At 45.3% G+C, this 70935-nt stretch overlaps 10 protein-coding genes across 10 annotated transcripts; 7 read left to right on the top strand and 3 right to left on the bottom strand.

The window, feature by feature from the left end:
- Positions 1-4150: 4150 nt before the first annotated feature.
- PtA15_2A762 (uncharacterized protein) lies at positions 4151-4993 on the bottom strand (the record flags this gene model as incomplete). The annotated part of the gene is made up of 5 exons (XM_053166816.1): positions 4151-4222; positions 4322-4397; positions 4485-4516; positions 4605-4692; positions 4803-4993. The coding sequence occupies 5 exons, from the start codon at positions 4991-4993 to the stop codon at positions 4151-4153; spliced, it is 459 nt and encodes a 152-aa protein (XP_053018000.1).
- A 1285-nt stretch (positions 4994-6278) lies between these two features.
- Positions 6279-7031, top strand: PtA15_2A761 (uncharacterized protein; the record flags this gene model as incomplete). The annotated part of the gene is made up of 5 exons (XM_053166815.1): positions 6279-6433; positions 6520-6604; positions 6690-6721; positions 6806-6878; positions 6966-7031. The coding sequence occupies 5 exons, from the start codon at positions 6279-6281 to the stop codon at positions 7029-7031; spliced, it is 411 nt and encodes a 136-aa protein (XP_053017999.1).
- A 17476-nt stretch (positions 7032-24507) lies between these two features.
- On the bottom strand, positions 24508-25177 carry PtA15_2A760 (uncharacterized protein; the record flags this gene model as incomplete). Its single annotated transcript, XM_053166814.1, has 2 exons — positions 24508-24746; positions 25009-25177. 2 exons carry the CDS (start codon positions 25175-25177, stop codon positions 24508-24510), a joined length of 408 nt encoding a protein of 135 aa, XP_053017998.1.
- A 9053-nt stretch (positions 25178-34230) lies between these two features.
- On the bottom strand, positions 34231-35255 carry PtA15_2A759 (uncharacterized protein; the record flags this gene model as incomplete). Its single annotated transcript, XM_053166812.1, has 6 exons — positions 34231-34333; positions 34403-34464; positions 34536-34581; positions 34734-34918; positions 34985-35072; positions 35164-35255. The coding sequence occupies 6 exons, from the start codon at positions 35253-35255 to the stop codon at positions 34231-34233; spliced, it is 576 nt and encodes a 191-aa protein (XP_053017997.1).
- Positions 35256-46089: 10834 nt separating this feature from the next.
- Positions 46090-48029, top strand: PtA15_2A758 (uncharacterized protein; the record flags this gene model as incomplete). The annotated part of the gene is made up of 8 exons (XM_053166811.1): positions 46090-46282; positions 46378-46387; positions 46456-46677; positions 46760-46779; positions 46875-47285; positions 47345-47408; positions 47498-47787; positions 47887-48029. The coding sequence occupies 8 exons, from the start codon at positions 46090-46092 to the stop codon at positions 48027-48029; spliced, it is 1353 nt and encodes a 450-aa protein (XP_053017996.1).
- Positions 48030-49771: 1742 nt separating this feature from the next.
- Positions 49772-50502, top strand: PtA15_2A757 (uncharacterized protein; the record flags this gene model as incomplete). The annotated part of the gene is made up of 4 exons (XM_053166810.1): positions 49772-49850; positions 49996-50176; positions 50253-50350; positions 50432-50502. The coding sequence occupies 4 exons, from the start codon at positions 49772-49774 to the stop codon at positions 50500-50502; spliced, it is 429 nt and encodes a 142-aa protein (XP_053017995.1).
- An 895-nt stretch (positions 50503-51397) lies between these two features.
- Positions 51398-53010, top strand: PtA15_2A756 (uncharacterized protein; the record flags this gene model as incomplete). Its single annotated transcript, XM_053166809.1, has 8 exons — positions 51398-51528; positions 51604-51644; positions 51728-51752; positions 51826-51941; positions 52056-52335; positions 52424-52546; positions 52659-52793; positions 52887-53010. 8 exons carry the CDS (start codon positions 51398-51400, stop codon positions 53008-53010), a joined length of 975 nt encoding a protein of 324 aa, XP_053017994.1.
- Positions 53011-62126: 9116 nt separating this feature from the next.
- PtA15_2A755 (uncharacterized protein) lies at positions 62127-63244 on the top strand (the record flags this gene model as incomplete). Its single annotated transcript, XM_053166808.1, has 4 exons — positions 62127-62235; positions 62331-62537; positions 62669-62973; positions 63047-63244. 4 exons carry the CDS (start codon positions 62127-62129, stop codon positions 63242-63244), a joined length of 819 nt encoding a protein of 272 aa, XP_053017993.1.
- A 1467-nt stretch (positions 63245-64711) lies between these two features.
- On the top strand, positions 64712-65849 carry PtA15_2A754 (uncharacterized protein; the record flags this gene model as incomplete). The annotated part of the gene is made up of 8 exons (XM_053166807.1): positions 64712-64861; positions 64939-64995; positions 65081-65107; positions 65176-65282; positions 65375-65404; positions 65469-65586; positions 65661-65725; positions 65825-65849. The coding sequence occupies 8 exons, from the start codon at positions 64712-64714 to the stop codon at positions 65847-65849; spliced, it is 579 nt and encodes a 192-aa protein (XP_053017992.1).
- A 1396-nt stretch (positions 65850-67245) lies between these two features.
- On the top strand, positions 67246-70136 carry PtA15_2A753 (uncharacterized protein; the record flags this gene model as incomplete). The annotated part of the gene is made up of 9 exons (XM_053166806.1): positions 67246-67263; positions 67362-67393; positions 67502-67955; positions 68031-68345; positions 68755-68898; positions 69283-69407; positions 69473-69740; positions 69818-70017; positions 70112-70136. 9 exons carry the CDS (start codon positions 67246-67248, stop codon positions 70134-70136), a joined length of 1581 nt encoding a protein of 526 aa, XP_053017991.1.
- Between the last annotated feature and the right edge of the window lie 799 nt (positions 70137-70935).

Here is a 70935-nt window from a genome sequence, read left to right as displayed (position 1 = left end):
GATCTCGAACCCGAAGTCACAGTAGTTTCTAACACGCAAAACGATCCAAATCATCCAGTGGTGTATGTTCAGGAGAAGTCACGACTTGCATTCAAAGACGAACTGCCTCCTCAACACCTTTATTTCTTTGTCGAAGTGACTCCGATCACCAATACTATTGAGCAGCAAGAATACATGCGATCTTTGAACTGGCCGTACCAACTGAAGATTGCGGGTGAAACATACACCCTATTCTCTCGCAGATTTTGGAACGGGTACCACTACTGGTGCAAAGTGGTCCGGAGCGGCCGTGGCAGCACCACTGGTGTATGGCTGCATGACGATCAACAAAATGAAGGTATCGCCAGACTGGTGAATACTGATGCCTCATCCATTGGAGGATGTCATCTGTTCACCAGCTGGATCTTTTACTCCCGTCGCTGGACCGCTGCCGAGGAGAAATATGTACAGGAATCAATTGCGAAGATAAGCAATGACCACCCAAACGCCAAAGGCAATACTCCGTTTGTGCACTTGGGCAAGTTGATCAACCCTCAAGTTGAATCCGTCCCGGTTATCAAATCTTCGGAGCCTCTAGATGGTGGCGAGTATGTGGACAACTATGAGGATTTGGAAGCAAGCAACCTAGATTACAACTCGGACAACTCTAGCGAGGCCAATTCTGAGTCCAATGATGAAGACGCTTCCGAAAATGTGGTCTCACATCCAACAAAACCCCTTGCCAATAAATCTATCAAGTTGAAGCTAAAGCTCAACCCCTCTTTGCATCCGGTGCAAGAAACATCCCAGAAAGTGGACACCAACCCAGCCGGAAAGCCAAAATCACTTGACGCAAACGCTGCCCCTGTGGATGAAGCCGATCAACCACAGTCAACCCAAAGAAGCAAGAGGACTTTCAGTTCAAGACAGTAGTTCTTTTTCCCTATATTTCTTAGTAATCCTTAGTCTTTTCCGTACTTTGTAAATTCCATCAACCAGCTTGTAAATTTGCTTTTACAAAGTCTGGAATGAAATTTTGCCACATCTTTTTTACGCTGTGCTGTTAATTTACAGCTGGGAGATCAATACTTGAGATTTGCATGGAGTTCTGTTTACAAAGTGCCACCCTGAAAAAGGATGCCTTGTAAAATTGTACATAGGTAATTACATTCTTACTTTTACAGGGCTCTTTTCACATGGCCTCCCTTTGCAAGGTGACAAATCAGGCAGCCGCAGCGTAAAACTACACATAGCCCCCTCAAATGTACACTTTTACAGGGTCCTCACTTTACAGGGCCTTGTACCCTGTAAAAAGGACTTTGTAAAAATCATCTGCCCCTTATAGAAGAGTGTTAAGGAGAAATGGAACACAGAAAAAGTTATCAAGAGGAATAAAAAAAAAGAAAAAAGGTTGATCAATATAAGACATCACAAATTCATCCATCTTGGTAGTGCAAGGGAGGCCGATGGCCATGGAGAACAAAGGGTGGGAAAGGATGTGGTGATGGGTGTGAAAAGAGGTGTTTGCGTGTGGGAGCGGGCAAATGTGTGGGAAGATCCTGGGGGCAGGACTTCAAAACTGGGGCAGATGTGGTGATTTATATGGGCATGCGTGGTAGAATGTCCACTTGGAGATAGCGGCGGTGGGAATGCACAGAGCGCATCCCGGTGACATACTAAGAAAGCTTACGGAAAGTTGTGCGTGGATGGAATGCACGGATTGCAGATTTTGGATTGGGTATTTGGACCGGAGCGGAAAGACAGGGCTGGACTGCGGCAGACTACACACGTGGACTGGTAGTACCGGCGTGTCAGCTGAAGCGGGTGGAACTGGGGCGGAGGTGGTGGCAAGAGACTGACTGGCAGGGGCTAGACAGAGGACAGTGGGAGGTCAAGCGTCGGAGAGGAGCGGAGTCTGGGACAATGACGTGCGGAAAGCGGGGGGAGCTGAGGGACTAGTGCGGGAAAGTGTCAGATCTGCGGAATAGGGTGGGAATGGTGATGCGCATGGAGGGAAGGATGGGAGTGGAGGCTCATGGTTTCTCTTCTCTTTCTTCTTGGATCTTACTTATCCTATCATCTTGCGGATTAATGATTATTGTACTTACACTTATGGACGTACTAGAGTATTAGGAGAGTTTTAAGTGACCTTATCTTTACTTACAAGATTAATTGCAGATTCTATGCTTGCAGAGTGCGGAGCTTTATTCACTTGCGGATTATTACACTATAGATTAGGCTCAGAGAGGAGCGCTGAAGGCTAGCAGATAGTAGCAGTGCGGGGCCAAGACACCAATAATCACACAGACTGGACATATATATTCTTGAGGAGGGTGGTTAGTGGACATTTCTACCAACCAACCAGCTTTTATTCTCACAGCGTACAACAACTACAACCACACGTCAATAGGAGTGTCCCCATTCAAGGCAAAAGTGGGAGGTCAACGGCATACTGGACAGCCAGCGAGGAGGGCGGATGACTCAATACCTTGTCAGCTGGCGCGGATTTGGACCGGCGGAGAATTCGTGGGAACCAGAGGCAAACCTGAAGAACAGTGGAGACCTATTGGCGGAGTTCAACTCAAAATTTCCGGAGGCAGCGGCCAGGCATCGGAGGACACAGAGAAGAAAGTGAGAGGGCAAGCTTTTTCCCACTGTGTCTTTTAATGCTGCCCAGGGACAGAATGCAGAGCCAAAAGAGGAGTATTTTTTCATTAATCATCCAGAAAAGGGGGCGGCTTGGGCATTAAGGGGGGATAATGTTATGAGCCGTAGTGCAGGCTCTGCAGCACAGACTCACATGTACATAGACTACACGTACATGTCACGGACCATACTCAAGGTTCAAGAGGCTGGAGATCCAAGCCTCTTCCTCATCCTGCAATCTACTATCTTGGATCCAGAACCCCCAGAACTCCAGACTCCAGACTCTATGTTCCTCTCCATAGAACAGACCATAACACCTTGGGTTTATATTTCATTGGATGAGATCAACCCATTTTAAATTGGTTGAGTGCATCCCATTTAAACTGGGATGACTTCATCCCAGCCAAATATGCTGGTAGTGTGGATTACTAATAAGGATGTCTGAATTATAAATTATATAAAGGATGGGCAAAAGCGGGGATCCCTGAGGAAGACAGTTCAAGTTAAAGGAAGGTGAAAAGTAGTTGCCCATCCACAGCAAATTAGTGCAGCCTGAAAGAAGTGAAAATAAAATGGCTGCCAGGTACAATGGAATATTTATGTCAATGAGAGGATCCAGAACTGCCAGAACCCCAGATCCCAGACCTCATCTTTCTCTCCACAGACCTGACCATATTATCCAACCTGTTGGAGCTAGAAATCTAGGCATCAACTGTTCCACATGCCCTGTGAGACTATTCAGTGAAGGCCCCTATCCAGGAGCCTTAAATTCTACCCCTGAAGCTTGTACCTGCAGGAGTAGGAGTTACTTCCCCCAGAAACTTAACAAAAGCACAGTTTTCCCCCCACATCACATGATGCAATAGTATATGCAGCAGAATTTCTGAAATACATTTAAACTCTCAAAGATGTGACCCCCTCCCCTCCCCCTGGGCCCCAGCCACAGTATGCTATGAGCTGTAGCAGGGATTTTACAATTTACATAGCCTCTCACATACATGTTAGAGTCTGCACAATCAAAGTTTTAGATTCTGGAAAGCCAGAAAGCTTCCTTGTCCTGCAATCTACCAACTTAGGATTCAGAAACCCAGAACCCCCAGTCCCAAATTCCTGTCTTTCTCTGCACAGATCAGAACATAACATGGGACAATCAAAGTTTGGGTTGATCCCAAATTATGGAGATGCTGAGCAGAAATTTCCTCTACCCCAATATGAGCAATCATTCAGATTTTATGAGCATAATTTCAGCAGTATTCAAAACATTATTACAATTGGGTTCAATTGACTAGAATTGGATTTTTCTTTCCCAAGATCTCACTCAATTAAGTATGCATATTTTGAAAAGCATCTTATTTCACAGAGGAAATTCTCACTGATAAAGTTTTATTGTAATCATGATGATAATGATGATAATAGCCAGGAATGACAGGAATCACAAAGGTGTCATCAGAAGGGAAGGAATGAATAGTGACAATTGTCAATTTGTAACCAGATGTAATATATACAAGTTTTTGAAAAACATTTCTCAAACATTGTTATTTGATGAGGTTGTTCTAACCACACAAGCCCCTTCAATATTAATTTGCCCAGTCAATCCCTATGCAAAAACACGTGAGAAAAGGAACGGGAGTAAGTTATAAACTTTTTATCAAACTCCTTGGGTTCTTATATATAAGAAAATAAAATAAAATCTTACCTTGCTGGAGCAAACCTCTTGTATTTTAAGGAATCCGCCACCTTGATTATTGTTTGTCAGCATGCGTCCTGCAGAGCTATTTCAAGATGATCCCAAAATGACAAAAATATATGAGTTTTGATTCAGGAAACCCCTTGGTTGATCCTCACTGAAAAACACTTACGCTTGGGCTGCCGAAGGGCATTGCAGAAGTACCTAAGTATTTAACCGGTTGTACAAAGACTTCAGTGCTTCCAATCCATGTTTTTTTCCTCGGATGATGGAAAAAATAATGTATACATACTCGGCATGTCCCAAAAACAGAAGTCAGCCAACTTTTGTCACTCCGCACGACTTTGTTATCGCCTTGGAACCCTAGGTTGTAAAAGGCGCTGCAATTATGTTGGTCAGGCAGAGCCCTCCCCAGATGTCAACATTGAACAAGCTGTACGTATTATATGCTGAACACAAGTAGCCCGAATTAGGTGACCAGATAGCTAACACGTTACAATCATGGGCTGTCACGTCAGGGTTGCCTACGACTTTCGGATCGCAATAAGGTGTTGTGTCCGCATCCGTCGGGTCACGTCGCTCCAAGGCAACAGTGGCCACTTGCGTTGCGGAGCTAAGTAAGAAAAAATATAATACAGTTGCCCCCAAAGTGGTACCCCTGCGCAACTTGAAGACTACCATGTTGGTCTTGTGTGTAAGGCGGTTTAATCTGGGATTGACTTGGAGAAATATTTGTATCAAAATTGGTAAAGAAATGAAGGACAGGCTGAAGAAGCTGTATCTGGTTAAGCGAGCAATTTGATGTGCAAAGTAGAGAATTGGAAGGCAAGTGAATATTGGGTTGTCGTTCCATTGCTCCAGCTCCATTTATAAACGGAGCAAGCATAGCAAAAGCTCAGACAGCTTTGGGCATTTGCGGCCTCGCTCACACGCCCCCTACGAGCGCATGTTGGCCTTGGAGTTTTTTTAAAAAAAAGTTTTGTCAGACTCGCTTCGATCAAATCCTCTTCCCAACTATCGATGTCAACCTGGTTTCCGGCGCGAATAACCCCACCCTTCCTAAGATAAAGTTTCATAGAAGCATGTTTCCTGCTTCATCGAGGACGAAGAGGCTTTATACTTTGTCGGTCACCATGACTGAACCGCGTCGCCCATCTCACCGGCGCCTAAAAGCAAACTTGATCGATTATCTCTTTGACGACGAGAAACCGCTTCAAAACAGGTGGTAACAAGTCGTCCAGAGATGTTACCCCGAATCGACTCCAGGTTGTCTTCGGTATTGTCTCTGGTCCAACAAAACCCTCTGCAGTCAGCGTGAAGTCAAGCAGCACACCGGGTGATAATTGCCGGTGCCTATTACCATGTGTGTTCTGTTATTTACAACTGGGCTATCCTCACAGTCAAAAATTGATCTCAGAAAGGCCAGATAGTCATTACGGCATAATAGAGTGACCTACCAAGGAATAATCCGACCCAAAATAATGTTGTGGCTTGTGACCGACGAATTTTGCATCTACATCTTCGATGAAGCGATATACGTACTTGCTGCAACTCAGCCTCGAGCCCCAATCATTCGAGAACACCATCAGCAGTGGTTACCAAAGAAAACGATTAGTTGCCAAGCATCCGAAGTCGGGATTCCGTGTCAAGGCCACTTATCTCACCGAATCGAATAATGTGTTGCTTGAATTCTGGCCGTCCAGCGGGCGGAGAAGTGTTTGGAGTGAAAATAAACAGAGCAATTCGAACTTGCCTGCGCTCACTTTGTCTATAAAAAGGAGCGTTCAACTGGCTAGGTTGATAGACAGGACAACACAGCATCTGCTTTTCTTCCATTCTTTGATATACACACAACTTTTTATTGACTTGGCCACACAGTCGTTCTAGCCTACCCTTCTTTTGCTATCAGTAGCTATAATCTTCATATTTCTCATCGCCGGATCAGTCAAGTTATTCCAAGCTCAATATGTCATTCTTCAACCTGCGTACTAGTGCCTTGGTGGCTACTGTGTTAATGATCTTACTCAGCTCCCCCAGTCAAGTGGCGAGCGCTGCCCTTGAACGAAGAGATGACCGGTGCAATCCCCAAAATCAATATCTGGTGCCTCATGATTGTGCCCTGTAAGTCTTTTGACCACCTAGGCATGTGTACCATTGATGTCCGTATTGACGTTTGGCGAAAATTTTTGATGACTCGGTCATTGTAGCGCATTCCTAAACCTCAATTTCCAAGGCGACAGCCAGATGGTCCGAGGCCCAAGCGCCGTTAATGCCGCTTCTGGAACGTGCCGAGTATGAATAACATTTTTTACACCAGAGGAAGAAAGCCATTTTTTGATATGTCCAATTCAATTTTTTTATCAATATGTTTACGTAGGTTATCGTTGACTGTCCTGGTGGAACCAAAGTGTAAGTGATTCTCACGATAATTTAATCAAGAATTGTTTCTAAACATTAATTCACGATGATACCTTTGGAATAATCACAAAACAGATCTGCCGGGCGGCTTCTGGACAGGAATGGACCCAATGGATTTGATGCGCTCCAGCAGATCTGCACCAAATATGTCAGTCTCCTCCATGCGGCTAGTCTGGGCCCTTGTGAAACCATCAAAATTTTATCTGACATTTCTCATTTCATGATTTCTCAACAGGGACAAGCCGGGCAAATGTTTGTCAATGGGGGCTGCCAAATCAGAACCGAATTATCCACATCATGAATCTTTGAAGAAACTTTATAGACACTACTTAAATCACAGACACTACATATCACTGTACCACCTTCATTCTTGGCCAATCATTTTTTTGAAATTGATCTATTTTGAATTCATCTTCATCCATATCAACCTCCATAAGATTTTTCTTTGTGTCATGAAGCACATATTGACACAGATCTTGATACATTGTTTCAATGAAATAAAATTGTGCAAGTAAAATAGTAAAGTTGGACCACCAGTTCACTTTCTATGATTGGTGTTGGTTTGTCCAATAAATCCTTTATTGGAGAGTGTTGGGGAAAACAATTTACCTTGCCTTGGACATTTCTCCAATGTTTAGTGTCTGATTTTGTCAACCCTGGAGGATTGGGCAACACTTCAAGGTAATCTAGAGTCTATGGGGGCCCTCCCAAGTATATTTGTGATGGAAAAAGGTGAAAGTTGACTTGATGGTTCCTATGGGGATTGAACACAGGTCCTTGAAAGGGTGATATATAAAGCTGGGAAGAGTGCCTAGGCTGAGAAGGGTATATGTCTCAGTCAGGAGTTGAACCAGGAACCAGGTAACTTGTGACAGGCACGTGATATGTCAACCAAGAGATACAAGAGTATGAGAATATGAGAGTGAGCTCACTGTTTGGCAGTGTCATATTATGCAGTGTAATAATAGGAAACATGCTACATTACATATGGTAAAACATGTCTTTTTAGGATAATCTTTTGCAAGTAAACCCTCATAAGGCTTGGAAGTTTACCTCCAAAAGATCAGGCGGAAAAGTAGTGTCTTACACAATGTAGGGGGACATGGCAAGATTATGTATTGTGTAATAATCACACTGCCAAACAGGGCCTAAATAACTGGGGAGTACTGAGCTGAGGGAAAAACAACTGGGGGGGAGAGAGCTCCTTATATAGACAAATGTGAGGGATTTTATTTATAAGGGGGACCCGGAATGCAGGACATGTAATCTGTTACATGGGCCACTCTGACAGCTTGTCTACACTTTACATAAACATTACATCATCAGCTGCACTCATTACATTGTGCTATGCACATGTCATGCATTGTTATGCAGTATTATGCACACTTGATGCAGGTGCATGCAGGTGCATGCAGACTAATGTAATAGAGGCTGCAGTCTGACAGTTGATAGATGACATCACACAGGATCATGCAGGTGTCAAGCTAGCAAAAAAAACCCATGCAGCTTGCAGATGACATCATGGCAGGATGACAGGATGTGACCATGACATCATTTGACAGGCCAGGCCAGCTACAACATCTCACCTCCTATTTCTCACTAGCTACATTCCCTCATATGACATCATCACCTCATGTGACCTGTCAATCACCAGCCAAAATACCTCATTGTAACCTTCAGGGCAGCTAAAACCCCTCATTTTCTTGTTCCCCTGGAGCTAAAATGTCTCACTCTTTTCTATTTAAGGAGGCTCTCCTCCCCCCAGTTGTAATTTCTCTCAGCAAACTACTTGTACTCAGCTTACCCCATAACAGTACAATACTTGCTCACTCTACAGTATTAGCCCCACTCTATATTGTGGTTTTACACCCTTACATACAAATTATAACCTCATTACAAACCTTTCACATCAGCTACATCACCATAACCCTTAAGCTACCTGCTCAAAGTAGGCTATCTTTTGATACACCTCCACTATCACTACATTAAACCTTCCAATCTAAGACTGGGTGGCTTGTTTTAGTTTCTAGTGACCCAGGAAAGGCAGAGGTTCCCTCTTATATCCTTTTCCACGCTCAGCAAAAGGTTCTCAGGAACACTTTTGAGCTTTACACCGCTATTCCTGCGCTAAAGCTTTCATTCCACTGATTATACCAGTCTGAATACCACACCAGGATAACTCATGGATTTCAGATCACAGGAAGGGCGGATTGCTAGCTGTAACAGATCAGAGGGCAATGTGGTGCTCCATTGGCGTAACAATGCCAAAAGCACATTGCAGAGGTATTGGGACAGCATAGATACAGCTATCATTCATTATAAGAGGAGGAAGTTAAATATAATACAAGCAGAGTATGTGTATATGGAAGCGATGGAGTTGTTACAGACGGATGGATGATGGATGGTGCTATCACGGATGGAACAGCAGACTAGGATTATGTAGGATGGATGGCGTGATCAGGGATAGAATAGATGACCATGACTAGGTAGGATGGCAAGGAGGTGGAGGGATTTTATCAATAGAAGAGGTGGAAGGTATTGGGAGCACATGTCTCAACCAGGAATGGAAGGGAAGATGGTGTGGTGTATCAATAGAAGAGGTGGAAGGTATTGGTAGCACATGTCTCAACCAGGAATGGAAGGGAGGACGGTGTGGTGTGTCAAGTAAGGCAGTGTTATAAGGGTATATTATCTTTATAAGGGTGGTATATTACTTTATAAGGGTCTAGGATTCAGTATGATGTAATATGGATGGAAGTATTAATTAGGTGAGGAGGAAGAAGGAAGGAAGGAGCAAATTGGGAGGAGAGGCTTTGACCCCAATATTCTGGATGGAAGAAGGCAACAGCTGGACATGCAGGCATATGGTAGGTTAGGGAAGGTTGTTTGGGTCACCTAGCAACACATGATATCATGCAGTGCAGCATATGCAGGCAGATAAGGTGTTCAAGGAGTTTTCCTGCAGAATCAATTACATCATTTTTTGGCAGGCAGTGCAAAATATGCATATATTGCTGTGCAACTGATATCCCCTCCTGCAGAATCCATTACCTCATGGTTTGGCAGGCAGTGCAACACATGCATATCTTGCTGTGCAACTGATATCCCCAGCAGAAAATAGCCCTCACAAGGAGTTCCCCTGGAGATAAATTCCCTCACCCTTCAATATATAAGGAGGCCTCTTTCCCCCCCTCATCAGATATTTTTCACCATCAGCCTACAGAGGTTTGGTCACAGTGGTTAGTTTAGTGGTAGTGGTATTGGTAGTGTCAGCTGGCTACTATGTCAGAGCCACCGTGACATAATATCACAGAAAAATAATAAAAATTGTTACATATGTTAGAGACATTATTATGGTGTTGCAAGCCCGTCTGGGCACTCACCAAAGTTTGGCCGAAAAAAGGCCAAGCGCGCGTGGCCAATGCTAAAGCCCGCTTGGCCAATCCTCAATCCCACCTGGCACACTCCCAACCCCCGCTTGGCATATCGCAAAGTGGGCGGGGTTCGGCACAAAGCCCCGCTGGGCCGATTTCAAGCAAGGGTGCCACGCACGCCAAACGGAGTGCCGGCCATCAAGGAGAGAAGTTTCCCTTCTCGATGGTTGGTCTACAAACCGGTCATCAAGAAGGGAAGACTCCCTTCTTGATGATCAATACAAGTATCACCCACTGCGAAGGGAGTCTTTCCTCCCCAATGACCAGCCTACAGACCAACCATCAAGAAGGCAAAGCTCCCTTGTTGATGTCCAATGTGCGATGTTGAGAAGGGAGAACGTTTCCCCTCCTCGAGGGCACGTTGTCCTTTCCTGTTGAGGCAGAGACGAGGGCTGGCGTCTCATGACCGGCATGTTGCCATTGGCCCAGAGCTTGATCTCGGCCAAGTGGGACTTGGCTGTGTGCCAAGCTCTGCCCCCGCGCAAGCTGCCCAATCAAGCCCGCTGGGCACATATTCAACCTCCGGAGGCACTTAGCCAAGCGGGAGTTGGGTATGTGCCCAGACGCGCTTGCAAGACCATACTAATCTCCTACATATGTAACACTATAAAAAAAAAGTATAAATATTGCCTATGAAAGAGACATTATTATGTACTCTTACATATGTAAATTGTAGAATATTACTTCAGATTCCTAATCTACGCCTAAAATAAACTAGGGTACCCCACTGCAACGTACCCTAAACTCTTACTCCTTCCCTGTGTAAATTACACATGAAAAATGTACCCAGTTACCACGGATAAGGTAGCACTTATGCTTATATGCTCATGTACATATGCTTGTAAGCGCCACAGACACCCAAAAAGGCCTTAATCACGCCATACTATGAAGATATGACACCTTCTGAGTCCCATGAGCACCTAGAATGTTCCATTACATATGTAATGATGTAATAAGACATTCTTGACGCACAAAGATAAGAAGTACCAACCAATTGGTACATGTTATGTCATTATGTAGACCAAAGCAGAACAATTGGCCACACGTGACAGCCTACATTTCCCAAACAGTAATTACCATTATGTAACCTGTAAATTAGTCTGAAACAATTACCATGTGTTTCAGACTAATTATGATACAGGAGAATCATAAGTGGCCCAATCTAGAAGATAGGACACACGTAACAGCCCCTACTAGTTAGAAGTGTTTTAAACTAGTCCTGCTACGGCCAAATATTACTTTAGCCGCCATTTGCACGCCCCAAAAAGGAATAGTCCTTCTGTAGCGTTGCCAAATTGGTCTAGAATCACGCCCACAAGTTGGCCAACCACCAAATAGAGCCAGAATTACGCCCACAAGTTGGCCAACAGCCATATGGCTCCCTGAGCGCCCCCAGAGGGCTTTCATCTAAGTTTATTAAAACCACAGATTCACCAAAAAAAAATTCAAGGGTTTCCCCTATACCCAAGCAATCACAAAAAACAAAAAAAGAAACAAGCTAAACCAACAAATAAACATAAAATACCACTTATAATAGACTAATATACAAGAGAAGCAATAGATTTAACGAACTCCCAGCCTGTGACATGCCACAGGTGAAAAGAGACCGGTGTTAACCCGCTCAGCCTGGCGCAAGTGCGTGGGGCAAAAGTCGGGGCTGGAAACCCTTCAGCCAATTGCAAGTGCAATTGGGGAGGGGGAGGATCACCACCAGTGCTCTGCAAATGCAGGAGCAGGGTGGATCACCTGGGGCATAAACCTCGGTGCAGGAGAAGCCCCCTTTTATATTCAAGCAGTCTGATTTCAGTGACTACGCCACTGTGAGCGTTGCAAGGTGATGGTTGCAATGATACATACAGCAATTCCAAACTCGAGCTTGCTTGTATCCATAGCCACTGTCACTACTCCTGAAGCCTACCAACCCAAGCCACGGCAATGCACTAGTCAAGGAGCCAATGACGGCCGGGAAGGTGCAGCTGACCAAACTGTTTCTCTTCTGACTTCAAGTTCCAGGAACTCGGCATGCTGATCACCTCATCTACAGTCGGGCCAACAAAGTGCTTACGGATACCAGCCCGACCGGCCCCAGAGATTTTATTCGGGCTGGAATATGTTCACCAGCTGGCCGAGAGGTCTTCCTCTTGGTGGGCTGGTATACACACACCAGCTCGCCGAGAGGGCTTCCTCTCGGCGGGCTGGAATACATACACCAACTCGCCGAGAGGGCTTCCTCTCGGCGGGCTGGAATAAGATCACCGGCTCGCCGAGAGGGCTTCCTCTCGGCGGGCTGGTATACACACACCAGCTCGCCGAGAGGGCTTCCTCTCGGCGGGCTGGAATAAGTTCACCGGCTCGCCGAGAGGGCTTCCTCTCGGCGGGCTGGTATACATACACCAACTCGCCGAGAGGGCTTCCTCTCGGCGGGCTGGAATAAGTTCACTGGCTCGCCGAAAGGGCTTCCCCTCGGCGGGCTGGTATGCATACACCAGCTCGCCAAGAGGGCTTCTTCTCGGCAGGCTGGAATAAGTTCACCCGCTTGCCGAGAGGGCTTCCTTTCGGCGGGCTGGAATACATAAACTAGCTCGCCGAGAGGGCTTCCTCTCTGCTGGCCGCAATACGTTCACCAGCTCGCCGAGAGGGCTTCCTCTTGGCGAGCTGGAATAAGTTCACGGCTTGCCAAGAGGGCTTCCTCTCGGCGGGCTGGTATACACCAGCTTGCCGACAGGGCTTCCTCTCGGCGGGCTGGTATACGCTCACCAGCTCGCCGAGAGGAAGCCCTCTTGGCGGGCTGGGATACATTCACCAGCTCGCCGAGAGGGCTTCCTCTCGGCGGGCTGGAATAAGTTTACCACCTCGCCAAGAGGGCTTCCCCTCGGCGGGCTGGTATACATATATCAGCTCGCTAGAGCCTACTTGGCAGCAAAAAATATCCGCACCCGCGGGTATTTGCCGCAGGTACCCGGGTACCTGCTTTCTGCCACCTCAAGAGGTGCGGGTGCGGGTGCGGGTGTTGAGAATCCCGGGTTTTCATGGAGAGGTACCCGCACCTGTGGCGGGTACCCGGGTACCAAGTGACATCTTTAGTGTGGGGGTATTTCCGAGCCTTTATAATCTCAGCATTAAAGCATCTTTGTCATCTTTTGGTGAATCTTGAGGATTCAAAATGGACAATATGCCTTCAAGGATGATGTTGCGTGGTTTTACTGAGTGGGAGATTCTGGAGTGTTCCCAGATAAACAAAAAAGGAGATTACAAGGTATGTGTATATGGAACTGAGCAGCAATTTCTCTGTTCCTTTTTCATTTTTGTTGGCCCAGGTGCACGTAGTGTGATGGGTCTAAGAGCCTCTAGAATGTGCTTTAACACAGCCAGCTGTACCAGGTGTTCTTTATGTGCTCTGTTTGCGTAGCGTTAGCAAAAATCCCACAGAATTTCACTCAAGCCACTATGAGTAAGCAGGATTCCAGTGTCCACTACACTGGACCACATCTGCGCTCCAGTTAGCTGAGCTGGCCCACTACAAAAAGTGCATGTTAAACTCATTATCATCTTACCCTTGCTGGCCACTCTCAATGTTTATGGTCAGAATCTGAAGTACAACAAGATGGCCCCATTTCAAACTGAATTGGATGCCACTGCCACACATGAGTATTGCAAACTTGGAAGGATAAATTATTAGGAATAGGATTTGTGGGTGAAAATTGAATAGGTTGAACCCCCAAAAGTGCAGCGGCGAAGCCGCCTTGGACTCTAGTGACTATTTAAAAGACCCTCTGTGCGCTCCAAAGACCCTCCCTCACGCTTTTACATACCTACTTGAATTTACCCGCTTACAACACGTGCTCAATAGCCTGTTTCTAGCCTGGTAAGTCCCTTAGTAGTTGTTTTTAGCCTCATTTTGTCGCCAGAAACTGCCCAGTCTCCACCCAGCCTTCAGAATCAACCTCTTCAAGCGCTTTCAACTTCCCAGTTTCTACCCTGAAGAACCTCAAGACTTTAAGGGCTTTTTACTAGTAAGTTCAAAACCCTTTCTCTTGAGATTCTCCGCCATTCCTTGCTGGGATTTAAACCACACCTGTTTACAGGCCCCAGTGTTTGCTTTTGAGGGATTAAACACCCCTGATTTTATCTGGCCACTCTTTATTTAATTCTATTAAATTTATTAATATAATTACGCCCCTTTTTCATATATTTTACACCATAATTACCAATATATCCATTGGAATTATCCCTTATACTTTTGTCTTAGAGTTTTATACTCTTTCATCTTATTCTTGCACCACGTGTAGCTAGAAGGGTTTGTCCTTGGCATCACGTAGGCTGACAGATAGTGTCAAGTTTGAGTCAGTAGTAGTAGTAGGAGTCAGGAGCTCTAGTAGTAATTAAAGTGCCTTATAAAGAGAGTGTTAAGGAATATATTACTACCATCTTCATCAACAACAATTATAACAATCAGTAGTAGTAGTAGAAGTAGTAGTAGTAGTAGTAGTAGTAGTAGTAGTAATAGTAGTAGTAGTAGTAGTAGTAGTAGTAGTAGTAGTAGTAGTAGTAGTAGTAGTAGTATTAGTAGTAGCAACCAGGAGCTCTAGTATTGATTAAAGTGCCTTATCAAGACATTTTTTAAGGAAGAGATCATTACCAAACTTCTCATCAACAACCCATCATCAACAACAATTGTATCTTACATAATTAATCCCACTGGATTATATTATCCCCATCATCAGAAGTTGTAACAGATCTGAAAGAATAGTGATTCGAGGTATCTAGGTCTGATAGAGATTACTATACAAAAGTAAGATCTATCTTGGAATCAGCCACATCTTTATAAATATTGATTACAAGACTCTTAGTTATTTGCATAGTACCATTAGAGGGGCAGTTCTTTCAAACCACCCGTAAGTTGTAATAGCCTTTCAACCTATTAGGGGGGTTCACAATACAATAAAAATAAAACTTTAGAGCCAATTTTAAGGCCTTTACAGACAATTTTTTAAAAAATGAAGAACACTCTCTGATTGCCAGGGGACACCTAATCCTGTACATCCTGCCATATTTTTAAAAAGTTGTTGATACAGGCCTTAAAATTGACTCTAAAGTTTTATTTTTATCCTATTGTGAACCCCCCTATTAGCAATTTATTTCCCCCTCAGAGGATATTTTCACTAAAAAAAAATTAGTGTCCCACAAGATTCCCTACAGCAACACTGGGTCGCTACGCTACGCTACGCTACGCTACGCTATTTCAGCGCTACGCGTTAGCGTAGCGGCAAAAAGCGCCCATCTATTTTGCATAGCGTTAGCGCGCTGTTAGCGCCGCTACGCTGCGCTAATTTTCAGCGGCGCTAACAGCGCGCCAATTCTTTGTTAGTGTTAGCGCGCCGCTACAGTCGCTACGCTGCGCTGCGCTGCGCTACAGCGCTTTTAGCGGAAAAAAAGCCCTTTTTTCCCGCTAAAGGCGCTGTAGCGCAGCGTAGCGCGCGCTCTTTTGCGCCCTGCATGTTTAGCGTTAGCGCAATTGCGCGCATCTGCGCTAACGCTACGCTATCAGCTAAAATAGCTGCGCACCACGTGCGCGTAGCGTTAGCGCATATGCGTGCAATTGCGCTAACGCTACGCTAAAAAATAGCGCATTTGCGCTGCGCTACGCTACGCTAACCGCTATGGTTAGCGTAGCGACCCAGTGTTGCCTACAGCAAGAGCTGGACTGTGGCAGACCAAAGGTGTGGACTGAACAGCAGCAGTGTGGAAGCAGGTGAGCCATGGCAGCTGAAGCGGTTGAGCCAGGGCAGCTGAAGCAGGTGAGCCAGGGAAGCTGAAGCAGGTGAGCCAGGGAAGCTGAAGCAGGTGAGCCAGGGAAGCTGAAGCAGGTGAGCCAGGGAAGCTGAAGCATGTTCCACCAGCAGGTGGAGCTGGGGTGGAGGCACTGGTGAGAGATTGAATATTGGGTGCTAGACAGAGGACATGGTATGTCAAGCATTGGAGAGTAGAAGAGCCTGGGAGTGTAGCATGCAGATTTTGGGAAGAGAAGGCAAACTAGCCCTACTTCAAAGGGGTTTGCATTGGTTGCAACCCCCCGCAATAAGGTTGACCACAGGCAATGTGGTGGTTGAGTTTGGCGTGGGGCGCCAAATTGACCAACAGATTTTCTGGGTGCACAGTGCTGCAGGGCACAAGGGCTCCACAGCAGCTGGGGTGGCGCAGGATCTTCAAACGGAGGAGGAAGAGCTTCAGAGCGCATATGCTAAGCGTGGAGTGTTGTAGTCGTTATTCCTGTGTTTGCAGAAGGAAAAATACAAATTTTAGTTCTACTTACTAAAAACCCCAAGATACAGCCAAATAGACATCAGAAATGGAATCTCAGGCCAAAATAAACCTTAGTCACCCACTGAAACCACCCTCATATCTCTACAGGATCAGAAGATACACAAACCTTTCAGACACCAGTTTGGGACAGTTTCACATAGGAGTTCACACACAGTTTCACACTCAAGCTCAGTTCTAGGATAATTTGCATAGGATATTGGATATTGTGGATGAATTACTTTGTTTCTTTTATTTTCTTCCTTTTATTATACTCACCCAAAAGTTGGCCACCGTTTTCACATTGCATATATATGATACTGATGTAACCCCCTATAAGTTAGACCCCCTCTTAGTTTACTATATAAGGATGCCTCTGCCTGCCAGTTGTTCCCTCCTCATCCCATCACGGTACATTCCCCCTCAGATCCTCATGCCATCTGGCTCCCACATCCATCTACTCACCTGTCACAGTTATTTATTACACATACATATCATGGTTACTTGCAATTCACAGTCATAGTTAGTTTCACAAACCTATCACAAGCTTCTTAGTACTTGGTTCCAATCATGGTTGAAGCATAGCTTCCAAACCTTGAACCTCTGTTTTTTACTTTATATACCCTCTACTCAAGGACCTGGGTTCAAGCCCCGTCCAATCATCAGTATTTTCTGCCCATTCAAACATCTCATCTGCTTCATAGATACTCAGAACTCTTCACTAAACAATCCAACTATACTCCTCATCTTTGAACATATCCTTATCACTGAATAAAACTGCCAAGCTTCTTGGTGGTCTTGTTTTCTGATATCCAGAAAGGCAGAGTTTGCACCTCATCCATACCTTTTGCCATTCAGCAAAAGGGTCTCACAACACCTTTTTGAGTCTTACAGCGTGCGGTCAAAGGCGGCAGAGCTGTGCTGTGCGGAGCGGAGCGGACTTGCTGAGTCCAGGCAGTCCAGCGTGGACTATCTAGAGTGGCGCGGTGATTGGGGGAATCCGTGGCAGCTGAAGCAGGCTATGTCAGCAGACGTAGTCGGGGCAGAGGCGGCGAGTGCGATCCCAACACCGGAGGCTAGATAGGGGTGTGGACAATGGATGATCAGGAGTTTGGTGGCTGTCTATGGCAAGCGGTGGAGGCGCAGATGACAATGTGGGAAGTGTGTCAGAAGTGATGCAGAATTTTAACAGTACCTTGTGCAATGTTGTATAGAACCATTTAATTTTCTAAGGATAGCTTAATTAAAACCTGTCATTAAATAATATTAATCAATGCCCCATTATTACTAATTTGTGGTGAATTTCTGTTGATCAATTTCTCTGTGTCAAAGGGGCCCCACACAACATAAATGTGACTTGCGGGGGCTTTCATGGCTTTCTGACCAGTTTTTACTTGTAATGGAGCTGTGAAAGGCCCCTCCAGTGATCTGTCACCCTAATGTACGCGCGTACACAAAGGTGACACTGGCAAAGTGGAAAAAAACTCACATGCATGTGCGTGGAGACATTGGAAAATAAACAAACAACTCACAAGCCTATATATTTTAAGAATCAAGGATGTCTAGCTGAAATCTGAGACCACACACCTCCAAGCTTGACTTGACTCATATTTTCACCCTACTTTCATCCTTTTTTGGCTCAATTCTGGATGAGACCGGCCTTCTTTAGGGAAATATGCCAATTCAGATGGGCCTTTCACATCATTCTAACAGGCAATAATTCATCTCAATTAACAAAAAGTTCAAATTGAATTATGATTTGATTGATGCCATTGTGTCCTAGTGGTTTCAACTGTGTTCCAGTTGTGTTCCACTTGACTTCTGGATGGTTTATGCATGAATCCAGGATCAGTTTCAGATCATTTGTTGATTAGTTCCAGAATTTTTCATTAATTCTTACACTACACCAGGAAAAAACAATGATCACTTGTCTACAAGTGACATAAAAAAGTAAAAAGGGGCCTTTTTACTTTACTATGTCACTTGTTGACAAGTGATAATTGTTTTTTCCTGGTGCTACTTTCATCAAAGGCATCAAGCACAGTTACAGAAAAAGGGTACAGTATGGCACTCGTCAAAATCTCCCCTGGTGTTTTCTACAGATTCTTACTCTTTTTTTCTGCGGGTTGTGATTGCGGAGGGTCTTTATTATGGTTTACTTATGGGTATTTCTTGTGGTGTTTGTGGTATTTTGTGGTTTTTTATGGTGGTTTGCTTTAATTTTTCAATGTATTACTATTATTATTCTTTCTCTATGGATTTCATTTCCTTCTGCGGAGTTCATTATGCGCTTATGCTACGCTGAGTTTGGAGTTCCCTCTACCACTTGGGGCTATCTTGCGTAGAAGAGGGTCTGCTCCGGTCATTTCATACTGCAGTGGAGGTCCCCTTTCTTCTACCACAGCGACCAATATAATATTGGTCTCCACAAATTACCAATACATTAAAACAAAGAGAAAATGTATTGGTAACTCTCTGGAGAGTACGTCAAAATCTCCCCTGGTGTTTTCTACAGATTCTTACTCTTTTTTTCTGCGGGTTGTGATTGCGGAGGGTCTTTATTAAGGTTTACTTATGGGTATTCCTTGTGGTGTTTGTGGTATTTTGTGGTGTTTTATGGTGGTTTGCTTTAATTTTTCAATGTATTACTATTATTATTCTTTCTCTATGGATTTCTTTTCCTTCTGTGGAGTTCATTGTGCGCTTATGCTACGCTGAGTTTGGAGTTCCCTCTACCACTTGGGGTTATCTTGCATAGAAGAGGGTCTGCTCCAGTCATTTCATACTGCAGTGGAGGTCCCCTTTCTTCTACCACAGCAACCAATATAATATTGGTCTCCACAAATTAACAATACATTAAAACAAAGAGAAAATGTATTGGTAGGCCCTGTCAATATAATATTGGTCTGGGAGACCAATATTACATTGTTTGACCCTATTGCAGGGGGTTGTAACAAATACAGCCCCCTTGGTAGTGTGTGGATTCAGGTGGGACTGGAACCATTGGAGGGGAGGAGGGGAACAGTGTTTTTTGTGGTTTCTCTTCTTCTGGACTAGAGATGGCAGCAGGTACCTGTTGTCTGATTTTGATAAAACTGCTTCCAAGTGCTTGTTATTAAAGAACATCAATAGTTAAAACTTTAATCTCATGAAGTACAATTTAGACTTGAGGAAGCCACTCAGCTAAATGTCTAGGAAGGCACACATAAAAGTACAGATGCCAAATACCTGCGCACAGGTACCTGTCAACAGGTATACCTGTTGGCAGGTACCTTTACAACATTTGTTGACTTCTTTAATCTTACTTGTTCTGGCCTATCCGGCTAGCTGAGTGTTTTCCTCAAGTCCAAGTGGTACTTTATGGACTGAAGCTGTTACATATTGATTTTAGTTACTCACAAGTACTTGGAAGCAGATTCATTAAAATCAGTAAAATCAGTCAGAAGATACCTGATGCCATCTCTTTTCTGGACTATCATCTGAAAAACTACCCATATTTTAATTACAGCTTACGGCAGCGGCAGCACAGCAGAAAAATTGCTGAAAACAGTGGCAGCGCAGCGGAAAAATCACTGAATGGCTGCTGACTGCTTTTTCAGTGTCAGCGCACTGATTTTTCTGCGCCCCAACATGGTGATTAGGACAATTTGAGATTAAATGGGAAGCAGAGAGGTTGGAGGGAAGTCAATTGGGTGAATGGGGATATATATACATATACCATTAAATCAGAAAACTGTGTAGTCAACGGTGGTTGACGTGCCCCACCCCGCCACCGCTGCTACCGGGGTACTGACACCAAAAAAGCAGTCAGCGGCCGTCAGCGGCCATTCAGCGTTTTTTCCGCTGAACTGTGCTGATTGTCAGTGTTAGTGCTCCTTTTGGTGCTGCGCTAATGTTTATCACAAGCAAGAGTCAGTAGTAGATCACTGGATTCAGTGTTAGTGCTTCACTAACACTGATTGGGCTGGAGTGCCACTGATGTCAGCGTAGAGCAGTGGTTTCACCCTTGCTGTAGGTGCTTTCAGAATCAAAGGGAAGTCTTCCAGTTGCAAACAATTGTAAGCTTGTAAACATGACAAAGGTGTACCTTTCACTTCAAGTACCAATACATTCAAGACTTATGGTGTTCAAAATTGCATAAGATTTTTTTACATAAAATCATAAACTGCAATTTTGGCTGGGAGATGTCACTTTAAGTTTTATGCACGCTGACATCTCCCAGCCAAAATTGGCTTTATGATTTTATGTAAACCGTGACATATGCAATTTTGAATACCATAACTATACACATAGTGGGATCAACACCAACACTCTGGAGGCACTGAGGGCCCAATTTTGAATGTTTATTGAAATTTTATTCAAAAAAAAATGAAATTCATTTGAAACTTTTTCTTATGTACTTTTTCAAAAATAGCCCAAATGACCTCCATTTGGGACCAAAAATTTTCAAAAATTTGTTATCAAAGGAAATTACAGATGTACAGTGCATGTATTGGACACTGTAGTGCACTAGTCCAATGGTACAACTTGGTTTTTACTTCAATCAGCAATACACAGCCACAGGCAGTTGTTTTGGCAAGAGCCCAGCCCCCATGCAACCAGCATCGATTTGCCCATATCCCTCCATACAACAAGACCAATCCAATCAACTTGCCAGAAAAAGAACTTGATGGCCATTGGCCATCTTTGAACAGTCCACTCCACAGAACAAGACTAGCCAAGTATCAATACCAGCTGGCTTGCAGATACGTTCCCCCACCCCCAAGCAGCCCTCCAGCCCATATGTATCACCGCCAGCATAATTAGATGGGATAAAGATATCCCAGTTAAACTGGGATGAAATCAACCAATTTAAACTTGGTTGATCTCAACTGATGAAATATAAATCCAAGGTACCCCCCTTGGATTGATATTTCATTGGTCAAGATCAACCCATTTTAATTTGGTTGAGTGCATCCCAGATAAGCTGGGATGACTTCATCCCAGCCAAATATGCTGGTAGTGTATACCTTGCAGCTTGGGGGAGGGCAAAGTGATAGGTGGTGTTGGTCAGGAATGTCAACGCCGTGTTGAGCTTAACAAAGCCTCTCTGGAGGAGGGCTCCGCAGGGTCTCTGTCTGACAGAGAGGAGGCTTGCGCTTTGTGTGAGGCAGAAGAGGGACTGACTAACTTTGCGCTTGTGTACATGGGCTGCAGGTTTATAATTGTACATATTTATCCAGCCTTTTTTGAACCATCTTTGGGCCTGTATCTGCAACTAAAAATTAACAGATTCTGTTTTGAAAATGGTTTTAAAAATATTACAATAAAATTTCAAAAACCATTTCACTACAAGAAAAAGTCAAGCAAGTGCCACCAGTTGACATGTGAGAGCTCTAAGGAATCTGGTGATGGAGCTTCAGCCTTTGTCATAGTTTGTCTTTGACCAAGCTTCAATGCACAGTCACTGTGCATGATGCACAGTGACTGTGCCAAAGAAAACTGATGTCTGCTCAAGTGGAGCTAGAATGGAAGTTACACAGGGGAATGCCTCATTTCAACTGCTGTCACTTGCCTGACTTTTTCTTGCAGTGTTTATAATTGGGCCCTGATCTGGTTGAAAAATTGGCACCTTGAGAATTCCATTGATTTTGACAACATCAAACTCACTTCTCAATACCCGGACCCAGGTGTCTGGCCGGATACAGTGTGTTTGGAAACCTATCCGTGATCCAACCAGGCCCAGTACCTATGGAGGCTCTGGAGCAACAATCTGGACAGAATTCCTGAAATTATGGTGAATTCGTCTCAAACTGGCCAACTCACCTGCCAAAGCGGCCAGGATGGCGCCTGCTGGCCAGGCATATCTGGCCATTCATGATGAGCGCAACCCACTGTCAAAACAGACAGAACAACAAAACCAACAAACCAGGCATGGAGATGCCATTATAGCCATATTCTGCTTTGTTCCTCCTTCCATCACAAATTGTCTGTATAAGCCACCATAGAAGGAGAAACAATTGTCTGTATAAGCCACCATAGAAGGAGGAACTAATGTGAAACTAATATGAAGTAAAAATGTGTCACTGATTGGTCATTGAAGGCTCTAAAGTGTTGTGCCAGTCATCAAAGGTACTCCACTCAAAGACTGATTTTACCGGTCATTGAGAGTACTCCTCACAAAGACTGGAGGGAGTACAAAATCCCCTTGATTTCCGGTCTATACCGGTCAACTGGGGAGGAGATAAACCTCTCAATGAACAGTCTATGTATACCGGTCATCGAATGAGTAGATAACCCCTTCAATTACCGGTCATGCCCGCCATTGAGGGAGTATGTAAATATCCCTCTCATGATCTGTTATGCCAGTCATTTTGGGGAGCTCTTGATGAGTGGTCTGGTCATCAAAAGCTCTGCTATTGAGGTACAAATGATGTACTCGCTCAATGACCATGGAAGACCTGTCATTGCCGCCGGTCATGGAGAGAATTTTGCTTTTAAACCTCTCGATGCCCGGCATAAACTGGTCATCAAGAGCTCGCCTTGATGACTGGCATAGTTTATGCCGGTCATCAAGAGCTCCCCTTGCTGATTGGCATAGTTTAAGCCGTTCATCGAGAGGTTTACGCACTCTCTCAATGACCGGTCTGCTCCGGTCATCAAAAGGTTGGTTAAGGTATGCCTTGGTTACAGCATGTACATGAGCCATGTGATTATCATGGAATCTTCTTTGGCACCCAGACATATTATTTGGCCAGTATGACTGGGGAATCATTACAGACTCTGTCAAATCTGGCCAGTTTGGCAGTGGAATCAATATTTGACCGCTGGATTCCAGTTTCAGATGGGGGGACTCGAAAATTTACACCAAGAATTAAAATTCTGAAAATCAAAAGATGTTGGCCGACAAGTCGGCTCCAAGCCTCCATAAGTACCTGGTAGAGTATCAGATCGCAGCCTTGTATATTCTGTTCAGCAGACATGATGAGGCGTGATTTGTTTATAAACCAGAATTTGGACTGAAGCAACAACTCGTTTTCCAATTGGCAGTTTGGTGCTCGGTCTCTACCATCCCACAACAACGTTAGGGCCCAATTATAAACCAGTTTTGGGATAATTTTGGGATTGTTTTCAAATAAGTTTGAAATCAAAAAAAGTTATCTTAATGGTGCAGATACAGGGGCCAAAACTGTTTCCAACCTGTTTCAAACCAAGTGTATATTATAAACCCACCACCATGCTGGATGAGTTTCTGGCGCAACTGAACGTAAGCCTCCAATACCAAAGGTTGCTCCGTTGGACAGTCGTCTGTCTTGCATGCGCCAAGACAATGGCAGCGACGGCAGAAGCCTTCCCAAGAACTTGGGGGGACAACCTGGGTCAGGAAAACTGACCACCGGTGTCTGCCGACTCTCCCTAGTCAATAGATACCCGTGAATCAGCCTTGAAGGCTGATTCTTGCGCGCAACATATACTGGTTCAACTGCAAGAGCCTGTAGCTCGCTCATTCTGCGAGCTACATATGGGGTCCCGGGCATCAATAGATGCACTTGAATCCTGGCTATCCAGCCATGGTGTCCGTTTTTAAATTACCCGCAAATCAGCCTTGATGGCTGTATCTTGCGCGAGTAAATATGCTGTGGCCTTTGGCGGGGGCAAGTACTGGTTAGGTGTATGGCGGGCATCTGCATGCTGAGCTGTAATCACATTCAAAACAGTATTGGTAATCCAGTTTTCCCCAAACCACCTCCCCGAGGTGGTTTGGGTTGTTTTGAGATTTTCAATTCTGAAAAAGTTAGCAAAAAGATCTTTCAAACTTATTTGAAAACAATCCCAATATTATCCCAAAACTGGTTTATAATTGGGCCCTTACTATTTCACAATTTGCACGAAGTAGTCGATGAATCAGATCGATGTGACCGTGCTACCATTACGATACATGTATTGCGATGGTTATTACAGTGCATTGTAATCAGCAAAAAATACCTGTATTTTGGAAATTTCTAGTATATCGCTGTGCCGATGCGCTACCGCTGCGATGAATCGGGTGCACCGATTTTTGCGCTACTGCTCGTATGCAGCGTCCTGATGAGCTTCTTGAAGCTGTGGATGCGAGTCGTCCGGGTTTGGATCACCCACCGAAACCGGCTGGGGAGGTGCGGGTGCGGTCCGTTGCCTCAACTCGTCGCGGCGCCGGAGGTTGGTTTGGTGGGCAGGCTTCCGGGCGTGCACCTTCCAAGACTTCGCGCCTCTGGCTCGGGGGCACACGTTACAGAAGTACAAATCACCTTCGAAGGTGTATTCTACACAGCGGGGCAAGAGACATCAGTTTGAATTTGAGGAGACGCCTCAAAAGGAGTGGGACACCGGACCTGATTCTGCTTGCTGCATGGCGGAGTTCTCAGGCTGGTCGGTTCGTCGGTGAATGGGCTTGGGGGCGGGTCGATCGATGGAGGGTGAGCGATAGCAGGGTCGGATTTGCGGGGTCGTATTGGACTATGAAAGCGGGTGGGTGTTGAAGGAGACGGTTTCACCTCACCACTCATGAGGTGGATGGGGTGGAACCGATGCGCTGTATATGATACAGCCCCTGAGGCATCTGGGTGAGGTGCGACCCTTGGGCTTGCTTGGCGACCCCGGGACACATCGCGGAGGCCTCAGGGCTGCCATCTTGACGGAGCCCGATGGCCTCGCCGCCGCTACGCCCGCAAGTACGCCCACTTGTTGGCGCCATGGGGCCGGATGCGACCCCAGAACGCCGGCAAGCTGACGCCCCGGATTACCCGTCAGCCCGCCCGGGCCGTCGCAGTGACACCCCACCGGGACGGCCCTATGGCGCCTAGCCTGGTGGTGCCCCCATGGCGTACATGAGGGGACGTCCATAAACGGTGGCGTCCCAGTGTACGACAGGAAGGGCGCCAGCGTGACTGGGGGTCATCGTGGCGCACTCCTTGGCGCCTGTACTGCGGGGGCGCCGTCTGGACGGTGAACTTTTATTCGATCTGCCCCGCTGTGTACATAACAGCACTTTTTTAAGATACGCTACTGGCCGCTGCAAATACATGTAGCGCAGCGGTTTCAGCATTGTTGCGAGGAACATCTTGCCACTTGGTGTTTCAACTGATAGTGACCAGGATTGGCGAATCAATTGTTCGACCGGCGTAGCTGTTGACTGGTTATCCCCTGCCGAGGTGCTCAAGCGTGATTCATTCAAAGTGACCGGCGCCGTTGCGACCACTTGGGTGGCAATGTGCCAGCATATAGAAGGCATCGGTTGTTGGCCCGTCGGTAGTTCTGGAAATAACCACATCCCTCAATGATTCAGGAGAATGGTTCCGTCCTCGCGAGTGAAGGGTGCTTGCGCAAGAGCCAGTCGACCGAGGCCTCATTCGCGCTTATAATAAGTTGTGTTGTTGGAAGGTTTTGAGACTCAGATCCTACTTCCTTTCTTTTATCGAAACATAAGCAATAGCTTCATCTCCAAGCTTATCCCAAGCAACCCACTCATTTTCTATATACGTTTAAATTAGCTATCCTAAACGGCGCTTTGGAAATCTTTCAGCTCGTGCAACCGTCACCCTGAGATCTCTAAGCGAGTCCTTCATTATACACATCATTCTTTTTGCTTGGTTTAACATGTTGTTGCACAACTTTCGTCACATTACTGCGGCCACTATTTTTCTGCTCTTTCCACAACTCGTTATTTACCAAGTGACTGGCGCAACTCTCGAACGGCGATTAGGCTCTGGGCAAGTAACAGCCCAGTGTGCACCAACGGGCACCCTGGTCACGCCCCAACATTGCGATGTGTAAGCAATTTCACTTCCAGCTTTACTTTTCCAAGTCCAATGCCGTCTGAAGTTGAGTTTGACTGAAACTTGGGACGCTGCTTGCAAATCAGTGCTGTCTTAACCTTGCCTTTTACGAACAAAAGGAGCATATTGAACACTCAAACAACTGTGACTTCTGTATTTAAATCATGCAAGGTATGTATCACCTAGATATTAGGGGGTTTTGAAGTTTAGTGCAGGCGACTAGTAGGAATCTTGGCTGCACAAAAAACTGTGTAGGTTGAGTTGCCAAATCTCATGCAAGTAGACTTTTAGCAGTTAACCTTACCAAGAATTTTTGGCAACTCAACATGCGTGGCTTTTGTGCACAGCGGCTTGCCAAAATTCTTGCAAGTTGCTTGCACTGAACTTTGAGTGCCACTTTTTGGGAAAACAATCGTTGATCTATTTCCCAATCCCACTGACGTTTACATAGGTCATTGTTGCTTGCGAGAAAAAAACACAAACGTAAGCCTATAATTCTCAATGAATACCAACGACCAGATCTTTGCGACATAATAACATCTTTTCAATGTTTCAAATCAACGGTCATTAGCACAAGTATGGCGCTCATAAGTAATAATCGTCAAAATGGTGGCTACACCCGACTCATCAACGAGTGTGGGAGAAACGTAAGCTCAAGTGTTTTAATTGAGAAAAGAAGTCTCTGAATGAGTGGTGTCACTTCTGATTCCGTTCGACAGGCAAGACCGGGGACAATCTTTTTTGATTCAACTTGCTCAGTCAGAATAACCAACGCCTGATCATAGGCAAGGGAAACTGGTCCAGACATTGCAAACTATCCCTTTCATATTGACAATGAGTCACCATTTACACTTAACAGACGCTACATACCCCTTCATTCAGCAATGATTTTGAGCAGAGCTTTTAAAATAGCTTGGAATCAGTGCGCCTGCAACAGTCCAAAACAAAGATTACCTTGCCTACTGGGGGATATAGGTGACTATCCCCAACCACCTGGTTGGGTTTTGGGGGATTCCATGGGCACCCCCCAAGAACGGAGCTGGGCGAGTTGCTGCATTGATTATATAGAACATCTAGATGCAGAGAGTCTTTAGAAAGACCAGCGAGTTAGTTGGAACGCAACACAAGACTGAGTTGAGACAACTATTGAGCACACCTGATGTGTGAGATGAGTTGAAACAGAAATGAGTAACTGAATGAAGAAAAGAGAAATAGAAAGTGGTAAATGATTACTATTTAGACTAACATTCAATTAGGTTTCATTTAGGTTTACAACTTTGAGTATTACTCCAGACTACATTGTACACCAGGGAAAAATCAGTAGTCACTAGATGACAACTGACATGACGCCTGCTCCAGTTGGCTATCCAGCCTCTAGTGCAATTTTCACCAGCTGCTCCTCAGCTTTGTCCCAGGCACAGCTGCTGCTCAGCCTTGGCCCAGGCCCAGCTGCCCCTCAGTTTTGGCACAGGACAAGCCACTGCTCAGCCTTTGCCTGAGCAAGAACGGGTGTTGATAAACGCACGCCTGTCCCCCGGGGGCACCACGCCTGTGGGACCGCACGCCCTTTATCAAGGGCATGCACGCCCCTGTATGGGTGTGCAAGTCGAAGGGCGTGCACACCCCTGTATGGGTGTGCAAGGGCGTGCACGCCCTGACACTGTGCCTGCTTGCCGGGAGCCCCTAGGCGGGAAGGTGAAAGTGTACAGATCCCACCTCGCCAAGAGCCTCTCAGAGAGCAGGTATACATGCACCTGCCCGCCGAGGGGCTCTCGGTGAGCAGGCTCGGTGGGTAGGTGTATGTATCCCTGCTCGCCAAGAAGGATAACTCTCGACAAGCAGGTATACAAACACCTGCCCGCCGAGCCTGCTCACCGAGAGCCCCTCGGCGGGCAGGTGCATGTATCCCTGCTCGCCAAGAGAAATCCTTGGCGAGCAGGCATACAGTTCCCACCTCGCCGAGAGCCTCTCGGCAAGCAGGTATGGTGTTGCAAGCGCGTCTGGGCACATACCCAACTCCCGCTTGGCCGAGTGCCTTTGGGGGTTGGGTATGTTCCCAGCGGGCTTGATTGGGCAGGTTGCGCGGGGGGCAGAGCTTGGCACACAGCCAAGTCCCGCTTGGCCGAGATCAAGCTCTGGGCCAATGGGATCTGTCACTTGGCATGCAACACGCCGGTCATCAGACGCCGGCCCTTGTCTCTGCCTTGAAAGGCAAGAACAACGAATCCTTGAGGAGGGGAAATGTTTTCCCTTCTTGACATCGCACATTGGACATTAACAAGGGAGCTTTTCCTTCTTGATGGCCGGTCTGTAGGCTGGTCATTGGGGAGGAAAGACTCCCTTCGCGGTGGGCAATACTAAGTCTTGTATCAATCATCAAGAAGGGAGTCTTCCCTTCTCAATGACCGGTTTGTAGACCAACCATTGAGGAGGGAAACTTCTCTCCTTGATGGCCGGCACAGCGTTTGGGGTGCGTGGCACCCTTGCTTGAAATTGGCCCAGCGGGGCTTTGTGCCGAACCCCGCCCACTTTGCAATATGCCAAGCGGGGGTTGGACGTGTGCCACCCATGCTTTGGGATCGGCCAAGCTGGCTTTAGGGTCGGCCATGCGCTTGGCCTTTTTTCGGCCAAACTTTGGTGAGTGCCCAGACGGGCTTGCAACACCATATATATACACCTTCCCGCCGAGCCTGGTCACCGAGAGCCCCTCGGCGGGCAGGTGCATGTATACCTGCTCGCCGAGAGAAATCCTTGGCAAGCAGGCATACAGATCCCACCTCGCCAAGAGCCTCTCGGCGAGCAGGTATACTTGCACCTGCCCGCCGAGGGGCTCTTGGCGAGCAGGCTCGGTGGGCAGGTGTTTGTATACCTGCTCGCCGAGAGTTATCCTTCTTGGCGAGCGGGGATATGTATGCCTGCTTGCCAACGATTTCTCTCGGCGAGGTGGGATCTGTATGCCTGCTCGCCGAGGATTCCTCTTGGCAAGCAGGTATACATGCACCTGCCCGCCGAGGGGTTCTTGGTGAGCAGGCTCGGCGGGCAGGTGTATGTATACCTGCTCGCGGAGAGGATCTCGGCGAGGTGGGATCTGTATGCCTGCTCGCCAAGGATTTCTCTCGGCAAGCAGGTATACATGCACCTGCCCGCCGAGGGGCTCTCGGTGAGTAGGCTCGGCGGGCAGGTGTTTATATACCTGCTCGCCGAGAGTTATCCTTCTCGGCGAGCAGGCAAGGCTCTTGGCGAGCAGGTATACATACACCTACCCGCCGGCCTGCTCACCGAGAGCCCCTTGGCGAGCAGGTGCATGTATTCCTGCTCTCCGAGAGGCTTTCGGCGAGGTGGGATCTGTACCTGCCCGCCGAGGGGCTCTCGGCGAGCAGGTATACTTGCACCTGCCGGCCGAGGGGCTCCCGGCGAACAGGCACGGTGTGGGGGCGTGCACGCCCTCGCACGCCCATACAGGGGCGTGCATGCCCTTTGACTTGCATGCCCTTGATAAAGGGCGTGCGGTCCCAGGCCTGGTGCCCCCGGGGGACGGGCGTGCGTTTATCAACGCCCGTTCTTGCTCAGGCAAAGGCTGAGCTGTGGCTTGTCCTGTGCCAAAACTGAGGGGCAGCTGGGCCTGGGCCAAGGCTGAGCAGCAGCTGTGCCTGGGACAAAGCTGAGGAGCTGCTGCTGAAAATTGCACTAGAGGCTTCAGCTGTGACAAAATGGGCACTGAGCTCTGTGCCAGCCAGCCCTGCACTAGCAGATGGAGTAGCTTGGGAGCTAAAACTGTGAGATTTCAATTGACTAAGAGTTTATTTCATCAGAATTGGGTTTACAAAGAAACTAGTGGTTTGTTAAGAAATAGAAACAGGTTTGGCTCTTACCTAAGAGCAAGGGTAGATATGCTACTAGTAGAAGACAAACAGTCTTTGTAGATGAGGTGCGCGTTAGACACAAGCGTAGCGGTGACAACAAGCAGCAAAGAGGCAAACCTTTGTAGATGAGGTGCGCGTTAGACACAAGTGTAGCGGTGACAACAAGCAGCAAAGAGGCAAACCTGAGGACGGTGAGTCAAGAGACAAAACGGTGAGTAGGTGAACAGTTGAGGAGTGTTGAATTACTTAGGCACACCTTTGTAGATGAGGTGCACGTTAGACACAAGCGTAGCGGTGACAACAAGCAGCAAAGAGGAAAACCTAAGATGAAGAGGACACAACATGAGAACAGATTAGGAACCGGGGGAGAAAAGATAGGAAACGGACCTGAGGACAGTGAGTTGAGAGACAAAACGGTGAGTAGGTGAACAGTTGAGGAGTGTTAAGGAAAAGGGGAACTAGAACACTAGACACAACTTTTAAGTACACTACTTAGGGTTCAAACTACATAGACTGCGGACAACATGGGACTATCACTAGATACACATGACTAAGCAGACCGGATTAGAAAACCGTCCAATAACTAGACTGTGTTAGAAACAGCGAGAGGTTACGAGTAAGAGTGAAAGGAGAAAAAGCAGAGCGCAAATGAAATGTTTTGGAGCTTTTAAGTGTTTTTAAGAGGAACTTTGAAGAAGAGAATTATTGCTAGTGAATGCGCAAGTATTATTCAGAGAAAGAGAGAGTTTGGACAAGTCTTGGTTCGGGACACAGAGTGGAAGATAGATTGTGATCGCTGATTGAAACAAACAGAGTCCTAAGTGATTAGGGGATTTGCTTAGTGCTGTCTGGTGAATTCAATGGCAAATGGTAGCTTGAGTTAGTTCATTGGCCAAACCAAGAGGCTGCTTTTATAGCCAAGATTCTCTGTGCTTACAGGTACAAAGTCCGCAAGGACAAGCATCCTTTCTCACTGATAAATCAGGGTTCAGGGTTTGTTTGCGCCACATCCGGTAAGACAACGGGGCTTTGGGCTGAAACAATGCCTGCTAAAGCTGCGGTAACAAAAGATGTGAGTTGTATCACTGCAAGAAAAACTCTAGAAACTGCTTGCAGTTGAGATGCAAGATCTCAAGGCAAGCTGTGCCTCATGCAAGAATCATGCACTGGTTGATTCAATTTCCATGCACATTGCATAATTTATGCAAGAGTGAGTCTAAGGTACAAAAAACTGAGTACAGGCTCCAAAATACTGAGTTGAAACCTGTGCAAATTCCTCTTTCATGTGAAAATTCCCCTTTCATGTGAAAATTCCCCTTTCATATGAAAATTCTCCTTTCATGTGCACATACCCCTTTCATGTGCACATACCCCTTTCATGTGCACATACCCCTTTCATGTGCACATATCCCTTTTTTATGTATTCACCCCTTTCATAATGTGTACATATCCCTTTATGTGCACATACCCCTTTCATGTGTGTGCATCCCTTTCATGTGTCTGCATCCCTTTCATGTGCATGTATCCCTTTCATGTACATGTATCCCTTTCATGTGTGTGCATCCCTTTCATGTGTGTGTATCCCTTTCATGTGAATGTCTATTCCCTTTCACAATGTGTACATACCCTTTCATCATGCTTTCATGACCCTTTCATGTTTACATGTCCCCTTTGAGTTTTTTACATCCTTTTCAACCCTTTCATCATTCAGGTTTACATACCCCTTTGACGTTTACATATCCCTTTCATGTGCAAATACCCCTTACTGCACATACCCCTTTCATGCATACATACCCCTTTCATGCATTCATACCCCTTTCATCATGTGTACATATCCCTTCTATGTGTTAATACACATTTTCACATTCCCCTTTCATGCGTACATATTCCTCTCATATGTACATATCCCTTTCATGTGTACATACCCTTTTTATGTTATTCTGGCTGGATTCAATGGCACATGGAGTGTTTTCTAAAAGCAAATAGAAGGGTGCTCAGGGGGATGCTCATTTGCAAGGTTGAACATTTGTCTCAGCCTACTGCATGAGCACTACAGCATGTAGTTAAGCATTGAGATGCCGGGCCCAAACAAGGTACACACTGAAGGTGCACCAGCATGGAATTTGGGTGCTTGACTCCAGCTTGAGCTGAGGCTTGATTCAAGCTTTCTGCATCTCAACTGCAAGCAGTTTCTAGAGTTTTTCTTGCAGTGTATCATATTAGTTTGGGATTTCAAACTGGTTTGTCCCCAGCTTGGTCTTTCCCAAAAAGGAACACTTCCAGCTGAGGAAACGGGTTGCTTCCAAATCCGTAATCTGACAAAAACCAGAGCTGTGTTATGTCAGTTGTCATCAACTGACTACTTTTTTTTCCTGGTGGTAATTTATACTGATGGATCATACAACACGGTGAAAAGTGGATCTGGTGCAGCCATATTCCCCAACCTCAACCTTGCACTGTCAATGTCTCTAGGGATAAATCCTCTCTTCTCAAATCATGAATGTGAGGCAGTTGGTGTGGTTCTAGCATTCAAACTCACAGAAAAGGCATGGGGGATGTGTACAGTAAGCCACCCAATGTGTTCATTCTCAAGGATTGGGGTCTTACACCGCTTGGAGAACTGTGGTTCAGCAGAACCAGGACAGTGGAGGACTTCCTGTGTAATCTGGGAACCCCACAGATGTTGGTTTAGACCCAAAAAGTCTAGATTTTCCCAGGGAAATCCAGCTTTTTGGGCTCTAGATCACTTCTGGGAGACCTGCAGATCTTGACAGGAAGTCAGTATCTCTTCCCTGAATTCTTTGAAATTTGGTGCATAACTCCCTGCTGACTTGCATCTTCATTGAGTCTGGTACCCTGGCCATGAGGAAACTTGTGGCAACAAGGCAGCCAACCTTCTTGCCAAATTACAAGCAGCAGATAGGAATGGAAACCAGCAATTACACCCTAGCGCATCCAAGCTCACAACACACCTCAAAAACCAACTCTTTACCCCTTCTTGCAGGGAACTGAGAAAAAGAATTTCCAATCAGCATTGATTAACCAAATCCAAGCTGGCCACTTGCCTAGGACCCCTGAGAGCCCCAACTAAGCCGGCTTATGTACAATATAGCAAACCCACTTTTTTTTGAAAATGATGCTTTTGTAATTGGCCAGAGATGTAGTGGTTCAGCTTTTTTTTGGCCAGGGATACTTATGCACTTCAAATCTTTTTGGGCCTTTTTAAAATCAACATAATTATGATACTTAAGTTATCTAAATTGTAGTTATTCTACATTTTATGTGTATGCAGGGTTGCATGAGCACAACCTGTTGCAACTGGTTTCAACAAAAAAATCTACTAGCACTTTTGCCCTCTTCACCTGCCTTTGCACAGATGTTGCAAAAACACTTAACAAAGTTTCTAATGGCACTAATTTCAGTCTCTTCTGTAGCACTATGAAATGCTCCTTATGTGGGACATCTAAATGTTGACTTTTCTCCTGAAAAAATTAATACTGATGCAATACGAGCTAAAAAAACCTGGTTTCTGCATGTATCCAAAATCTGTTCTTCCTTCGTAAAAGTAGGCTTAGCTGAGGCTCTCCAGTGTCCTACTAGTACTTGCCTCTCAACAATTACCTTCAAGGTCAAAAGAAGACTCGACCCTACCTGCCCCGCTGGCCGGGAAACATCCATCTTTTTGACTTTTGCCCCAAGTACCGACACCCCCAACAGGACCTCATCTGGAAAGCCACATCAAAGAGACTGAAGGTCTCAAACAAGCGACGTCTACTCCTACACCTTCCAAAGGCACATGGCATTGTTTTTACATTCATTGTGAAACCAATCGCATCAAGTTCCTGGATTAATTTTTAGAAATTCCTTGTCCTTTCCTCTTATTTCCCTCTGGTTAGACAGTGTTGGTTGCCCCGTATCTCTCTGGTATTGACTACCTCTGACTGTTAACTGCCTACCTCCTCTCTGTTGAATCTACCTAGTCCGAAACTGGGGTTTAATAGTGTGCAATACTCATGGCGAAATTACACTCAAAAAAAAAAAGGCTAGTACAGTGATCCACAGGGGATTGGAAACCGTTATGAGAGGGAAAAGGAGATAGGAGCAAGAAATCATGATCGTTCACCGCGGAGGCGACGAGCAAGTTGGATATCCTTGGGTTGGATAGTCACACGCTTAGCATGAATGGCAGCCAAGTTGGTGTCTTCGAACAAGCTGTTCGCATGAGGGTAAATGACAAGTCAGATTGGAAGATAATCGGGTAATGAAGCAATACATGCTTACGATACAAGGTAGGCCTCAGCGGATTCCTGTAACGCCCCAATTGCGGAAGACTGGAATCGGAGCTGACAAGGGAAAGACACGGAGATAAGTCAAATGACCAAGTGGGATGAATAGTGCACAGGGAAAGACATACATCAGTCTTGAAATCCTGAGCAATTTCTCGAACGAGACGTTGGAATCTGTGTGAAGCAACCGAACGACGAAGAGCAGAGAGTGGGGAGAGTGGCGGTTTGCGGGGTGACGGCAGGAAAGGATACGCGAGTTGATGGTCAGTTCAGTTGCAGATGAGTAGTGGAGGCAAGAGGGATGTGTAGGGTGAAGAATGACATACGGGAGTTTACGAATGAGGAGCTCGGTCGACTTCTGGTATCTTCGGATTTCACGAAGAGCGACGGTACCGGGTTTGTATCGGTGAGGCTTCTTGACACCGCCAGTAGCGGGCGCCGACTTACGGGCGGCCTTGGCAGCGAGTTGCTTACGAGGAGCTTTACCTCCGGTGGATTTACGGGCAGTTTGCTGTGGTGAGGGGTGATGAACGAAAGGAGAGGGACAAGGATATGTAAGTATATGTATGAAGCTGACTTGGTATGGTGGGGAGGGGTGGTGAGTGTGCTGAGACAGAAGTAAGCGACAGGCGGACGGGTGCTGTGCAAATCGCTCAGGGTGTAGACTGTGATTAGTGGAAGGTGTGTAGTGTACTATTAGTTGTGACGAGAGCGGGGCTGGGTCCTCCAGAAGAGTAGTAGCGGGGAAAAGCAGACATGAAGGGAGATGTAGTCGGGGTGTACGTGAGCGATTCCGAGGAGGAGCGAGACGACGGCTGAAGCGCTTCTCGGAATGCGATTGCTGACATCTCAGGTACACAGGGTGCAGTACATGATGAGGGGACATGGGACATGAAGTGGGACGAAGGAGAGGATGGAAAAGGAAAGAAGAGTGGTAACGGGAGCAGACGAGGAGAGGAGGTCTCCCGGGATGGAGGGTAGCGAAGAAACGACTGGATGGGCCGAGTAAGGAAGCGATGAGAGGAAAAGAGACTGACCTTAGTTCGGGCCATTTGTTGGTTAGGACAGGTAACAAACGGTTTTTTAGGATGAGGTTGGGTGGATGAACGGAATAAAAGGAGGACTGGGAGGAAGCAGAGATGGGGCGGGGAGGGAGAGGAGAGGAAGAGGGAAGGGTTTTTAAGTCGATGTGGGCTCTCGCTGAAGGGGGGCGGGCTATGCTGAGCTGGAGCGAATCTTTGTGTTGGGTTGGTTGCTGCAAAACCAAGAGCCTTGCAACCGCTTCAGCTCCGGCTCCAGTTGCTGTTGCGGCTCTGCTCCGCGAGTTTTTTACCGAGTCCTGTTGTCCCCTCAGTTGTGCACTTCGCCACTGCAGCAGGCAGGGCGGCTTCTGAGCCTCCTGCTTGCTCAAGTCGGGCCATGCCTCAACAGAGCCCCTGATCACTCCCCGGTCTGCAGCCAGGCACCCCCAGAGCCTCCCAGAGCTCATTCAGATCCTCCTCAATGAGACTCCTTGTCTTCAGATCTGCCTCAGCATGTCTGCTTCGATCCGGCACCTGGCGACTGTGACTGCTGACCACTGCTGACCAATCAGTTCGGCCCGGGACCCGCGTATCAGATTCCTTCGGTCACAAAGGCTACTATGGATTTACCGGATCCAGTCGGCGCGCACAATATGCGCATACTTCTGGTTGGTTGTCAGGGCGGTTTCTGAATCCTGAATGGTGATTGGTCAGAAAGTTAAACGCCAAAACGCGCGTGTGGCTGCTGAGACAGAAGCTGTGAAAGGTGTCGGAAAGCTGATCCCTAAGGTCAAAACCTGTGAACCTGGCGATTAATCTCAAAAATGGCATTCAAGCCTGTTCCAGTTCAGGCCAAAATGAAGCATCACCACAACCCATTTCTGAGCCTGAAAGTGAATAATTTCAACAAGTTGACCCTCCTGAGTCCTTGATGTTGCTTTTTTGGTATAAAAAGAGCTACACACCACCATTGAAGCCCATGGTTCAAGTCCTCACTGCGTGCAAAAACAGTTCATGACTGCACTACAGGTTGTGCAGCCATGTTGCAAATCATGACAGACATGTGCCATGAACTGTCAGGATTACATGATAGGTTGTGTCATGAGAGTGACAGGTCTGTGAACCCCTCTGCACAGTCACTGCGTATGTGACATGTACCCCACATATGATACTTACATGTTGTCTGCATGAAAAGGAGACCTGTGAAATTATAGGTCCTCCATATCATGTGGTGCTGACAGGAGAGTGTAACCTGTCCTGCAGACATGACTTGTTTTTGCATGTGGTGCCTAAGGCTACCTCAGCCTACAACACACCTATAGACTGGTCAGACCCTAAATTAACTAGCTGGTCCCTCTATATTGGAGGGGGGACCCTGTCCCAACAGGGGCCCTTCAAAGGAGGGACTTGTGCTCTATATCAAGCCCATGGGCAGAGAATTAGAAAAATGTCATCCTTCAATCCTCTCTGGCTGCACCATTTTCAATTGGGTAATTATTTTTTGGGGCAGCAAAATATGTACAAGGTCAGGGAAAGTCTGTTCATTTTTTTCTCTAAAATTTAGGGCCTTGGGTGCTCCTTGAGTTCCCATTTTGTGACTGCTGCGTGTTCCACTCCATCCTGTACTCATTTTTCACTGCACAGAATCTGAAATAAGTGATGTTACAGCTCTGGTTGCAGGTCAACAATGGAGGTTGAGGATGTGAAAGATATGTAGAACAATGGGTGCAGCTTGGGCTATCCCAGAAATGAAAACTAGTGCTAAAATGCTTCAGACACCCTACTGTGAGATTGAATTTACAAAATTCCCCACCACAACAGCTAATTCTTGACTCCTGCAGGGTTGACATAGCTAAATCCCTCCTTTGGAGTGTCCCTGTGGGACAGTGTGGTGATTTATATTGGCAGGTGTGGTAGAATGTCCACTCGGCAATAGCGCAGAGCAGCTGAGCGCAGAGTGTGCACCGGTGAAATAAACACTGAGGATGATGTCAGAAAAGCACTCTACAAAAGCTTACAGAAAGCTGTACATGGTGTGGTGGTCTGTCTTGTGGTCAGCTATTCAGGAGCATCATCTCTGCCCTCCGCAAGATCAGCAGGATTCTCAGCAAGACTCAAGATCAACACTCACCCCCCCCCCCAAGACCTCAAGATCCTCAAGACTTCAAGAATGCCTCATTTCCCCCATTTCTTCTCACTCTCAAAAACTCCGCCTCCTTTAAGATTCTTCCTTCTCCTTCCACCTCTTTCTATACTCCTTTCATTTTTCTTGGTCTTAACACAGTGTCAGCATGTGCTGTGGGTTTATTCTCTGTTTTGTTGGTGGTTCCCTGATTGTTTTGAGTGTTCCTGTCTCTTCTTTCATATTTTCCTTTCTTTTCTCTGGCTCTTCTCTTTCTGTGTTTCCTTATTTCTTTGTGTTGTGTTCTCTTTTCCTGCTTCTCTTGTCTGTTGTGTGTGTGTCCGCGCGTGTACTTGTACACCCCGGATGCAAAAATTTGAAGGAGCTCCAGATTGACTCCGGAGATCCTTTGAAGTTCCCGCCTGCAAGGTGCAGACGTATTGGTTGGGTCAAACTGGCCTTTCAAAGGGACTCCAAAGTCAAATCCCCGAGTCCTTTGAATCCATTTTGGAGTTAACTCAAAGTGGATATCCCCTTAGAGTTCTCTCCAAACTAGACTTCAGAGTCCAGTTGGAAAAAATACCAAGGAATCTCAAAGGACATTGGAAGTCAAATGACTTTAAATGTCCTTTGAGTGCCAAATTCAAATAATATTCAAAAAAAAATATTGGATATCATTTGAATATTATTGATCAAGTGGGACCTTCTGGGCCCACTTGCTTTCTCAAATGCTCCTCAGCCCGGCTCACCCCCACACATTTGGGACCCATCCAGACCAGCGCATTTTACCAGTTGTTACTCGGATTGGTACATACATATTTTTTGTATTTAATCTATTTAAGCAATAATCATAAAAAACACTTTTCAAAGCATGCTAGGGAAGCTTTAATATAATAAATGAATCGTGTATCTGGTAGTGTAGACTAGGGAGAGAGGAGGGGAGAGAAGAGAGAAAGGATGTGAGAGATCAAGATATAGGGAGCTGATAATGATTTACTCTTTGGATCTCGGGCCCAGGCCTCAATCAAGCTGATTTGGGATGGCAGCTATGAAGCCAAGCTGCAAAACCAGAAACTTATCTGCGTACCTACGCACATATTGCTCAGACTATCATTAGGGCAAGGGTTGGGAGCTTCTTGCCTAGTTAGGGCCCACTATTGGACTTTGGACAAACTTGTAGGAAGACTTCAATCACGGTCCCAGCGGACTCGGCCAATCAGGAATGTGTTTTGAGAGGGAGGGAGGAGATGGTGGGAGGAGCATCTTCAGCAAGGAACAGGTGGGAAAGAGGTGTTGGGAGTCTGTTTCCGATTGAAGTCGGAAAAAAAAGGCAGCTGCTGCGGACTGCGGCCCACTGCAATGTACATTGCAAAATGTTGGGACCAGAGAACTCAATGGGTCAGCTTTGATTGATTTTTGAAAATCATTCGAATATCCTTGGGTGGGGAACCCTGAGGATGACACTTGAATATCCTCCAAATGCCCTTTGAAAGACATTTGATGGAGCTGGTTTCTCCACCGAAGGCCTTTCAAAGGGCAATCGGAGTTGAACTCCAAAGAGATGATCTAGTGAAACCCGCTAGTTGGGAGGGTTTTTTCCGGATAAATTCATGCTTTCAAAATTCATCCAAAGTTTTTCCCAAAAATTGGGAAAATCTTTGGATGACTTTCAAAAGCTACTTGAGCAAGGGCACTTCAATTGTTTTTCGAATGTAACCGCTCCCTTCAAAGGTCACCCAAAGGAAAACTTTAAAAGTGCGTCCGGGGTGTAGCCCGCGGAGGATATGATGGAATACATGTGACAGGTCGCCTCCCGGAGTCCAAGCTTGTGGAGCTTGGAGGAAGGGAGCGGCATGGCATTCTGATCCCCAGAATACGGACCATCAAAGGGTTTATTGATCAAAATCATCAGAGCTCAGCTTGCCAATCTTCCTTCATCCCGAGTTCCTAGATCCTTTCCTTCCCTTCCTTGAGATCACCTCCCTCCCCCTTTATCAACAACAAAACAACCACCGCCAAGGATCCAAGCCCCCGGCGAACATCTCAAAACCACCCCCAGCCACAAAGTTATCCTCAATCTCTTTCTGTGCGCATCCTCATGGACCACCAACCCAAAGGGCAGCTCAACAGCACCTTCCCCTCACACAACTGCCACTGCCTAGCATGGACAGGAGTCCCTCAGCAGACGGAATACACGGATTGGAGGAAACAAATTGTGGATCAAGGAACTTGGAGCGGATAGACAGTATTGGACTGCGGCAGACTAAACTCGTGGACTGATAGCAGCGGCGTGTCAGCAGGTGAGCCAAGGCAGCCAAAGCGGGTGGAGCTGGGGTGGAGGCGTGGGTGAGAGACTGACTGACGGGGGCTAGACAGAGGGTGTGGGAGGTCAAGTGTTGGAGAGGAGTGGAGTCTGAGACAATGTTGTGCGGGAAATTGGGCGGAGCTGACGGACTAGTGCGGGAAAGTGTTGGATCTGCAGGATTGGGTGGTGGTTCACGGTTTCTCTTCTCTTTTCTTTTTCCATCATCTTAACTCATCATTGTACAAATAACTTACAGATGTACTAGAGTATTAAGAAGAGTTTTAAGTGTGTTGGATTTCTTCCTCACTTCCTTCTGCCTCTCTTACTTGTCACCGTTCCCCCTTCCTGACTCACTTCATTCTCTCTGTCCTTATCTGATCTTTTACTCATGATGCTCACCTTTTAGAATAGGTCATGTATGCTTTCTCTACTAGCCATGTGACATTGATCCCTGCCTAGACTGGTCTGTTGGACTTTCCTCTCTACTGTGTTATCTCTTGCGCACAAGATCTGTTTGTGTAGTTTGAATGTCACCCAATTCCTCTCTCTATTTCTTCCATTGAGTTCCATCACCTTCTATTCATTCCATGTCATATTCATTGTTATCCACAACCACAACTTGATGCCTTGTACTTAGTCTACTTAACCTTAGCCTAGTTTGAGCAATCAAGTCTCTATTGGTTCTCCTCTCTTTTTGCTGTGAGATTACATGCCCAGGTGAATAGAACAAATCTCATAAAATGAGAAAGGTTCTGGGATCTAAATCAGCTGCGGAAACAGGTAAGCAAAGCAAACCTTTTTCCGCAGTCCTACTAGCTGTCATCAGTCAGTCTCTCACCAGTGCCTCGACCCCAGCTCCAACCACTGGTGAAAACCACTTCAGCTGCCCTAGCTCACCTGCTGATGCACTGCTTCTATCAGTCCCTGCGTTTAGTCCACCAGAGTCCATCCCTACCCATCCGCTGCCCAATCCAAACTCCAGAGTTGGCAATCTGCCTATCATCTAATCTGTGTACCTGCAACTTTCCGTAAGGTTGCCTGTTGTGCTTTTCTGACATCATCCTCAGTGCTGATGTCACCAAACGCAACCTGAGCTCAGCTGTTTGTGCATTCCCGCCTGCACTATTGCCAATTGGAAATTCTACCACACTTGCCAACATAAATCACTACACCACACATGAATGCAGGTCACTTTGCATAACACAATTTGGCGGGGACACTTGCAAGTCGGCATTTAACATTTTAGTTGAAAACTGGCTTGCCTGCCATGCAATTTGGCTCATCCTGCCTGTCAGCTAGGGTTGTTGAAGCCAAATTTTCAAATGGGCCGCGCCTAGGGGCGCCAGTTTAGCGCCCAAAGGATGGCGCCTTTGGCTAGCGCCGCCCCGGCGAGCTTGGCGCCGCCTAGTTTTAACTATTTTTCAGTCACATCACATATTTAGTTGACATGTACATTAAATTTAATTACATTGGGCAGCTCAAGAAGCAAAAAAAAGATGAGGGAGTGAATTGAGATTCAAACCCAAAGAGAGTTTGGGTCCCAGTTGCAATTGGCCAGGTTTTTTTGGATGGTTTCAAGGTTGATCACTTCTTCAGACGGTTGAGGTGGGTTTTCCCACGCGTCAAAATCAAAGATGGTGTCCATGAAAGCACCGTCCTGTGCAGCAAATACCTGAATTTGCTCTTCAGTAAAGAACCCGGATTCAAATTCATCTAATTCTCCCAGAGTGAGAAATGCATCACAGGTCTTCATGTTTTCAAGTACAGAGTCTTTTGTACTGTTTGTTTGATTAATTTTTTTCTAGGTTCTAGTAATTTATTGCCGTTCATGAGAAGTTGAAGCATAAGTTGGGCCATCATTTTCAAGGTGATGGGTGACATTTGATTTTGAGATTTAGTTTTGATTGCCCTCATGATGGAGAATAACCCCTCAACTCCGGCAGCATGGGGAACAACTTACAGTATGCCAATGGCTAGATTCTTCAAAGCACTTGAATTGGGTGTTTAGGGAATTGTAAGCCAGTAATTCAAAGGCTGATTGAATGTCTTTGAGCTGTAAGGGGAGAGCAAGTTGTAATAATGATTTGTTGCATCTTGTAGAGTCAAAGCTTCACCTCGGGTCAACTTCCAGTCCTTTGCAAGACAGAGGAGCATTTGACCAACATTAGAAAGAGTGTTTTTCTTTGATACTGCAACTCAGTGGTAGCTAGGGTGGAGGAAAAATGCAACAAGATAGATATCTTCATGGTAGATATTGGTTTGTGATTCAAGTGTGTCAAGGCAGTGTTGTTTGAAAGGCTCAAAGCGCAAGTATACATCCACATCTCTGATGGTCTTGCAGGCAATCAGAAGCTCTTTCCAGATTTTGAAAAGATTGTTATCTGCTTGTTCCAAGGTCCCAATCGCATCCACGACAGGCTTCAGAAGGCTGACAACAATTTTGTTTGCAGTGAAGTGATCACAATTCTTGATGACTTGGATGACAGTGTTTGGCATCAAAGGGGTATTGACTAAAGGGTCTGAAAGTAAATCAAGACATTTTTGGAACCCAAGCTCATGTGTATGAACACCCAAGAAAACCTTGGCCATCAAATACCAACAAGTTCCACACAGAGTTTGGAGATTGTGCTTGACTCCGTTGGTTTTTTGCCACATAGTAAGATGTTTACGCCGGAATCCCAAGGATGTGAAGTAATTAACAAGGGTATTATTTTCTTTTATCATGGCTTCCATGATTGGATGGCTGGCTATGTGCTTGGCAATGACATTGAAGATGTGTAAAGTGCAGTGAATCTTCAGAATATGCGGATTCTCTTCATTCACAATTTTCTGAAGCAAGACATCAGAATTTGAAACCAAATTAGAAACATGAAAAGCTTTTGAAGCAGCTAGAATAATTTACACAAAGTTTTATCATCACCAAGGCATAATCAGTTACCACTGCATAGATCTTATTGAAACCAATCTGCTTAGACTTGAGTGATTCCTTGAGAGCCGCAAAAATAGTTTCTGCAGTATGCCGCTTGGAGTGAAGATTGAGTACATCCAGAAACTACTTTTGTTTGGCACCTTTGAGCAGCATCAATGCATATATGCTGTTGCCAGAATTGTTGGTCCAGACATCTAAAGACAATGTAAGCTGAGACTGATCCTTAAGATTCTCTCAAAGAGATAGTTCATGCTTTGCATGTATCATAGGCAAAGTATTTTTGATTGTCTGGAATATTTGTGGTATTTTGTAGACAGAGCGTGCCAGTTTGGACTGGTATTCTTGGAAGTAAGAATTTTCAAGAAATGTCAAGGGAACATTAGAACTAATCAGGGACTCAAAAAGCAACTCGTGAAGGTGATGGGTCTTTTTGTTGCTCATTGGGCGGAAGTACTGATCAAGTTTTTGACTAGAGTTTCTATTGGGAATCAAAACAGAGATAATTCAACCATTGGTGCAATTGTCATCATTAGATGTTAAAGTGCTCTGGTCCTGCGACAAAGCATCACAAAGATAATCTGACTTTTGATCTGGTGGAATATCTTTGCATATGTCTTTGATGTGTAAGAAGAGGAGGTGAGGCTTTGCATAGGGGAAAATCTTTTGGCAGTAGGTACATTTTGCCTGATGTCGCCTGGAATTGTTGTTTTTTAAGCCAGACATTAAAAACCCCTTCCAACAACCACCATGGTTCATGGAGGGAGTAATTGCTTCGGTGGAAGTGGACCTGGAGTTTCTGATTGGTGCCATTGTTGAATTTGAAGTCTAAAGGTGTTGATTGTTTGTGAAGCTGGGGCTGGCAGTGGCACTGGTGACTGGACTAGGGTTATTTATGTTCTCTCCTTACTCCAGGTTCAGTTCAAGAGGAAAGAATATGTATTATCTGCACCTATCTGCACGCAATCGGAAAATAAATCAAATATTAAATTAGCAGGATGCACATAGTTTCCCCAAGTTGTCACATTCACATGTCAGGCCTATTGCAACGTTCTCTCAAAAAGTAGGGTAAGTCAGGTGCGTGCCGACCCCCATTTTGGGATTTCTGGGGTCCAAGGTGCACGCCTGGGGGGGGGGGGGGGGGCGCACCTTGGTGTGCCTCACCCCATGGTGCCAACAACCCTCATCCATTGCTCCCCCCGTTCATCTGTCACTCCTCACAATCCCTGGAAAACACACAAAAGCCTCTCACTGACCTCTCTATTTCCAATCCATTATCATCCTCATCAAACCAGTTGCCCTTGCCAACCCCGGCTTATCCTCAGAGATAATTACCAGATGAACCTCTGGGGAATTACTCATAGAGACACCAGGTAGTGGTGTTTTTTGATTAATATGGGATTCAAAATGGCATCCTCCAAGCCCCTGTTCTTGCTGGCGTCAGATTCATAATTTATGGCTGATTCACCAATAAACCCCAGGCCTGACTCCAGATGACCTAGGTTGGTCAATTTATAGCCAAAGCTATTTCATTTTGTTGCAGAATTGTTGAGAGGGTTATATGGGTGGTGTGGTGTAGTGTGATGGTGGTAGGGCAGTGAGACCTTTTGAAACCTTGATGCTTGTCTCATTGTGGATGCAGATTTGGTATTTGGGACAGACTGCCATGCACAAGGCCCAAAGTGGGGGGCTCAGAGCCAGTTTGAATTTTGGTGGGGAGCAATTCAATAGGCATTTTGACCTGCACACACATGCAATTCTACTTTGAATCCCACTATTACATCTGAGGGGACAAGATGTGGGATATAATAGAAATAGCATATGCACAAAGATGGGCCAGCTACACTAACCGTAGTGTTGGTGTGGTTTGACATAGCAGCATTCAGCTAAATTTTATTGTAGCGTTAGCGCTATTCCACCGGATCTGTGTGAATTGTTTGAAAGCTTTCAGGGGGGCTGGGGAACAGTAAGAGCAGATAAGGAATCAACTGATGATTGAAAAGTAAAAAAGAATTATTGGATGACTGGAGAGAAAGAGTGGGTGAAGTAAACAAGATTATGGTATTCAAAATTGCATATGTCACTGTTTACATAAAATCATAAAGCCAATTTTGGCTGGGAGATGTCAGCGTGCATAAAACTTAAAGTGACATCTCCCAGCCAAAATTGCAGGCCCTGTTTGGAGCCAATATAATCCAGGCAATATATGAGTTTTTTTGCATGACATCCTATGTGACATCATGATCTTATCAGGCTTGCAAAACTTGATCAGATGTCACAAGTTTCCAGATTATATTGCGCAATTATATTGGCTCCAAACGGGGCCGCAGTTTATGATTTTATGTAAAAAAAATCTTATGCAATTTTGAATACCATAGATGTACATTGTAAGAGCTTTGTTGTAAGGGTTATGGATGACTTGGAGGCAGCAGGGAGGGAGTGTGACCAGTGCAGCCAGATAGGGGGAGAAATTGGACACTCCAGTTGTTAAATTGTTTGGAACACTGATCTGCAGCAGGCTTTTGTACCACAAATCCAACCAGGAGAATCCAAACTGACATTTTTTGTGCAATATTGGATGACTTCCCGTGGGCTAAAAAGCCATATCTGTCAGGCCAGGTTAAACCTTACTGGCTGGTGAGAACTTGATCTCAATCACTTTTCACCAGCAAGTAAGGTTTAGATCTGTGAAACTTTAGTCTGTACGGGGGGCGTAGATCCTGCAGGAAGTCTTCCATTGCCCAGCCATTATCCCAGCATGATCATAAATAATTCTTGAAATAATTCTTTTTAGTTTTCAGACTGAAGCAAAATGTTTGAGAGGACTTTTGTAGGTGAAAGGTATTTGATGTGCAATAAAATGGCCAAAGTGTACCCGAACGTGGCTACGCCATGCATATATTAGGGGGGGGTTCACGTTAGCCTGATTTTGAAATCAGTCTAAAAACCTTGCTAAAAATTGATGTCTGCTCATGCAGGTCTATGCAAGGATATTCTAGAAAATAAATAGAGTTCTCAGCAAGACCTCCCCTGTAAAGGCCTTGCTGAAGGGAATGCTTATGCAGTATTTTTTTTAAGTTTATGCAGGAAGCGTGCATGAGATTTGAAACCATCTGTGACCAGCAGCCAAAATCAGGCTAACGTGAACCCCCCTATTTCCTGCTCATGTGAGGGTTCAAGCCGATCAAAAGGCTGTCGTCCTCTATCGTCGCCTTTAGGATTTCCAGCAAAACAGGTAAACAGCAGTCGGCAGACGGCAGGGCCACAACCAACCGGCACAAATCCAGCGGCCACCGGATCGCAAACCATGATGATAAAACAATACCTACTTGCGAGTACCAGCTCATCTCGATTGGTCTTGATAGCCCGAGCTTCCCTTCAACGATCTTACAGTACTAAACGGCCTAGCCAGCGCCAACCGCACGAGTCGCCTTTGAAGGGTATCAAGATCTTGGATCTCTCTCGAATCCTGGCCGGTCCATCGGCAGCTCAACTATTAGGTTGGTAAACTATCAGCTCATGTTGATCATTTTTACTGCTGCACGTCTATCCTCCCGATTAATTGATTGATTTGTGAATTCACACTAACATCCAGGGGACTTGGGGTGAGCTCAACCAACACCACCCGCTCATATCACATTGAAGTTGATGACCTGGACTTGAGAATATGTAGTGCGGACGTGATCAAGATTGAAGAGCCAGATCGAGGAGATGATACTAGATGGCTAAAGACTCAGTACGAACAGAGACAGGACCCTCAAGTCTTTAAGCCTTCCTCGACTCTTTCAAACTACTTCCTCTCTTGCAATCGGAACAAGAAGTCTTTAACTTTGAATCTCAAAAAACCGGACGGCGTTCAGATCCTGAAAAAACTGATTGCGCAAAGTGATGTCTTGTGAGTATGCTTAATCACCAAGTCAAGATACCTTTTCGATATCCGCGTAGAAAATGCTGAACGGTTTCATTAAACATGCTAGGATTGAGAACTTCATAGTAGGTAAAAAGAGGCGGACAACAAGCACCCAGCCAGCTACGATTGAAAACGCTGATCAAATGTTCGAAATTATATCAAAAAAAATGCCGATCAATTAGGCAAGATGGAACAGCTTGGTCTAGGATACGACACCTTGCGGGAAATAAATCCCAGAATAATCTATTCGAGCATATCAGGATATGGGACGACAGGTCCGAAAGCAAAAGCAGCTGGTTATGATGTGATTGCCGCCGCTGAGTCCGGTTTCATGTCGATAACTGGTGAGCTAGATCGACCACCGATGAAGACCGGAGTGGCGATCTGTGATATCGTTACAGGCTTACATGCAGCGATCGGCATCTTGGCTAGCCTGTACAGCCGGGATGGAGGCCCTGACGGCGGTCGACTGGGTCAGAAGGTTGAAAGCTCTCTGTTTGAGTCTGCGCTCAGTCTGTCATTTAACGTCGGTTCGAGCTTTTTGAACTCGGGCGAAGAAGCCCAACGATGGGGTACTTCACATCCATCGATCGGTAGGTACACTCCGCTAATGGAACTGTCTGCTAGCACACGTGTCTTACCCCCCATGCAGTTCCTTACCAAGCGTTTGAAGCTCAAGATGCTTATATGATCATTGGCACCACAAACAACAAGCAGTTAAGTCTTTTCGTACCTAAGAACAAGCATGACAGCTCAGAGACAGCGGTTGTTGACATCTGATGACTGACCATAACACCGCGACTAGGTTTGAGAAGCTATGCAATATCTTGGAGCTGGAGGAGTTAAAATCCGATCCACGTTTTGGAACGAATTCCCAGCGAGTCGAGAACCGAGTAGAGCTGGTCGAAATTCTCGGCGAGAGACTCAAGTCTCGACCGGCGTCTGAGTGGATTGAAAAGTTGGGCAACTTAGGTTTGCCGTGCTCCAGAATCAATTCGATCAGACAGGCTTTCCAACAACCGCAGGCTGATGTCCGTCAGATGATCCAAGAAATCGATTGTGAACATTCCTTCTCTGGCAAAATTCACCTCATCGGTATGTGTGGCTTCCCCCGCTTTCTGTAGAGCCAATTACACGTGCTGCTCATTCGCGTCAACTGGTTGATTCACGACCTGCTGTGCTTTGCCTGTTCAGGTACCCCAATCAAATTATCTGAGTCGCCTCTAACAATACGCTCTGCCCCACCAGTCCTGGGTGAACATACCAAAGAGATTTTAGCCCAGCTTGGATATACTAATGAACAAGTTGCCCAACTCGTTAAAGATTCAGTGATATAAAGAAACCAAAGAAATCCAACTTGGATCCAATCAGTTTCTAATTGATGAGGTACCATATTTTATTGTTGTGCAGCTATCTTGATTTCTAATTTTTTTGCATTTGGGCTGTGACACATAATTGCCATGTAGATTTATACTTAAATATTTTTCAACAAACCTGGCAGTTCCAGGCTTCTAGCATTGGAGTTAATAGGGTGGTTCACAATTGAAATTTACAAAACTTTAGGACACTTTAAGGTGTTTATGAACATTTTTCTAAAAACCTGATGAATTGCACTGATTCCTTGGTAAATCTTGCTGCTGTGTATTTTACCAAAACTTCAAAATTTTGTTCATAAAGGCCTTAAATTTAGCTCCAAAGTTTAGTGAAATTCAATCTTCTCCCAATGGAGAGCAATGACAAATTGAGTCCCAAAATTTTGCATCAAGCATGTAAAAAAGTCATATAGCTATGGTATTCAAAATTGCATAAGATTTTTTTACATAAAATCATAAACTGCAATTTTGGCTGGGAGATGTCACTAAGTTTTATGCACGCTGACATCTCCCAGCCAAAATTGGTTTTATGATTTTATGTAAATAGTGACATATGCAATTTTGAATACCATAAGCCAATAAAATCAGAACCAGGATCAGAACCAGGTCTACCAGCCGGACATGCAAAATCATTCCCCAAACAAAAAAGAAATCAAATCAAGATCACATGACTGTTGTCATCAATTCCAATGAAATATCACAACCGGCTATCACAAAGGGAAAATTAAATCCGAGCAGTCGTTACAGGCAATGTAACCGCCCAGATGAGGAAATAAATAGAAACCTCCTTTACATTTTGATAACACACATGCATTTCCTCGCCAGCCTCCTTATTTGACGGGGGCGCGGCCCGATCCCGCAAGTTCGGGAGACACCTGGAGACACCGTCCCATGATAAAGTTTATTAGCGCGCATTGCATGTGCGCCGCAGACGCAGTAAGTGGTAACTGGAGCGGGTCGAGGAGGACGCCTCATCCGCAAGCGGCAACTGTACCGCATTACGGATGAGACTGATTGAGTAGATACAAATTCAGTGCTTCTTGAGTACCCGATACCATTCCTGACACCTGAAGCTAGCTGAAGTTAAAAAACAATTTGGGCAAAGCTTCCAGGCAGCCATGAGCATACACAAAACGCGCTGAACTGTAAATGTGAAACGCGCGTATCTTACGTACGGCGAACGCGTTGAAAAGTGCCTCTTTGCCTCTTCGCAATACGTATCCGGTGCTCTGCATCGGGCTATTCCCTTTCGGTCGATATTTGAATCTTTGATGATTCTTTCTGCCGACTGTAAAAGACCCTGATAGTAGTCAATACGGCACAATTAAAATACAGACACTCCCCTTGAGGTGTTTTGACCGTGGAGAACGTGGTATGACTGCCTCGAAACTTACTGTGGTAGTAGAGAAGAGATGGTTCAATGGGCAATAGCAAAACCATATAAGTTGGGTACTTTTTTGCCCGGGCTAGCCGTTTGTTCCACCCTGTCACCCAAACTCTTAAATGTAAGTGAATTTCTGACTTGGAGGATACGCGCTCGCCAGAATTCTGCTATCGGGAAGTAGCTGCCCCACATTCATTCTTCACTTTTGTTAACCTGGTTGGAATAATCTACTGTTCAAGGTCGCGAGATCAACACGGTTACCGATTACGAATCGGCCAGCAGCCTCGCTTCGGAGGCGAGAATCCGGATCCGGAAATTCAACATGGGCCGATGCGGGTTGACCTTCCAATCGTACCCGGTCCGGTTGCCGAGGTTCGTCGGTATTGCCATGGACGGCAAGTGTCAGTGACCATCATTTATACCCACCGAAGTTGAGCGTTGCCGGCCTCCTAAGCATCGTTTTACAATTACACTCCACTACTTGCAGTCCTATAAGGGTTGAAGATGCGAGCCATTTACTCGTGTATGCACATCTCATACTGTTAGGGGCTGGCGACGTGCGAATAAGGGAAGAACCTTGGGAATGTATCTTATTCGATCCGCCCAGAAACCTGAGGTGGGACCCACCGGAGTCAACGCCCAATGAAGGCTGCTGGATCGCCATATTTGACGAGATTGGCGTTCGTACCCCAGGCCGATATCAGATTTGTTTCTCGCTGATGACAATGTGAGTCTTTATCCAAAAGGATTTCTCCCAAAGCGTTTTCCTGATACGCGCCTGATTGCTCCTTTATGTTTCGCAGACCCAGGGAAGGCGAAAATCCATCCTCCCCACTGCACGAGCTCTACACTGATCCATTTGATGTCGTGCCGCACGGTCTATGGCCACTATATCCGGACTGTGCGTGAAGGAAATTCTTCATGCTTCATCGTATACGCTTTGCTGACAGATTGTCTATGACAAATGTCACTGATGATCCAGTCTACACTCCGCTGAGTGCGCGCCTCAATCGAGACCACTTGGGCATAAATTTCTACCGCGGTCATAGATAGAGTGATACGTCAGTTCTTCGTGTCAATATCTCATCACTTGCATTTAGATATCCATCTCACTCATTATATTTTTCTGAAGGCCAGCCCACTTGTTCTCTGCCACTAAAGTTTATTTCTTTCTTGGTCAAAAGAAACATAAATAGTTCTTCGTATTTTCTATAATGTATCCCTTCCTCCGACATTTTCACGGGGAGTCGCATTTCTCTCCTGTTCGGGGCTGGGAGACGCCCTACGGGCTCTGTTTCAAAGTTGATGTATGAAGCAAACGTTTCAGAGAAAAAGAAGGTCTAACTCTCACTTGACCACGCGATGTTGCATTTGTTGGACTTTGATCAATCATATCACAAGTCTGGCTATTTGCGTTAACCGCCCATCTAAGCTTCACGCTTTCTTTTTAAAAAATCAACAGCTTGCATTTCTTTTCTGAACGTGATACAGCCATTTCGAGTACCAAACGATTTCGATGTGTGTGTATTCCGATAGCGATGCCATGTGACATGATGGATAAGTACCAAAATTGAGCCCAAACTGATGCATCCCGATTTGAAGATGGGTGGTGCATTCAGTATGACGTTTATGAAGGGGGAATAAAAATATTCGTGGTGCGTTCGTCTGGATTTATAGATAGATCGGATAGGCCCGACTACGCGATGGATTGCAAAACGTGCAATGGTGCTTCATGAAGGTGAAGAATTCAGGAGAGATCACGGAGAGAGTGATAATGGGTCCCAGTAAGTCCAGTTATGTAACAAATCAATGCTGTATGTTTTAGGTGGCCCCACATTCCGACGGGATCGCTAGTGGGGCTGCAACAATCTGAGAAGGGCCGTTGTTGTAGTAATAGCTCGATGAACGGTTGAAGTATGTTTGTAGCAGGTCAGACAGTGAACCAACGATGGCCGGGCTTACGACTGCAACACTCTTCCGGACCGGATTCACAGCCGCAGGTCGAGGATTGTCAAGGCATTCACACCAAAACTACTATCTCCTCAATACCAGACCACTTCACTCAAGCCCATCGATTAGGTGCGTACTTATGTGTTTTTCTTACGCACTAGACATGAAACTCAATGTTAAATCGTGGTTCTTGACATCTTCAAGTTCCAAAATGAGAATCGTTCCGGTACCAGTAAGGGAAGACAGTTGAGTTCCTATCATCTTTCCTTTGTAGTTGATGTGCTTACTGACAAGTATTTATCCCATGATATTCGATCTGCCTAAACAGATTACTCGTACTTGATCATCGACGAGTTGAGCGGGGTCTTGATCTTCCTCGTCTTTTCTCCCTCGCTTGCTAATCTGGTTCCTGCATCATTCACTCAGAAAAACCAACACAGCAGCAGTTGTCGATCCATGCGAACCTAAAGAAGTCATCAAAGCAGCCAAAGCTGAGAATGTCACTCTTTCGGGCACCATCCTGACGACTCACCACCACGAAGGTTTGTCACTTGCTCGCTCCCTCGACGAGAATAAATCATAGGCTTAGCTAAACTAATTCGAGGCCACGACTTCATTCTTCTTGCAAATATGATCGTTCAATTAAATTCCAACAGATCATTCAGGTGGTAATCTTGAACTGATCTCATTCTTACAAGAAAATCATACATCCAAAGATCAAGTGAAAGTCTATGGAGGTAGTAAGAAAATTCCCGGCTTAACAAACTTGGCCGAACACAAGGCGAATTTCAACCTAGGCTCAGGGGAGAAGGCGGGCGACAATGATGGAGGTGCGATCGAAGTGAATTGCTTGGCTACCCCGTGCCATACTGGTGATAGTATTTGCTATTATGTCCGGGACCCTCGTCAGGGTGGGCCGGGCTGTGTTTTCACTGGGTCAGTTTCTTTTAGCTCGTTGACCACAGTTCCAGACAAGCACAAGAAGCAAGATAATTATTTACTGGTTGGTTATGCCTCGAAATAGCGATACTCTGTTTGTGGCTGGCTGTGGTCGCTTTTTCGAAGGTACAGCCGAGGAAATGGATCAAGCGTTGAACCAAAGATTAGGTTCATTACCTGATGAAACGATCACTTATGTAGGACACGAGTTAAGTCACATATGTCACCCATCTCAATTGAACAAAAAGCGGAAATTAAAATGCGATAACCCCTCTTTGTCCAATCAAACTGACTTGATGCTTTACGGCTGCTTGTTGCAGATATACTAAATCCAATGCAGTCTTCGCCAAATCTATCGAGCCTCACAATCAGCATCTCCTTGCTTTGATCCAAGCCTGTGACTCCAAAGATTCGGCGGGGATAACGACGGGAAAATATACGATTGGTGACGAAAAGTTTGTCCCTTCTACACATCAAAACTGACTATGAAAACTAAGGAGAATGAAAATGAATGAGCTGATGACTTGTGAATTCAAACCATATTCCAGGAAATTCAATCCGTTTATGAGACTTGAAGAGCCCCACGTCGTCGGCGCTGTTGGTCTCAACTCACCGTCAAGAGTTGAAGTGATGACAAAGTTGAGAGAACTTAAAAACTCTTTCAAAGCTTAAGATTTTTTTTTTTTTTCAAGAGAAAGAAAAAAAAAAAAACGGGTGCGTCCTAGCATATTATGCTAACAAATTGTAAATGTGCTCTTACCGTATAAAAATTATCAATTTGCATCCTGACAAGGAAGTGTACATGTGGTGCTTCATGTTGACACAGAGTTTTCAAAAAAGGGTGGCCTAGGACCAAGTGGTGCAGATTATCCGCATTCAGCACCCAATGATTGGGTCCCGAGACCCATGAATTGGGTCTGAAGACCCACTGATTGAGTCCTGAGACCCAATGATTGGGTCCTGAGAGCATCTCCACCGCGGGCCCTAAGTCAGGGGACTATACCAAATTTAGTCCCCCAAACCCAGTTTAGTCCCTCCACCGGAGGCCCTAAAGGAGGTCCTAAACTAGGAAAAACCTATCCGGGCCCTATACCAGTCCCAGATCTAGGACCGTATAGCTCCCCACATAGTCCCTCTGGCTCACATATCACACAGCCATAGGCTTGTGATACTCCGCTCATCACCGCACACAAACCCCGATATGTATCGAACTTAACACAAGTCCCTCCCTGTGCTCGCGGGGCGTGAGCACCCTCCCGCTTGCGGGAGGGACTTGTGCCTAATGTCCGATATTTGGCCTGAGGCTGCTCAGCCAAACATCTAAAAATTCCTTATATCCCCCATATCACCGTATACCCATCGGATTTCTTCACAGCCTCTGGCATCATTAGAATCAGGTTTTCTTTCTACATATTCTGGTGTGTTCAACACAACACCTACCCCCATCCCTTGAAAAAAAAATTGTTGTAAAAGCATGGCTTGCGAGGCCTTGCAAGGCTGAAACCGTGAGAAAGTGTCTGTACTTGACCTGCAAATGGCCCGGCGGGTCTGTCACATTGCTCAGAAAATGCCCTTACAAGAATGGCTGCTGAGCGGCCAGTTCTTGATGAATTTACTTGAAAAAACATGTACAAGACATCTGAGATCAAGGGCTAGACATGGCCAACTGGGATTTGGATTATGAGGTGATACCAAGTTGTAGGAGAGTTGTAAACACAAAATCACACATTTTCATTGAAAAACCCCGTCAGCCTCAGGCCAAATATGGGACATTAGTCCTAAGCCTCTCCTTCGGAGACGCTTCGCGCCTCCTCGGAGAGGCTTAGTTAAGCTCGGATATGTATCCCCAACCTCAACATGCACGTACACTATTCTCGGCCGTTACCGGCCGAGCTACAGTATCTACATAACACTCCGGTCAACGGAGGTTGAACTCAACTCTCAATGGCTTCCACTGCCATCGAGAGGACTACATAATACACATTGATGTCCGGTCGGTACCGGACATCAATGAGTACCTCTGGATGGCCGGTACCGGCCATTGATATGTACCTCTCAATGGCCGGTACCGGTCATCAATACATACCTCTTGATGGCCGGTACCGGACATCAAAATCCCCCAAGGAATCCCCTTCTTCCTCTCCGACCGATACAACTAGATCGGTCCGAGTAGAAGACAGAGGGTTCCGAGTTTTTCTCCTTTGTCCAATACAAAGTATTGGATTGAGAGGAGGGCACTTCTACTGAGGGAAATCAATATCGGCCATTAAGAGGACCGATTGATGGCTGCAATATTGGCCATTGAGAGGACCAATTGATGGCCGGTGAGGTGCATGACGGTGTCCAGTCAGGACTCAGCACCGGCTATCGATAGGGGTGTCTCCTTTCGAGGACCGGTCATGGAGCAGGGGGGAATTGGGGGAGCCCCTTTCACAACCTGGAGGTGCTATTTTGGGGACTCCACGGTGTGAAAAAGTCTTTGGGCGGAGGACTAAAACTGTGCCGCAGTCGTGCGAGTTGGGGATTTAGTCCCTCAGATAGTCCCGCGCGGTGGAGATGCTCTGAGACCCATTGATTGGGTCCAACTGTTAGCGCAACAGTCAGACAGGCGGGTACCTGCGCTGGGCACCCGGGTACCCGCCCTTTTTCTAGCAAAACTAAACACCCACACCCGCACCCGGTATCCGCCGCGGCTTGCACGGGTATCTGCCGACGGATACCGGATACCCAAGGCAGACTAGATTTCTGCTACACTAAGGTCAAAGGGCTATTTTGCATTGAATAAAAATAAGAAAAGAGCAACACTGCCAGCATATTTGGCTGGGTTCAAGTCATCCCAGTTTAACTGGGATGCACTCAACCAATTTAAAATGGGTTGATTTCATCCAATGAAATATAAACCCAAGGGGGGCACCTTGGATTTATATTTCATGAGTTGAGATCAACCAAGTTTAAATTGGTTGAGTTCATCCCAGTTTAACTGGGATAACCTCAACCCAGCCAATTATGCTGGCAGTGCAAGGAAATCTCAACTTCCTCAGGATGTTTCCCCAGCATTAGAAGTGACTTGAAGCTTCTCCTTAGGCTTTGGAGATGCTTCACCTCTCCTCAGAGAATCTGAGTCAAGCTGGTATGATTTCTGGGTTTAATTTTTGAACAAAATGGAATCCCTAGTTATCAGAATTGGTGACTTAGTTGTACCAATGCGTGTGCAGTTTGGCCATTGGACTCTCAATATTGTTGGAATTAGTTTTGTGCAAATTTGAATTGATCAATACAGTTGGATATTAGATTTAACAGAAAGTTCTAGCTGGATGCAGAAGATCCAAGCTTGGAAAATCTGCACCCACCATCATTTTTTTTAATTTTCTGTAGAATAGAAAAAAATTGTGAATTTTTGCTGCAGGCAACAAAAAAACAGTGTCTGATGTGTTTTCACTGCCCACTAAAATTTAGGATGAATTTTGGGATTCATTTTTTCATGCATTATCATTCACATCACATTTCAGTCTACTGATTCTGATTATTCATGATATTTTTGGAATGGTATTAAAGATTTTCCAAAATTGACATTTAATGAAATAAAATTGGACTTACTTTGTGCACTGCAGAAAACTCTTTGTGCACTGTGCAGTGCGCGAATTTCCAAACTCTTAATTGCGCACTGCGGGTGAAGGAATAAAAGTTTTCAAGATTGTTTTTGACAAATCAATAGAAAGGCCTTTGATTGCCCTCTGCGCATTTTTTAGGAGTTTTTTGAAGCTCTCTTGTATGCTGAGAACACCCTTCAAGAAACAAAACAAGTTCAGTCATTTGGGGAGCTTGAATTAAGGTTCCCGCATGCCAAAAATTCCAAGTAATTATGTGAAACATGATAGATATATATTCAAGTGTTTCAGAACTTTTTGGCCACTTTGCGCAAGAACAAGGTGTTGGTAGATTAAGACATAGCACAACTTACTGGCGCACTTTGACAGATTTCATGCAAAATTTCCTAATTTTTCAAAGGCATATTCTTGCACAAAGTGGCCAAAAAGTTCTGAAACACTTGAATATATATCTATCACACTTCAAATAATTATTGGGATTTTTTGGCATGCAGCAAACTTAATTCAAGCTCCCCAAATGACTGAACTTGTTTTGTTTCTTGAAGGGTGTTTTCAGCATACAAGGGAGCTTCAAAAAACTCCTAAAAAAATGCGCAGAGGGCAATCAAAGGCCTTTCTATTGATTCTTCAAAAACAATGTTGAAAACTTTCATTCCTTCACCCGCAGTGCGCGAAGAGTTTGGAAATTTGTGCACTGCACAGTGCGCAAAGTAAGTCCAAAGAAAATCTATAATTTTTTTGATTTTCCAAATACTTTTTATTTTGTGATATTCATTATTCTACATTCATTCAAAACACCCATTGTCCAATCCTCATGACTTGAAGTCTGTTGGTTGGGCCTCTGGAATGAGCTTTTGGGGGTTTGGATACATCTGTCAAGGTACTACATAAGTACTACTCACCAGTAGTTCTCACTGTGAAAAAACTCAAGAAAATGCTGCCAGTTGAAATGCAATATTACCAAGGCGCCTTTGTAATATTGCATGTCAACTGGCAGCAGTTTCTCAAGATTTTTTCACAGTGACTCCTTTTTTGAGGGAGAGTCTGATTCCAACAAATATGGCTGCTCAAAATAGCATTGCCATAGTGTAGTATAAGAATTTAACACTACACTAAGCTAGTGCTAATTTTAGCATAGCTGGCCCATTTTTGGTAATAATAGCTGACCGCTGGGGTGAGCAAAAGTGGTCACTGCTCAGAATTGACAGAAAACCACCACTACAAGATTGTTCCTGGATAACGTTGGGTGCTTTGGAGAACTCCACTCCGCTCCGCAAAGGAGTAGTGAGACGCAATAGTCATAATCAGCAAAAAAGTAACATAAAAAATAGCTGCAAGTACGTAGAAAAAGCTCGCCGTAAATACAGTAATCTCTGGCATAAAATTAAAGGAAAAACTCTGCAAGTAAGTAAAAGCTTCACACGTAAGGAAACCATGTCAAGAATAATAATCATGAGAATGAATTTCCATTGTGGTGATTCATATGGGCAAGTGTGGTGGGCAATACAAAATGCAAAAATACCGCCTATTGTATTGGATGAGCAATACAATACAAACACAATATATATGTAATACAATATGATGCAATACAGGGGAATACAAATACATGTATTGGATTTGTTGCAGCATTGGCGGACAGACAGGGCTGGACTGCAGCGGACCAAGACACGGGGACTGATAGCAGTGGTGTGTCAGCAGGTGAGCCAGGACAGCTAAAGAGGGTTCTACTAGGGTGGAGGTGCTGATGAGAGACTGACTGGCGGGGGCTAGGAAGAGTACATGGGAGGTTAAGCGTTGGAGAGGAGCGGAGCCTGGGACAATGACATGCAGTGTAAGACTCAAAAGGTGTTGTGAGACCCTTTTGCTGAATGTCAAAAAGTATAGATGAGGTGCAAACTCTGCCTTTCTAGATATCAGGAAATAAGACCACCAAGCTAAGCTTGGCAGTTTTATTCAGTGATAAGGATATGTTCAAAGATGAAGAGTGTAATTGGATTTTTTAGTGACCAGTTCTTAGTATCTAATGAGCAGATGAGATGTTTGGATGGGCAGAAAATACTGATGACTTGGATGGGGCTTGAACCCAGATCCTTGAGCAGAGGGTATATAAAGTGAAAAAGAGAAGCAACTGGCAGGCAAAGGCCTCCTTATATAGTAAACTAAGAGGGGATCTAACTTCTAGGGGGTTACATGAGTATCATATATATGCAATGTGAAAACAGCAGCCAACTTGTGGTTGAGTATAATAAAAGGAAGAAAATAAAAGAAACAAAGTAATTCAATATGAAATATTCAATATCCTATGCAAATTATCCTAGAGCTGAGTTGTGTGTGAAACTATGTGTGAACTCCTATGCAAAGTTTCCTGGAGTACTGGTGTGTGAAAGGTTTTATTTGTGTATCTTCTGATCCAGTAGAGATATGAGGGTGGTTTCAGTGGGTGACTAAGGGTTATTTTGGCTGTAGATTCCATTTCTGACTTCCATTTGTTGGTATCTAGAGGCGTTTAGAGAGTCCAAATAAATGTTTGAATTTTTCACCTGCAAACACAGGAATAACGACTGCAGCAGAAAATTGGGTGGGGATGACGGACTAGTCCGGAAAAGTGTTGGATTTGCAGAATTGGGTGGGAACAGAGATGTGCGCGGAGGGAAGGAAGGGGGTGGAGGCTCATGGTTTCTCTTCTCTTTTTCTTTTCATTATCTTACTGACTACTCATCACTATACTTACAACTCAAGGATGTACTAGAGTATTAGAAGAGTTTTATGTGACCCTTATCTTTTGCTTACTCAATTGATTGCAATTGCGGACTTGTGCTTGTGGAGTGTGGAGCTTCACCACTTGCAGATTATTACACTACAGATTATTACACTACAGATCAGGCTCATTGCAGAGCGCTGAAGGCTAGCAGAAAGTAGCAGTGTGGAGCCAAGACATGAATAATCACACAGCCCAGATATACAGCCATTCTCAAAAAGCTTGCGGGCTTGAGGCTGAAAAGATTTTTTTTTTTATTTCAGCCACATGCCTGTACAGGCAGTCAAAACCCCCCCAAAGTTAAGTACAAAGAAAGTAGTGATTTTCTTCTAATCACATTACTGTATGCAGCCTGTTTTACAGGGGCTATACAGGCTTTGAGGCTGAAAATAGCAGTCCGAAATTTGGGCCTACCCAACGGCAAGCTTTTTGAGAATGGCTGTACATATTTTTGAAGAAGGCCAATAGTGTTACCCACCATTGGACTCCTCTGCCCATAGCTTCCCGCTCCTGTCTAGCCTACAATGCTGGGATCCCACATGCTGCCTCCGCCCCATCTATGCCTGCTGGCGTAGCCTGCTTTGGCTGCCACGGCTTCCCCTGGTCACTGCCGCTACTAGCCAGTCCGTGCTGGCCTGCTTAAGTCAATTGCAGCTCTGCCTGCCGCTGCGTTGTGTACAATTGCTCTGCACTCTGCCTCAAAGAACTTCCTCTGCGCCAGCCTTGCAGAACCGCAGTCCGCAACACTGTAGTCCCTGAACTCCAGGACTCCTTGTGCCCCCGGTGTGGTGTGCCAAATGTGTTTCAAGTATCAAATCACATAAAGTCACAGTTTACTATTGAGAAAGAGACATATTTCTAGAGGTATTATTGCATAATTGGATTCTACAGGTCATTTAACCCCTAGTCACTCACTGGAACCACTAGGCTAGCTGCACTCAGTCAAAAGTTACTAGTATTATACTGTGTTCATAAGCATAATTACATACTGTAGAGATATTTTGATAGTACATATTATAGAATTAGACTCAAGGACATATTTATAGTGTATGTAGTGGCGTGGTTTGGCTCTGCCCATGGCATGGTTCCACCTGTGGACAACTCAATGATTGTTGTTTGGCTCCACCTGTGGACACCTCCATAATTGTGTAGGCGCCATGGACACCACATGGACACCACCACCACAACCACGTGGATACCATATGGACACCACCACCACAACCACGTGGATACCATATGGACACCACCACCACAACCACGTGGATACCATCACCACATGGACACCTGTGTGGTGGTCACACCAGCAAAAATCCCTCACAAGGATCCCCACCAGCAAAAATACCTCACATTTTACTATAAAAGGAGGACCTTTCCCCTCCTCAGTTTTAGCATGCCACTCAGGCAATCCTAACCAGAACACACATCTCACTCAGAGTTACAGGTCACATCCACATAAAATCCAGTAGTGTGATCTCAATCAAGTTGCCCATTAACATCTTTCATGCCTCAGAGTAGTTCTAAGTAGTCAAGTAGCAAGCATCACCCACTTGTGCTCTTAACAAGTCAAAGTGATCTTAACCCATTGTGCTCTTAACTGAAGGTTAAGGAAGAGGGCAAAGACACTTTGAATAGTTCACATATAACATCAGTTCTCTCAGAAGTCTTGTATCAGTTTATCTCCACTTTCATATCACAAACATATCAAACCATATAAAACATATCTTACGTTTAGGCTCATTTCCATTATCTGACTCAAGGCTGCTGTAAACCGCTCTAACTCCATTTCCCATACAAAATCCACTTTCCGCTGAATTCAAGTTTGATCTAGGTCTGATAAGAGACTGCTGCACATAGTTTTCTCTATCATTAGTTTGCCACAACAATAAATAAATTTGTTGTGATAGCTCTTGTGTAGTATCATAGAGGGGCAGGTCTTTCAAACCACCCGTAACAGTTGTAATAGCTTCTTACATCTTTGAAATATTATAACTGGTATTTCCCCCTCGCAGAACTGCCACCCGTCCCAAAGGAGTTCTCACACCGGTCACTTTGACACCGGTGGGCCCCTTACGTCACCACACCGCAACAGGACTGTACCAAACAGGTTAGTAGATTTCCTGCTTGTTTATCTTGCAATCTATACCAAGACTGGGAGTTGACAGTGCCAATAGATGACCACAATGGGACTGTACCAGCCAGTACCCATTAGGGGGGTTCACTTGTGGCTGATTTTGAGATCAGTCATCGGAGCCATCACCAGCAGCTTTTGCATATCCTGAGAAAGGTTCTGGTGGGCAGCTCCCCTTTGGAAGAAATTTACTATGCATAACCTTACTGCAAGGTGCATGAGCAGACAAAATTAGCAGGTGGTTTTTGCCAACATGACATGAGCCCCCCTATTTGCTCATGCATCTTATACTTGGGGTATATCCCAGGGCACTACATAGAGACATACACAACTATTTTTGATGTGCCCTTTGGCTTTGGTACAAGATAAAGCAAGTTTGACAATGCCCTGGATGTAGATCACTTTCATTTGGCAGGCTTGAAAAGTTCATTCTTTCCCCACAGAAAGAGTTGGATTGCTCACATCCACCGCCTATTGACTTGCGTCATTGTAAAAGTCTGGAAGAACCCTTTTATGTATCCACAAACCCAAACTCTCTAGTGCAGTCTCTCCAACTATAGAGAACCAACAAGAGATCTTTACAGTGCCCCACCATATGTTTATGGGTTGCTTGGGCTTACTTGGATGACCCAATTGATATGTAGGCCACACCCCCGGGGGTGGGCCCTCGACCATGACTGCTCGGCTTGGATCGAAGAACATGAACGATCGAGGACTGAAAAAAGGAGTGATTCTCAAACCCGCTGGAATTCCGGCGAACGGCTCGATTCGCTCAACAATGAGCGACAATCGGGCGTGAAAAAGGGGGCAGATTATAATGAAGTGATCTTTCGAGCACCCTGTCTTACATAACACAGCCTCCCCAACCAGCTGGCGGTGATATGTGATTATGAAGTCTGGAAGTTGAAAATGCTCAGATAGAAACATTAAAGCATGGATGTATGGCTTTGTCTGATTAAGTTTCCCCCAATCAGACCAGGAGCTCCCTTATAAGCTGTCTCTGACGGTCTGCGATGTGTGAAAGCCGGGTCCCCTTTGAAGCCATCACCATCTTCAATATAAGATTATCATCAGTGACTGCAGGATCATCAGCTGACTCTGATTATCCAAATCAATCGCCACCAAGTTTCACTGATAATCCACTTGCCCTCTGCCTGGCGAGAACCTGCACCCCAAGTTGCTCCAGCTCCTCGCGTTTTCCTTCAACCGGCTCGCTTCTCCTCTTTACCATCTGACTCTCATATCCTCGCAATAGCTCAATCACAGAACTTTTATCCATCTAAGTCTAGACCAGATGAGTGCTCAGACTCAGTCCCGTCCCCACCCAGTCGGTGCTCCAAACGGTATCACCAACGGCGATGTATCGCTTCCCACTTTTGTCCATCGAGTCGCTAATATTCCTGGTTAGTCCCCAGATACCCTCCTAATTTTTGATTGTGTCTGAGGTACTGATGATGTTTGCCGTCTACCATTGGGCTTTCTCATTCGGCTTGAATAGTAATCGCCGACACTTGGACTGCAGTCTACTCCACTCTCCAAGCCAATCCCTACTCAGCCGCTGTTTATGGCAAAGCAGAAGGTGCGGTGCTCTACATGTATGAGCAAAGTAAACCACTTCAGGTCAAGCTGGCCGGCCCGATCGAGCAGGTCGACGCCGTCGCCAACAAAGGTTTGGATTTTGTTCAGGCAAAAGCTCCGATTATCTGTAAGCAGCTTGGGAGTCAGATAAGATCTCTCCAGATTTCCGGTTCTCGATTGGATGCTGAAAAAAATCTTTTGGATTTCTTTTGAACGACAACTGGCTTGATATTTCTTGGCTGACTTGACCCTCAACAGTCGAAGTCCGAACTGAAGATTTAATCTCGCGAGCCAGAGAACCCGCTAGCCAGGTCTTGGCCTATGGTAAAACGTACCAGGAGGCTGCGACGGCTCGACTCGGACCAATGGTCGAACAATTCCACTCTCAACTAACCCGCTCTCAACAAACGCTGGCCAATCTCCAGGAAAAGCTCCAAGCTGGCCTACAAAATATCCGAAAGGACCCCAAGGCCGTGCCTGATCAGCTCAAGCATCTCTCTGAGCAGGTGCTTGGCGAATTGGAACGTTTGAGTAGCTTTGTGCTCGAAAAACGAAAGGATCTGGTGAGTCTTCTTTGCCAAGCTGGGTACTTTTCGTGGAACTCATCAATCAATCAACATCTTGATTGCTGCACAGCCTCAAAACGCTCAACAAGTGATCAACCCATTGGTAGAGAAGTTTCAAAAAGGATACGGCGACATCAAGGAGGAGATGGGCAAGGCGGACGTACCGCTTGTCCAACGAGCCACCAACGTCTTGCATTACTCCAAAGATCAGGCCTCTCCTGTAGTCCACGAAGCCGTCCAAGCATTCAAGAAGATCCTTGGAAACTGAACACTTCATTGCCATAGCCTCCCCGCCCCTCGAATCACTCACCGGAAATCTTGTTTTCTACTGATTACGGAATGATTGGCCCCTTCTCTCGCAGCTTCTCAAACACTCTCTTTGATTGTACTTCCTATTTCACTCCTTCTGTATTCCAAAAACGCGGTTAAATCAGATAGTCATTTCAGGTGTTAGTTATCTCATGTGTTTTGGGCGTAAGGCGGCACACGTGTCCATTAAAACCATCAGTGAGATCATTCTCCCTTCTCTCTCCGAGTAACAGACCATTGAGATGTCACCAGATGCATATCTCTCTCTGAGATTAAATCGAAAATCTAATGAATCCCTTCCGCTAATGTGCAATGTTGTGATAATTGCTGCACTGCCCAATGTGCCAAGTGTGGTGTTTGTTTTCTACATGATAACTGTATGAGTCTAGATGTTTTTTTTTATCTAGCTGGGTGACATTCTCTGCATCCACATCTTGATGACGGTTTCGTTAATTTTGAATTCAACGAGTAAAATCATGCCCAGTGTTTGGGTGTTGGTATTTACACCGCACGGCGAGTCTGGAATGATAACATCTTTCAGTTCAGTCACCCCTAGTCACCCTCAGTCACCTGAATCAATGTAAAACCATGGTTGACATTTTTTCCTTACGGGACGCTTTGTCTTGCCGGCCTCGGTCTTTGAAGTATGACCGGTGTGGTTGACGGGATGCCTGAGGTTAAGACACTGGCCCTGATTGGCGCTACAGCCAAAGGTTTCTCTCCGGCCGGCTTCTGACATACCGATTGTGGGTCAAGTGCCATTAAGGTCGCAAATATGGCGGGCCGGCTATGTCTGGTGGGGACAACGTGGTCCTGTACTACAGACCGTTATGAACTTGCCTCCGAAATGAAGTGGCGACGACCAGTTGATAATTATGTATACTCGAAAATTCATCACCACTGACACCGACAACACAATGACACCGCTCACTAATCACCAATCACCTCATTGATGGGCGGTGCGATCGAGCTCCCGGTGACAATCAGCTCCGGGTTCTAGCTTGATAAAGTGATTAGTTGTTGTTGCGTGCGAGGTACCAAGACAAGTTTTAACAATTCACCTGGAACCATGTCACCGCATACCTATTCAGATTTCATTGGCCTCGATAAGACTGCCTTGGTGAAAGTTTTGAAGCAGTGTTGGCCTACATTGCCGCTTCATTATCGCTGTCCACGAGGACCGGAAAACGCGAGGCAACCTAATGATCATATGTGCCATCAGCCTTCTGCCACACATCTCTCCAGCGGGTATTCTCTTTTGCGAGATGATCCCTCGAGGATTATAAATAGAGCGGCCTGTCTGGCCGATTCAGGAGTCTCTACCATCCCACATTAGAAATCATTCAGTTTATCTAAGAGTCATAAAAATCGCTAAGCTCAATCCGAACCGCTTAACCCTTTAGATTTCTACATAAGATAAGCAATCATGTTTGTCCAAACCCCTTCGGTAGTCTTTCTAGCTATCGGCATCGCCACCTTAAGCCTCTTCGCGATTGAAACCATGTCGGAATCTGTTTGTGCCAATTATTGGAAAAGCTTACCTGCTGGTCAAAAACCAACGATCTCAGTTGAATTGGTGAGCAATCAACCATACCCCTCATATCCCTTCAAAACAAACTGTGTTAATGATCGGTATGTCCCACCTCCTCTTAGAGTAAACAACCTGCTGGTGGCCGTGGTCGAATTGATGGACACCTTGCCGGACGTAATGTAAGTCTTTCCAATCATCATCAACAGTCTAGATAGATGGAGAATTCAAACAATTTCTGAATTTTGACGATGTTAATTTTTAAAGACTACTATCCTAACGCCAGGCAGCGGAGTAAGCTAAATTTATGTCTTTTCTGGGGTTATAAACACAATGAAAACTAACTAATCACTTCACTCTAGGCATGCGGGATCACTTACACTGATGATGATAAGGGAGCCTGCTTGTGGGGTGGCTTGAACTCAGTTGAGCCAATTCCCCAAGGTCAAGAGTCAGGCTGGCTCACAGGGTAAGTAAATCCCCATTCATAAGAACAGAAAAAGAAATGCTGAGTTTTTCTTTTCTTCACATCCTGTCTCAATTTATTGCTTATTTCTTTAGATCCAATACCAAGAACTGTGGAAAATCATTGTAAGTTTTATTTCTGAGACATGATCTTTGCTCCAATCATTAAACTGTTTTGTTTATCTTCCAGTTTCATCAACAGAGGAAACAAGCGTGCCACTGGCAAATTTGTTGATTCATGTTCATTTGCTGATGGCCCAAAGCTTACTGTTAAACAAGGTTGCTCAACAATTTATGTCACTCTTGCTGTGAGTTTTCCCACCCCAAAACAAAATCCAAATAAAACAAGCATTGATGTTTTCCTATGACTTGATTTATTTAGACATATATTGATCTTGGGGGAAATCCCTCTGGTTTAGGAAGGATTCAAATTGATAACTGGGATTTGTAAGCTTTAATATTTTGATCAAGTCCCTCCTTTTACTGTTTAAAATTGAATCAAAAACCAATCCTGACTATTCTTGGTTTACAATTTTGCCCTTCAAGTGATGCAAGCACTCCCCCTCTATGAATTGAATGTTGACTTGATCTCTTTTGCTATAAGGGAATATTTTCTTTAAAAATGATTCTCAGCCAGCTTAAATTGAATATTCATTGCTCTGAATTCTTCTTCAATTTATATTATCACATGTACACTATCATCCAGTTTTATTTTTATGTCTGTACTGAAATTTCATCTTGTGGAATCTTGGTATTGCTTGAAACTAACTTTCTTAAGCCTGTCTGCTTCCATTATCTGTTGGTTTCAAATAAATGGTGATTATTGGACACTTGGATTTTTGTAGCTTGATTTCCTTCCTTCTTGTCTCTGGTTATTTTTGGTCTTCTTGATCTGAATGTCATGTCTAGGTAGAGTTTCCATGACAGCAAGAAAATTCACAAAACCAAATTGAAAAACATTGTCCTCAAGTTGAATTCCTACAATTTATCATTTACAAGAGTAATGGAAATCTTCCTGTTGGGTCTGAAGCCCCTTCAGAACTAGATTTAGTCCTAGTTAAACCAGATTTACAAGGGAACTGTAGCCTGAGTGTAACCATAAAAGTATAGTTATCCACCAGATTTGCAAAGCATAACTATCCCTTTTACATGCTGCGGGCCATTATTTCAGTATCAGCGGGTATTATTTGGCCTTGCAAGCAATGCAATGGCCCCACTTGAGGCCAATACTGGTGTTATCCCCTGGATAACACAATAAAAAGCAAAAACAGTTATTTTTAGCCTACATTTTGCTTTTTATCTGGTGCACCATTATGGAAATCCTACAGTTCCAGGATCTAGGCAGTGCTGAGTGAGCTGCCCTTGTGGGTGGTCCGGGAAATGAGATAAGAATCAAAATTTGATGGCATTGGTGGGGGGAACTTTGAGAGGTACAATGAGGTGGAATACTGCTGGAGATTGTTGAATGCGGATTCAATAATGCTGAGAAATGTTGAAGTGGACCAGGAATTGAGAGCTGAAAGCCACATACATGAGTATTGTGACAGGTGACTGAGCACTAAGATAAAGAGTTTATATTCAGTGAGTAAAGGAACCTGGATGAAGAAACAGCCTAGTCTATCTACACTATGGTACAAGGCGCGCGCATTCCTGGAAATGCCCTGTATCCCGTTTGGGGTGCGCTCGTGTGCGTCCTTTGGAGGACGTGTCCGCAGCAGTGTCTCCCGCAGCTCTGCGAGCTGGTCCTGGTGGTAAACTGGTGACAGGTGGCTTAACAGGTATGGTGTCGTAGTTGGCCAACCAGCGACAACAGACTCAGCTGGAAGATACCAGCGGATCTATCGATCGATCAACCCAGGCGCAAAGCACAATAACCCCAGGTATCAGCAACAGGAAAGAAGACTTCTACCGAAGCATCCACCTAACACACAGCAGGTTAATCCGTATCAAACCGTCTTGGTTCAAACATGAATTTCAGCGTCGAGGTAGGTTCATCTTTGTCTCTTGGGTGTAAAAACATGAAGGGCTCCAGCCTGATTAGAAGAGAGATGCCTGATATTTGATATCTTTCTCTTACAAATAGGATGTCGAAGATCGTGATGGTACTCGTTTGTCGTACGTATTCCACAAGTATTTCTGTGGTTACGGACATGGCATTTCCAGGATAATGCAGACAGATGTTAATCAAACCCATCTTTTTAAACAAACCAAACGGTCTTTTAGATGGAACGTATGGCCCGGGTCAAGACTAGAAAGTACTAGAACGGTGGTCCCAATCGCAGCTCTCTACACTCCTCTCAAGCAACGGGACGACCTTCCCCCTGTCCTTTACGAACCTGTGACCTGCAAGCCACCCTGTCGAGCGATTCTCAATCCTTACTGCCAAATCGATGTTCGCGGCAAGCTATGGATCTGTCCCTTCTGTCTACAACGCAACGCCTTTCCACCGCACTACAAAGACATTTCTACTACCAATTTACCTGCTGAGCTCCTGCCCAAGTATACTACAATCGAGTATACGTTAAATCGACCTGCCCAGATCCCCCCGATCTTCCTTTATGTGGTGGACACCTGTTTAGATGAAGAAGACCTGAAAGCATTGAGAGCCGAACTCGTCATCAGTTTGAGTCTTTTACCTCCAACTGCCTTGGTTGGCTTGATTACTTTTGGTACGATGGTAAGCTTGTGAATTTTCGACACTTGCAGTGATATGAAGAGTATATTGACCTTTTTTGTGTTGGGCCCCAATCAGACTCAAGTCCATGAGTTGGGTTACGCGGAATGTCCCAAATCATTTGTCTTCAGAGGCACCAAGGATTATTCGCCCAAGCAGATCCAGGACATGCTCGGACTCGGGGGCCAAGCGATGAATCGGGCTCCGAATGCTCCTATGCCAGCTCCATCTCAACAGGGAACCACCCGGTTCTTACTACCAGTTCAACAGGTCGAGTTTTCACTCACTGGAATACTCGAACAGCTTCAGCGTGACCCATGGCCAGTTGCCAATGACAAGCGTCCGCAGCGCTGCACTGGTGTGGCCGTCAGCGTGGCAGTTGGCTTATTGGAGGTAAACTAACTTCCTTAACTCGATCAGCGTATTCTTTCTGGCTAACTCGAATGCCCCTTCTCTGGTGTACTATGATACTATTTAGACAACCTTCCCAAATACAGGTGGTAGGGTAATGTTATTTGCCGGTGGTCCGCCATCGGAAGGACCGGGACAGGTCGTGTCCACAGAGCTGCGAGAGCCTATCCGATCTCACCACGACATTGATCGTGATAATGTCAAGTATTTCAAACGGGCCTGCAAGTTTTACGAATCGCTTGCGAAGCGAGCGGCAGCAAACGGGCATGCGATCGACATCTTTGCAGGCTGCTTGGATCAGGTTGGACTGCTAGAAATGAGGTCACTAGCTAACTGGACAAATGGGTTCATGATCTTATCCGACTCATTTACCACCTCGATTTTCCGACAGTCATTCCAAAAGCTTTTCGAAAAGGACGATGACGGACAATTGAAGATGGGATTCAACGCGACCTTTGACGTCCAAACCACAAAAGAGTTGAAAGTTTCTGGTCTGATTGGGCATGCCGTATCCGCCAACAAAAAGTCGGGCTGCGTGGGTGAAACTGAAATCGGGATCGGTCAAACATCGGCATGGAAGATTTGCTCTCTTACACCCAGAACGTCGAATGCGGTTTATTTTGAGGTGGTTACCCCTGCGGGTACTCCACTGGCGCCGAACTCAAGAGGATGCATACAGTTCGTAACTCACTACCAACACGCCTCCGGTCAATTCCGGCTACGGGTTACCACCTTAGCTCGTGTCTTTGCTGAGGCCGGCAACCCGATCATCGCCTCATCTTTTGATCAAGAGGCCGCAGCGGTCTTGATGGCCCGAATCGCCGTCTTCAAAGCTGAGATCGATGACTCGCCCGATGTGCTCAGGTGGCTAGACCGAATGCTTATCCGTCTCTGTCAGAAGTTCGCGGACTATAGAAAGGAAGAACCAAGTAGTTTCCGTTTGGCGGATGGGTTCAGCATCTATCCTCAGTTTATGTTCCACCTAAGGAGAAGTCAATTCCTTCAAGTCTTCAACAACTCACCTGATGAAACAGCATTTTACCGGTAAGTCTTGCATATCTATTTCTTCATAGATCAAAGATGGACTGACCACTCACTTGATAATCTAGCCATATCCTCAATGCGGAAGATGTCAATAACTCACTTGTCGCCATTCAACCTACACTGATGTCGTATGGCCTGGACTCTGAACCATCTCCAGTTCTACTAGATTCAGTTTCAATTCAAGACAACACGATTCTTCTGCTCGACACATTCTTTCATATCTTGATTTTCCATGGTGCGACTATTGCCCAATGGCGCAAAGCGGGTTATCACGAACAAGAGGATTATGCAAACTTGAAAGAACTTTTACAAAGGCCTAAAGATGATGCGGCGGTTCGTAACTTCTTAATTTGTTTGCGAGATGTAAATTGGCCAGTTTTTGATTTGCTTGAGTTGTTGGCCTTCAACAGGATTTGTTATCCGATCGATTTCCAGTACCTCGGTATATCGTGTGTGATCAAAATGGATCTCAGGCTAGATTCTTGTTGTCCAAATTGAATCCGTCGACAACTCATGCCAGTGGGGGTGGAATGTATGGCCAACAGTCGGGAGGTAGCATGATTTTCACAGACGATGTCTCCTTACAGATCTTCATGGAACACCTTAAAAAGTAAGCTACGCCCCTCTCAACTTCTAAATTTCATCTCGTCCTTTTGCAAACAACCGTTGCTGATAACTCCCTTTGTGATTTTGGCTTTGATCAGATTGGCAGTCAGTGGATCAAATTGATCTGGGGGTCCCTAATTATTGTTGTGCTAGGCGTCTCAGGATTTTGTTTTCCCCAAATTACCTGCCGTGCTCATCAAAGAAAATTGACCGCCTTTAAGAAGCACCATTGTTCTGCTCCACCTTCCCTCTAAAGTTTCAAGTCATCTGATATCTTCAAAGAATGCCGGCAAATTGTGGTCTCACGCTGAGGTTTTCAATTTGGCCTCCGTTTGTTTGTTTAGTCTGCATTGGTTTTGATTATAGGTTTATCCATACACACACACATATCTTGTTGTCTCCCCCCTCTCTCAACTACTGTTCTGATATAGATTCTTCATGCTCTTTCAATCCTAGTATGGGTGTTCAATTGGGTTGCCGGTCAGACCTCATGGAGCACTACGTGTGCCAGGGTGCTCAAGTTTGCTCATCCCTATTATCAACTAGGTTAACAAAGTCCCTCCTCTGCGGAGCTGAGTGAGGAGCAGAGTGCTGCTGACCGCAGGGAGTGACTTAGTACTAATGTGGGGGTGCTCGCCTGAGAGCATCGGGCAAAAACCTGGTTCAACTTCGAGAACCTGTAGCTCGGCTGCATATAAGGTTCCGAGCATTGATGAATGCACATTGTGTCTTTCTTTCTATTGATGAGGCCGTGTTTAGCAGCGTCATATTGCGCAGCGTAATGTTGAAAACACACTACCCTTGCATGTTGTGAAACACATTTTTTTAATACTTTGTAAGTAAGCTGTCATAAAGCTTGACAGTTTACTTCCAAATTATCAGGCCAAAAAATGATGTCTTACATGATGTAAAGGGACATACC

Source organism: Puccinia triticina, chromosome 2A, assembly GCF_026914185.1.
Source record: "Puccinia triticina chromosome 2A, complete sequence".
NCBI classification, from domain to species: Eukaryota; Fungi; Basidiomycota; class Pucciniomycetes; order Pucciniales; family Pucciniaceae; genus Puccinia; species Puccinia triticina.
The sequence above is the reverse complement of the archived record's forward strand: the minus strand, read 5'-3'. Positions and strand labels throughout refer to the sequence as shown.